The 66,405-nt window shown below is 36.7% G+C and overlaps 1 protein-coding gene across 2 annotated transcripts; it reads left to right on the plus strand.

Moving 5' to 3' along the window:
- The first annotated feature begins 16,968 nt into the window (after positions 1–16,968).
- LOC133877779 (RNA demethylase ALKBH10B) lies at positions 16,969–26,012 on the plus strand. 2 transcript variants are annotated; one of them, XM_062316187.1, is made up of 8 exons: positions 16,969–18,280; positions 19,013–19,141; positions 19,778–19,875; positions 19,970–20,087; positions 23,811–23,915; positions 24,030–24,142; positions 24,223–24,377; positions 24,998–26,012. In XM_062316187.1, the coding sequence occupies exons 1-8, from the start codon at positions 17,668–17,670 to the stop codon at positions 25,746–25,748; spliced, it is 2,082 nt and encodes a 693-aa protein (XP_062172171.1). In that variant the 5' UTR covers positions 16,969–17,667; the 3' UTR covers positions 25,749–26,012. The 2 variants fall into 2 exon arrangements, with proteins under 2 accessions (XP_062172171.1, XP_062172179.1); XM_062316195.1 differs by having other exon boundaries at positions 16,970–18,280; positions 19,016–19,141.
- Positions 26,013–66,405: the final 40,393 nt, after the last annotated feature.

Raw genomic sequence — 66,405 nt, forward strand, 5'->3', positions numbered from 1 at the left:
TCTATGGAATTCCAATTAGGAACTGGAGACATTCGGGACCACTTCAGGAGAAAAAAAAGAAGAAGAAGAAGAAGAAAAACCCAACATAAGATATGTGAGAAAATTCCAATGCAGACCGCAGCAATCGAACATTCGGGACCACTTCAAGAAAAAAAAAAAAAAAAAAAACCAACAAACAAAGGGGACCATTGACAAAGGGGAAAACCAACGACCATGCGGGACCACTTGAAGGAAAAAATCCAGCAAACAAACACAAAGAATATGTACTTTATCGCATAAAACTAGCCGATTGTGGAGTATTAAACAATAAACTATTGCTTTCACTCCGACAAGAAAAAGTTCATGCTTTATTTTAATGAAAACAATAAAATTGAACGATACTGACAATGCTAAAACAAGTGCACGAGGCCTTCTAAATCTCGAGTGTGAAGTAGCAGATCTAGGGTTTATTCCATTTTTTAGTGTGAAGCTAGCGTCAGGTTCGAAGATCCGTTCTAGGGTTTTTAGTGTGGAAGATTAGATGTGCAGCGCTGGAATGTGATATTCGGGGTAGTTCAGACTTTCAATAAGTGATTCAATGGGCATTTTGGGGATTTCGTTGGTAAACTAAGGGTATAAGCATCATTTCCACACCTAGATATTTTGAATTTCGGACAATCTTGACGAAGGGTATATTCGTCCTTTATACCCTAATGAGATATTAAATGATAAAGACCTAATAAAGAAATCACTTGCAGATAAAATATCTGCAGGTCAACTCAGCTTAAAAATAACGTAACTCAAGTTTACGAAACTTGAGATGCAAGTTCATAAAATATCTAGTTCTCTCCCTTGCCTATATATAAAACAAAGCTCCCACCCTTCGGTTTTCACACACCCATATGCCTCCCTCTTTTCTTATTCTTTTTCTTCTTGTTCATGCTGGTAACAGAGAGAGAGAGAGAGAGAGTGAGAACTAAGAGAGACCCGAATCCCCTCCTTTTTCCTTTCCTCTTCTTTTCTCTTTTTCTCTTCTCTTCCCCAATCCTCTTCTTCCTTCCTCCTTGTGTTTTCCTTCTTTTTCCCGTCCAAAACGGATAGAGACTGTGAGAGACACAAAGAGAGAGACCGATCGGGAGACTGAGAAGAAACATAAAGGGAGAGCCAGAGATTGAGAAACCGATGAGAGAAGAGGCGCCGATTGATAAGTGCTGAATGTTACACATTCAAGCCCTTAATTTACATATATTAATATCTTAGTTTTGTTATAGTTTGATGTTTTGTATTGTTTTTGTGTTTTCTTATATTTTACAAGTTTTGGAAGAAAATTCATCAAATTCCTAGATTATAACGAAGTTAGTAAACTCACTTTTGGAAAAATTCAACTCCAAATCAATTTTGAATTTAAGAAAATAGAAGTCGGCAAAATTCGTTATTTTTGGAAAGAAACCAGAATGAGCATATTTCTGTAATTTAATCATAAATTTCGACTCAAGTATTATATTGTGATGAAATTGATGTTGTTGGAAAGCTAATAGAAAATGGAACAAATATGTATGAAATAGGTTTTTCCTAATTCAAGCATTTACTATGCTAAAATCACTCCACAATAAAGGATCACAAATCTGTACGAATTTGGAATCATTTTCCTACTTTGATTGGAATTTCAAAAAAGGAAAAGAGTTGTATTTATTCTATTTGGACTAGGAGACCTATTTACAATTTTTCTAGGATTCCTAGGGCTTTTAGAGCTTCTCTAATCCCTATAAATATGACTCTAACCTTTGAAGAGAAAACACACAAGTTTTGAGGAAGAATCAAAGGTTACATTAAGAATGGGGTTCTTTCTAGTTTTTTTTTTTTTTTTTTTTTTCCCTTTATTATTTTCTTATGAGGATGATTTCCGTACAATTTATGTGTAACTAATACTTTAGTTGGGGCTTGATTGAAGCCCTAATTATGTCTCGTTAAGGTTTTCAATTGGCGCATTTGCTACAATTCATATATTGATGCTTAACTTGATTATTTCCTATTTTATTGAATTCCTGTCATGTTTATGCTTTGATTATCATACGCATGTGGTATGGATTTGTTATTTATGTCAATTTGGATGATCGAGTCCTGAGCATAATATAGTAACAAAAGAACCCCATCACAGGTTCTTGGATTAATCAACATGAAGACAACTAGAATAGATACCATGTTCCAGTCTGAGTGTGTTTACCGATTTCCATAGATTTATGCTTTCTTGAAGAACAACTTAGTAGATACCATGTTAAATCCTTCAAGGAAGAAAAGAGTTAGAGTAGATACCATGCCTAACTAGTAGCTTAGGGAAATCAATGGCTTTAGGAGTAGATACCATGTCCTTGTGGCCGGAAAACATTAAGTATCAAGTTATGGGCTGATTTTCTTTCCTAAATAAGGCAGCATCTGGGCGGTGTTGCCCTAGCATCCGGACGGTTGCATTTCCATAACAAGGATTGGCATCCGGATGGTTGTAATTCTTCTCCACGTCTTGCCTTATCAAAGATAGCATTCGGACGGTGTAGACTTGTCTTCTGAACGATTGCAACTGTCTTCCCATATCTGTGTCTGCAAAGGAATTCTTTTTACTTGTCGAATACTGAATGGCATCCGGACGGTATTGCTACGTCGTCCGGATAGATGCACTTGAATGCTGGATTCTTTTCGAACTTTGAAGAGTGTCTGGATGTGTTGCTGTGACGTCCAGACAGATGCAACCTTGCTGTTTGAACCTTCTAGATACTGATGGGAGTCCAGACGGTATTGCCACGTCATCCGAACGGATGTTGCTGATTGATATGCCAGACGCGTTGCTGAGATGTCCGAACGGAAACAAGGGATCTGACTTTTCTGAGTTAGAATCTGCACAGAATCTTCGTTGAACACTTAAAATAGCCTTCTTGAAACACTACAACTTGTCATAATGAGGCTCTTTCTATATTAAAGACAAACATTCTAAATATCTGAAGACTCTGAAATATATGGCATCCCTGTTAAAGAAAGCAGCAACATTACATGATAGTGATTTTGTTAAACAGAATGCAGCCAATATAAAAACTAACAAACTTTCTCTTGGGCTACTCTGGGACAAAAATCACTTGATCGGTTTAAAAAACATTCCCGATCCAAAACTAACATACTCCCCATTTTTGTCTCAAAAGGAAAGGGTAAACAGAGTATAGAAAAATCACAGTAATAAAATACTCCCTCTTGATGTCTCAACAGGACAAGGGTAAACAGAGTATATAAAATCCACAAACAAAAACATTCTAAAATCCAAAACAATAGGAACAAAAGAGAAGAGTCTGCAAGTAGCCCAACAGATCAAAAGTGTGTAAAACAACTGACCGAAAGAGGAACAAAAATCCTCTAGTACCAAATCCTGCTGATCCAGTGAAAGCAAGTGACGAAGAAAGATCCGTATAATAAGCTGGATTTGTGCTACTTCGGCTTCTAACTCTTGAAGCCGGGTACCCATAGACTAAAAACCTTTAGTCGCTTGAGTCTGTAAAGCCTGAAATTGATCATCCGTAGATTGAAATCGTCTAGGCAACTGGTCTGCAAGATAAATGAGAAGATTCACCATTAAACCTTTAACTGGTGCAGATCTGGAGGAAAAAGCTACGGAAGGCTCTGCATGAACTGGGGAAAAAGCTCATCTTAAATCTTGAAATCTTTGGAAATTTTGAACGTATAGCTTCAACAACAGTCTTGTTTTCCAAATGATCCATCAGTCAAATATTGTGTTGGGAGCTGCTGGATAACATATTCCTGAAAATATTTAACAAAAAGCTATCCAAAAATAACACCACAAAGAAATATTAGTTTCTGTTAGTTCCAAAAAGAATGTGGTATTATGACAGCTTTTAATTTGGATGTGCATGAATTTCAAAAGCAAATATAGTAATCCAAATAGCACGGATATATCAATATCCACCCAACACATAGACAGAAAAGGATTTTCATGCATAATATCTCAAGAAAATATCCCAATCAACAAATATTCTAATATTCTAAAAAGCACAAAAACTTAAAAGAACAAGGAAGACATAACAAATACCATGGAATGAGAAGAGATGTGCAGAAAATGCCAAAATCTTGGGAGAAATCTGCAAGACAAACATACAACATGACATGATAAATCAATAAAAATGCAGTGGTGTGAGAATGACAGAGAAAGCTAGGTGAAAATAAATGCACAAACACCTCCTAGCATGTGAGATAAAATCAAACCTGTTCACATTAAAGGTTCAGAATTTACCAAGACAGAAAAGCAGCAACTTGATGTGCTTTTTCTGTCATCCCCAAATAGTACTTGCAGAAATTTCTCAAGACCAAAAAAAAAAATATGGGGGATAAAATAACTAGTTCCTCAAACAGAATGCAAGGTATGAATACGATGTGACATGATAAATAATGCAATGCAAACATACCTAACATGCACTAGGATTTAGGAACCAAAATCCTAGGCATGGTGAGACTTCACATTTACTAGGTGAGTCCACTCCCCTTCAAGAGGTGAATGGTCTCATCATTCTTGACCCATACCTACTTGACCCATGGAGGTGGTTTATGGGTCTTATCCATGTTGGCCATTCTCTTTAGCATACCTTGCATCAGGCTCAACAACCCCTCATAGCTATGGTTGCTATTAGGCATCAGCAGCTTTCTCTTGTAGCTCATTGATTTGTTCTTCTTTGGTTTGCCACTTTGATTAGCAGGAACAAATTGATGTTGATGCCGTGGAGCCTGATGTGCCGTCGGAGGTAGAGTGCCTGATGTAGCTTTTGTTGGCAGCTTCCTCTGAACCTTCGTCTTGTGAGCCTGGAACTGTGGACACTTGGGTCGGATGTGACCGATGATGCCTCAGTGATGACAGGTGGGTAGGCTTCTTTGGTTGGAATGTTTTTTTATAGTCTCTGCAGATTTAAGGTTAGCATTCTCACAAATAATATTGCACTTACCTTTTATATGTCTCCTATGATGAGGAAGAATTTAGATAAGGAAGAATTTTCAACTTTACCTTCCCTCAGAGCATCCTGCTTAATCCAAGGCCTGTGGGATTTCAGCAAATAACAATTTGATCTAATATGACCAATCTTCCCACAATTATGACAAGTAGGAACAAACTTACCTTGTGTTTCTGATTCCTTGGACTTTGGCATCACGCAGTCATTTTAAGTAAGAATTTTCAGAATTATCTAAACAAGCTAGATCTATTATCACAGGCTTAATAAAAAGAGAATTTAATTCAGAATCAAAAGCATGTGAAGTAGAAGCACCTAATTCATCAACAATTATGCCAGACTTGTTAGAATTATCTGTATGAATACAAGACATGCTTTTAAATTATCATTAAATAATTTTTTCAAGAGACCTTCAGATTCCTTTAATTTATTCTCAAGTGTATTAATATTGTTAAACAACATGGTATTCTCAGATTTCAAAGAGTCAATCAAAGCATGTGATTCAGACTATTTAATGATTAAAGACTCTTTTTCTTACTTAACCTTTTTGAGCTCTTTATTGGAATTTTTAGAATTTTTATTCAATTTAAGAAAATCCTCAAATAGCTCATTATCAGAATTCTCTTCAGATAGCTGAGAAGAATTCATGATAAAATGAGTCAACAAAAATATAGATCACACTCAGGAAATTAATCCAAACACGAGTGTACCCGCCTTGATACAAATTGAAAAATAATAGACTCATAATTTACTATGTGTGTGTGATCAATTTGTAACAAAAATTTCTAAATGCGGAATTTAAAAAAGACATATATTTTGTTACCGAAGTGGAAACTCAATTAAGAGAAAAACCACTCTAGGCAGCCAAACCCAGAATATCCACTATTCAGAAGACAAAGCTAGTTACAAAGCAGTAGCACTCACATAGCCCTGATGTAGTGGTCTCCTATCTGAAGGGGTCTTAAATGGAATCCTTTAGCTTAGGGCTACTCCCTAAGCTAGACTTCATGGGTTGATCAAATCACACAGGAACAAACCTAAGAGAGCTAGCACATATCACAATTTCTGCCTAAACACTCTCTATTAGTACAAAGGAATTCAGTACCGAATTCTGTAAATAATATAAGCCTAGAGACCTCTGTTTATAGGCTTTTGAAAACCTAATTCAACACTGATTCGGAGTTCTCTAGGTGGAGTGCAGACATAAACTGAGAGCGTCCGGACGGCAAGTTGCAACCGACTTCCATAATGCGCTTCATGTGTTTCCTTATTAAGGATCAATCTTCTGCGTCCAGACAGTGTTGCCCTAGCGTCCGGACAATTGCTAGCTGTCTTCACTAAAAGTGTCTGCTACGTAGTTCAAAATCTTCTCAAATACTAAATAGCGTCCAGACGGTTCATGCTATCCATGCTGAGATGTTCAGAATCTTCTCAAACACTGATGGGTGTCCGGACGCTGCCACTGGGCCGTCCGAACGGTCAACTGGGGATCCAAATTTTGTTGAGTTGTAAACCACACAGAATCTTCCAAGTGTCTGGAAATTGCCTTTTTGATGCTTGTGACACTGATACTTCTCATATTAAGGCCTTTCCATAGTTGAGAAATAATCTCTGAACATTGTGAAGACTCTGAATAATTATGGCATCCCTATTTCAACAACATACTTACATGGCAGTGATTTTGTCAACAAAATGTAGCCAATAAAACTAACAAATTAATTTTAATTACTTATGCCTTTTAACAAAATGTAGGGTGTTACAGTGTAGTATCAAAGCATTTTGCTCTGAGGACCGTAAGACTTGACCTTCGAAGTCTAGAAATAACACAAGAGCTATAAGAATATAAACTACTTTTCTCTAAAAATGCTTTGTGTGAATTTCAAAATATATGTAAAGTTATTGTTGGATATTCCTATCCTTGGATAATATATGAATGTTTGCATTTCAATGTTTTATTATATGTTAGAAAACATATTGGTATGATTGCATGCAAAACAAAGATTATACTTCTAGATAAGGGATATGAAACCATTTTGATGATTTCAAAACAAGAAGAAAGTTTTAAGGACGAACTGTCAATATTTGTTACGTTATAAGGCCTAGATGATGAAAACAGCTTAAATATAAAGTTTTGTGAAAATGATAAATATATTTATGTTGTAGCATATTTGCATTTCAATTGTCTGATAGTAATGAAACAATCCATTGAATAAGAAGAAATTAAACTCTTATCCCAGAATGGGAATTGATACTCAATCATGTGTTGTTAAAATTTTTCCAAAAAGATTTTTAAAAAAAAAAAACAATTAGAATTCTTTATGAAAAACAAAGGCTTCGAAAAAGTGAAAGATTTTTGAAAAATTCATGCTAATGACATGCAGGTAGAAATATGTATGGTGATATTCACTTGATAGAATATTTTATAGCACATACCACCATTCTATATTGTGTTTATAAAAAAACACCTTGAGTAATATGTGTGATCCTTAAAATTGGTATAGTGATCTTATAAATATTCTTTTATGAGATTTAATAGATTTAGATGTCTAAGTGCAGAGACCTCCCACCCAAGTGATGATCTTAGTGTAAGGTGGACAAGAAACATGAGGTATGAAAATATAAATAATTTCATGAATTAGGATAATTCGATTTAATAATCATTTGAGGAAAGACCGATATGTAAGAATTTCTTATCAAAGTATAATCATATTATCATTGGAAATATAGAATTTGGTGCTTAATACCTTGGCAGATTTGTGGATATTAAGTTGATAAATTCATTAAGCACTTTATTGATATTTTGTATACTAAGAGGTGATACTTGTCAATGTCCATGGTAAAGAATAAACTTTGGAGAAGTTAGAATCTATTGATTGATAAAATATTGAAGTTTTCTAGAGTCTAAGTTGATTGATATAAAAGATTTGATGTACATAGAATGATTCTCTTAGAAAAATCCTTAATTTATGGATGAATATTTTAACCATTAAATTTGAGAAATGATTGACTACATAATTAAATTATAATGATATTAAGGATCCAATCTAATGGTTTTCGAAGATGATACTATTTATGCAGAAACAGGGAAAAGATCATGGTACCATAAGAAGTTGTATCTAAATAAAAGCTAAGGAAATAAAAGTCTGAGGAATAATGATAATGTTATAAGATCATATTGTTTCCTTTATGCACTCTTTGATAAGATTAGTTAAATATGATTGAGGAAATACAAGGACCACAAAGAGGACTACGATATTTGAGGTATGTATTAATAATCATTTAAGTGTTATGATTTATATTCTTATGACTCGATAAGGATAATAATTTATAAGGCTTATAATTTATAAGATTTTGATAAGGACAATGATTTATACCACTTAGAAAGAATAATTCTATCAATAGATTTGGAGGTTGTATAAGTAATAGATTTACTGATTAAAGTTTGGAGATAGGAATCATGTGACAACCAAGGGATTGCTTACTTAAATGAAATACTAATATTTAATTGATTGATTGGCAATAGTTAGCAAGTCATGATTGTGTATACTCAACACGAATTTATACGCTCTCACCTTAGGAGACCGAACTCAGACCAGGTATAATTTCTATTGGTTAAGCATACGAGGTAAGTACATAATTTCATTCGATACTAAAATTGAGTAAGTTTAGTATTCAACTATTAAGATTAAAATTTCTATAATTTACCCCCCTAAGAAGTACACGATAGGATTGGATTAGTTTTGGAAACTCCTAATTCCCTTTTGGTTTGATCTACTCCTACTTCAACTATGATACGTCTTGGCTAACAGAAAGAATTGCTAGTAATTGATACTTAACTTTAGTGATGGATTTAAATTGCCTTGGCTACTGAGATATGATTATGGTAATTATGAATCTTAGCCAAATGAATTGAGAATTTCATGGTGATTTTAGATTTGTTATGATAACAGAATTCTGTGAGGATTTACAAATTGATTTGTATTGGCTAAACTTGAGGTTTTAAAAAGATTAAATGTTGATCATATGATATTAGTCAAAGATTGAGACTTGATGATAGGTATATGTCTTTGATAAAATCTCTTGAGGAAATACAATCTGATATCTCTTGAGAGAATTTAGATGACTATTTTATTGATGCATTGTCAAAAAAATTAAATCCATCTTGGGGTCCATTTGGATTTGAAATTATTATAGATTAATGCGGTTAAGCTACTTTGCCTAGAATCATGATGTAAAAATTATGACAATGTAGATAATAGGTTATGATATATATATCTATATCGAGTCTAGTTGATTTTAGGAAAGTGAGAAATGTTATGTGATAGCTAAAGAAGATTGTTCCTAAATCAAGTATCAGGAACAAGGCAGCTGATTTTGATATTTGATGTTTAAGCCTTATTGATTTTGGAATGGCTGATTTCTGAAATTGAATACTAAGTAAATGTCTGAGTACTAGCTGAACTATATTTGAGGTTAAACCTTACAATAGAATGCAGTGATAGTATCTAAATTATAAATTGAGGTCTATGGACTAATTTGAAGATAAGATTAAGAGACATTATTTTCTTACACCCTTTTTGTGGATAAAGAGGAACATAAATTAATTGAATAAGGGTTATTTGTAGAACTTGATTTTAAAGGAGTAAATATAATTGTGCTTATGATATAGTTCATGTTGCAGTCAAAACAAATTTCTGAGCTATAATAGATCAAATTGATTGATTAGATGAGACGTCTAACTATTTGAATATTGTCATATTGGAGAGTTTCGTAGATTGAAATATAACTTGAGTTTGAACAAAAAGAGAAATATCACAGTTCCCTACTAAGTTGCATTTGAGGATAGTTGAGGTAAATAACATCTCGATTTGAAATTTCTTGCTTAGTGTGAATTATTATGATATGATTTACGTTTTGAGGTCTAAAAAATTAAGGACTATTTCTTACTCGAGGAATATAAATGATAAACCCTGTATTAATGATAAAAGGATCTCCTAGTGGAAAGAAAACTCCGACGCTTACCAAAACCTAAGGATAACTAAGGACGATCTTTTAATCGAAGCGTTAGATCTTGAATAAGATTCTTCCCTAGGATTGGGAGGTGAATTTCATTAACTAAAAATGAAATTTCAATAATAAGAAATAAGATGGAATTTCAATATTCCATTTGAGGTATTTAAAAATATAACGATCTAATCAAGTACTGCTAACACGGAAGAACAAAGTAGACAATGTCTGTGATAAGAGAAAGCCTTTACACTAAAGCAGATAAATGGAAATGATGTGAATGGTATTAAGTCAAATGACCTTATAAGTTAAGATTATATGACGAGATGACATCATTTCCTTCTTTAGAATGTTTCTAAGCAATAACAGTTAAAATAATTCATGTGTATCTGCTAAGTGCTACGTTTAAAATCAGAGTCGCTTGATTTAGATTTAGAAATCTAAATCTTCTTTTAGTGTAAACTTTATGCATAGCATAGTTTACGAATTTCGATGACGAAATTCTGTAAAGGGAGAAGGATGTAGTGCACTAGATTTTAAACTCTGGAATATAGCATCTTAAATTAGAATTTAAGACTATATAAAATGACTTCGATATTTATGGATATTTTTAAATATCCATTAGTTTTAAAACTTTGATTCAATAATATTGTTGAATAATAGATAGACTCAAATATTATGTGAATAAATCAGTGTAAATTATTAGTATAATAATATTAATTTAGGTTATAATAGTAATATTGAGCATAATATTATTTGATATATATATATATATATATATATATATATATATATATATATATATATATATATATATATTATGATTGTTATATTATAATATTATTAAGTTATTGGTGTAATAATATTTATCAGTGAAATAATATTATTAAAAAAATAATATTAATTATAGAACGAACTAGACTTAAAACGGGTTTAAAATTATACCATAAAGATATATTAAATAATAAAGACCTAATAAAGAAAACACCTGCAAATAAAATATTTGCATGTTAACTCAGATTAAAAATAACATAACTCAAGTTTCTGAAACTTGAGATGCAATTTTGTAAAATATTTGCTTCTCTCCCTTGCCTATAAAACATGGCTCCCACCCTTCGGTTTTCACACACCCAAATGCCTCCCTCTTTTCTTATTCTTTTTCTTCTCGTTCATGCTGGTAACACACACACACACAGAGACAGAGACAGAGAGAGTGAGAACTAAAAGAGGCCCGAATCCCCTCATTTTTTCTTTCCTCCTTTTCTCTTCTGTTCCCTGATCCTCTTCTTCCTTCCTCCTAGTGTTTTCCTTCTTTTTCCCATCCAAAACAGAGAGAGACTGTAAGAGACACAAAGAGAGAGACCAATCGGGAGACTAAGAGGAAACATAGAGGGAGAGCCAAAGATTGAGAGACCCATGAGAGAAGAGGCGCCGATCGTGGGGGAGACTGAATCCAGGAGAGAACCCGACGAACCTAGAGACCCGTGAGGCAAGGAGACCAAACAGAGGACCCGATCACTGATGGGTTGATGCCGGAGAAGTAAGAGACGTGATTTCCAGCGAGCTAAGCTGGTTTTTTTTCTTTCTTTCTTTCTTTCTTTTCCGGTGGTTCCTAATGAGATTTTCGGTGGATTTTCTACGAAAATCCTCAAGGTAATCTTAACAATTTTTTTTGATTCTTTTGGATTATTATTAATTTATTTTGGGTAATTAGATTGGTGATTTTTGGTTGATTCTTGATCGGTTACTGTGATGTTTTGATTGTGGGTGTTTTGGTTTCTTGATCGGCCAGTAGTTTGGGATTTAGGACGGTTGTGTATGTGTGAGTGGTTTGGAATTTTGATATCCCTGTTACGATCGAGCCATGCTTGGGTTGATGATTTTAGGTGTTTCGACCAGAAACGTGTGTGTACAAATTGGGGTTTTTGATAATCGGTTACTGGGTGTTTGGGATTGCTATTTTGATCGGCTGTTGTGGCGTGTGTTAACATAGGTTTTCCATGTTTTGATTGTGGTTTGGATTTGGTGAAATTCTAGTCTGATTGAGTGTTGAAGTTCCTATTGGCCGTATTCCTTGTTTGATGGGTTGAATCTATGTGGGTGAAGCTCAGCCCCTGTTCCCTGTTTGTGAGGTTTTGGCCGAATATTTTCCTCTATTTTGGTTTATGGATGTGTTAACTCATACTGTTTTGGGTGAGGTTTGATAGGATAATTTTGTTGGTATGTCGGCAGTAGTAATGGTGGAATCCCCTATTTTGCTGGCCAGCTGATCATGTATTGTTCTGTATTTGGGTGTGAGTTTAATTTGTGTTTGGCTGTTGATGGTGTTGTGTGTTTGGGTGTTCAATTGTTGTTGGTTTTTGGGAGGAAACCCGTATAGTTGAAGCTCGTAGGTGTTTTATGTTTTGTGAAGTGTTCAGCCAATTGGGTGTTGAACTGTGTTTTGGATTTGTGTTGTTTTAATTGTCTTCCTGATTTGTGGTGTTTTAGTCGTATGGTTGTGTGTGCGTTGACCGAACTGTGTTGTGAATTTGGCCGTGTGATGTGATTTCAAATATAGCCAAATTAATATTCGATTTCTTGTTGATTTATTATGGGAAATTTGCTGAATTTGGTCATGTAAAATATTATTTTGGTTAATGGGTAATATTATGGAATTTGGGGTCTTGTCTGGTTGTGATTTTCTTGTGTAGTTTCAATTGCAAATTGTCAGAAATTGATTATTTGCCTGGTTGGTTTTAACTGAATAAGTTGTTGAATAAATACTTAGCTTTGATGGTATAGTTAATGGTTTTTTTTTTTTTAATTAAAATTTAGGGATTATTATGATTTTAATGTTTAAGAAAAAGAAATTTTGGCATTAAAATGATATGTAAAATGATGTGAGTATGAGAGTTTTTAAATGATATATATATATATATATGTGTGTGTGTGTGTGTGTGTGTGTGTGTGTGTGTGTGTGTGTGTGTGTGTGTGTGTGTGTGTGTGTGAGTCTGAGAGTTTTTAAATGATATATATATATATATATATGTGTGTGTGTGTGTGTGTGTGTGTGTGTGTGTGTGTGTGTGTGTGTGTGTGTGTGTGTGTGTGAGAGAGAGTTTTTAAATGATAGATATATATATATGTGTGTGTGTGTGTGTGTGTGTGTCTAAAGTTCAAATATATTATATATACAAGTTTACTTTGATTAAGAATGATTCTGTGTAATAATGATGATATTTCATGTACATAAATGTATTTATTGCAAACATTGAACTGAGAGCTGTACCAAAAGGCTGTAAGTATTTTTAAAATACTTACTGAGAGTGATGCTGAATTTAATAATGTCATGTTTATAGATTTGGATAAATGTTTGCACATGTGAAATTAGCGTATTTTACTATTTTAACTAAACTGGTAAATAACAAAGCTGGTGAGTAGCAGGGAGGCAATGACTACTAGTGGGACCTTAGACTCTTGTAGCAGATTAATAATAAGCAACTAAAACCGTAGGCTTTCGGTCAGCTGGAACTATAGGCTTCCAGCAACAAATAATTAAGCTTTAAGTGAGGGACCGTAAGCTCCCAGAAGATATGTTAATTCGGACCGTAAGCTCCATTATGAGAGGAGTGAAAGAAGATGATAATTAAGACTTACATATAAAACTGTCATCATATAATTGCTTTATATATATATATATATATATATATATATATATATATATATATATATATATATATATATAATCTATGACTATGACTTGCAACCATAGGCTATGAATTGCGTATACATGTAGACAAAAAGTTATATTACATTATGCTTTTCTTTTCTAAATAAATTTGTATACATCACATTACTGAGTCAACTGACTCACACAAATACAATATGAGATTGTGGAAGAATCCGCAATCACATATTTGTTGGTGCAAGTTCGGAAGACGATGTAAGAGATTATTTGCTAGCAGTAAAGATTTAAAGCTAACATTTGTGTAGCTAGTTATAATTAATTGTGATAATTTGTGTTTATATTCCTTTGTATGTAACACGTTTAAGAGAATTGCTTGTATTTGGTAGATTTTACTGTATAAGCTTTTATGTCTTTGTGACACATATTTTGATGTAATTAATATAAAGAAATTAATTAACTTATTATAAATGTTTAGAGGTATCTCAGTCAGCTCAACGTGTTATGTTATAAATTATTAAATCTTTAAGTTTTTTTAAAAAATATTCTGTTGCGTGATGTCGTAATGTCATATAATTAATTAATTTTAATTACTTATGCCTTTTAATAAAAGTCGGAGCGTTACAGCTGTTATGGTAGACGTAAGGTAGAAAAGAAAATAGTTGGCTCATTGCAAAACTTAGTGAGTTTTACAATACTGAGTTGGTGAAATCATATTTTCACCTATGCAAATGTGGCTACCACCAATATCGTGTAGATGTTAATGCTTTGTCTTTGATGTATATAATATTTTGATTAAACCTGAAACAGATAGACAAATATATGGCTCTGATGATGTAATTATCACTTTTTAGTTTATGATAATAGTTTCCACTGCATAGTCAATTATCTCTGATGTGTCATATACATATTATGGGATGTGTACATTAAGTTGGCTTAATGACTAATCGTCATGCCAAAGTGGTGATTCTATTTTGTAATAATAATAAAAAAGGGTCGTCACACTAATTCAGGTTGACCTCTACCTTTTATCTTATAAATAGGTTCATATACTAGATATAAATGGAGAACGATTATTTTATGCATTAAGCATATTTTTCTCTCAAAAGCTAATTTAAGCATCGGAGTGGGACTTTCGGAAGGATCTCTTAATTTTAGTTGTTTTGCAATGTTTTTGAGAGCGTGAAGAACATTGCAGAACGGGCAATTCACACATTACAGGAAACTATTCTAACAAAAAGAGAGAATGAAATTAAATCTAGACAATTGAAAAAACTATAACACATATGATGTACATTTTTTACAATACGTAAGCCAAATAAATCCCTTATCATTATATCATTATCTTAAAAGGTAAAACAAAAAAGTTAGGTGCATAAAACTACTTGAAAAATCCAAATTATAAACATTAGGCAAATAGTTAATACCCATATAAGCAAGCATGGTCTTCTTAATTCACCTGTAGATTAAACTTCTGCCCCACCTCAATTACCAGGGATTGAAAATTGACCTTTTTCTTTAGATGAGGAGGTTAGAGCATTTGGGCCAAAGGGTGCTGGCGTGAACAATTAAATAGTTGAAGTAATAATGAATAAAATATATACAATTTGGAAGAAACAAGGGGTGTCTTGTTTTTTTTAACCAGAGAAAAATTCAAATCTCTATTAATTTATTTATTTTTTTTATTATTTTTTTTTATTATTATTATTTTTTTTACAATAATTCAAATCTTTATTAACTTCGCTTCCTATTTGCATAAATCAGAATCAAGATAACAATTAATCAAGCAATGCTAGCAAACTTTTTGAGCTAATTAAAGAACCCCCCATGCCTTCTTCCATCCTATTAAACTAAAATAACGAGGAATGTATTTTAGAGTTACTCTACTACCATCAAATCATATTATAGTGTGGACCAAATCTAATTCAATGAATTGTTCTATGTACTTAGTATATGGTATTACAGTTTTAGAGTTAAATAGCTACTATCAGTCTACTACTAAATTTTACTTGCAATTTAGTGTTCGTTAGGTAAAATTTTGAGAGGTATTTTGAGTTTGAATTTTTGAACAAGGTAAAAGTTGAGAACTAATTTGGTAAGGCCACGTTTGAGAAGAGATGAAAGTTAATTTAATAAAATTTTGATAGAGTGTTTTATAAACAATAAAAATTGAAAAATATTTTTCTAAAATAGAAATAGTGTTGTAGCTGTGCCACTGTTGTGGTGTGATTTGGCAACCCATGACGGGGCAGCCCATGAGACAAAGTGGTCACCACCATTGTGTGGTGGCAGCAACACCACAATTTTTTTTTTTTTTTTTTTAAATGTTGTATTTTATTTGGTTGAGAAGTGTTTTGAGTTTTGAATTGAGTTTTGTAATCTGTTTTAAAAAATGTGTTAATGGTGGGATAACATTTGACTGTTGATTTGGTTAACTAGTTTTGAAAAGACTTTTCCACATTTGAAAAAAAAATAAATGTTTTTTTTTTTTCATCTTTTACTTATATTTTATCTATCTTCATGCAAGAAATTGACAAATTCACCATTGAATATGTGAGATCAACATACAATCCTATAAATTTAATAATGAATTTACAAAAAAAAAAAAGAAGTTAAAAATAAATAAAAAAGATGCATGTATATCATCTCTCATCGAAAAGTAAAAAGTATTTTGTAGAAATTTATCCCACTATCCCTTAAATTTATTTGACAGGGTTGGAAGGAAAAAATAAGAATAATAATAATAATAAATCATGAGACAAAATATTAAGAATGTTTGAGTAAAGGAAAGTCAGTTAACTGGTCCTCGGAATTTGATGGAAGCAAACAAATTGTAAGACATGGAGAAGTAAGAGCATTCAGCAGTTTTTTTGAAGGCCTGTTTCTTAAATTTTGGAGAAAATTTTAAGAAAGTTATAAAAACTTTTTTACAGCAGTTATTTTTAAATTTTTGTTTCCTAAAAAGTGAATAGTACTTTTCATTTAATTGTTTATTCACAAAATATATTATCTCTTCTTTACTTTATTTTTCTTTCCTATTTTTAATTAGAGTAAATGTAAAAAATATATTATCTATCTCATATTATATCTTTTTTTTTTATACTTTTAATTAAAGTAAAAGTAAAAAAAATAATATTTTAAAGATATAAGAAAAAAATGAAGAGAAAGTAATGTGAGGTGTTTTTTATAGAGAAATAAAAAGTAATTTTGTTTTTTATATTTAAGAAAAATAGTTAGAGAGCCGCTGAGAATGCTTTAATGAAATGACCAAAATCCCCCTACTACATTCAGGAATATTCTCTACTGGTCCGATCCACACTCTCAGCTCCCAGCACTCGACCCAGTGACCAGCAATAGTTACAACAGCAACAGAGAGAGAGAGAGAGAGGGTCTTCTCACTTCTCACAGCCACCATTTAAGACCATTACACATGCGTGCTGAATAAGCCATTTCACATTCACTACTCACACACCGCCACCCTCACAAACCCTAGATCTTGTACCTTCACGCATACACAAGACTCCCCCCATCTTCACGTAACTCTAACAGCACGCACACATACACTCTCCCGAATCCCGCAAACCCCATTTTTCTCACACGCCCTTTTGGTTCTCCATTGCCCAATTCAACAAACCTCATTTTCAGATCTGGGCTTTTCTTCCCCACATCCACTCCCCCACAATCCTCCATTTATGCAATTTGGGATTTTTCGATTTTCTGGTCCCCTTTCTTCAAGTTCTGCAATATTATCCGATCCCTTCTATAAGAAATCGAAAACCCAGTTCGGGTCTTGCACTGTTTCGGAATTGTCTTAGACTGAATTTTGCTCCTATTTGTTTCGGAATTTTGTTAAATTTGATAAATTCAATAGTGTCTATGTCTTGTAAATTTTCTACAATTTAGGGGATTTGCTTAAATTGATTTGGATTTCAGATTTTCGCGTGCTTTATATGCTTAGATCCGACTACTACTGAGCATGCTATATATGTGGTAGTAGTGAATTTTAGGTAGTGGGTTCTCATGGCAATGCCATCGGGAAATGTGGTTTTATCGGACAAAATGCAGTATCCAAGCGGTGGTGGAGGGGGTGCCGGTGGTGCTGGTGGCGGTGGAGGCGGGGGTGAGATCCACCAGCACTATCAACGACAATGGTTCCCGGATGAGCGGGACGGGTTTATCTCGTGGCTTCGTGGTGAATTTGCCGCTGCCAATGCAATAATCGACTCTTTGTGTCACCATTTGCGCTCCGTGGGCGAACCGGGCGAGTATGATATGGTTATAGGGTGTATTCAGCAGAGGCGCTGTAATTGGAACCCGGTGCTACATATGCAGCAGTACTTTTCAGTGGCTGAAGTGGTATATGCGCTGCAGCAGGTGGCGTGGAGGAGGCAGCCGCGGTATTTTGAGCCGGTGAAGGCGGGAGGCAAGGAGTTTAAGAGATCTGGTATGGGGTTTAAGCAAGGGCATAGGGTTGAGGAGGTGAAGGAAGGACATAATTCTACTGTAGAGTCTAGTCATGATGGAAATTCATCGATTGGTGTTGTGGGTTCGGAGAAAGTCGAGAGAGGGAGGGAGAAAGGGGAGGAAGTTAAGTTGGATGATAAGTGTTCAGCGCTTGGAGAGGAGAGAAAAGGTAATCCTTTGGGTTTGCCTAGGGTTTGTTTAGATAAATGTGCTGTTATTCAAGTTATGGTGAATGCTATATTAATTGGTGAATTGATTCTCATAAGATGCTGGCTGGAGATGACTGGCAATCGTTATTTTGAATGATTTGATGTTAGTGGTATTGATTAGGAAATTAACTTCTCTTGAAGCATGTTTTGGGTGGACCTATTTTACTGAGTATTTTGAATAAGAAATTATTTTTTCTCTTGGGTCAATTTTTAGTTTAATTTGTGAGTCAATCAGGTAATTGTTCTATTCTACATGATAGTCGCATCTTTAGATTTTTGGCTACCTTCCCAATTCTGAAATCATGTTATTTTCGCTGCTTGTCTCCCTATCAAATCCTTGAATTTATAGTTATCACCAAAAATTTATTCTCAATGGCACTGTTTTTCCTGTACAGCAAATTTACAATGTTTAATTTGCCCATTTGTTTGTTTTGGTCCCCTTCCCTCCTTGGGTTATGGAAAAACGTTTGTTTTTTCTTTCCTTTATTATCGGAAAATTGTGACTCTTTTAACTGACAGTTCTTACTCTCCTAACGAAGGCTCAATACATCTTTTATTATGCCTTATCTCGACCACAACAATCAATTATTAGAGTTACAGAAATTATGAAAGATGTGATTATTTGGAAAGATGCCTTGTACTTGAGAGCGGCTACATGGCAACACTGACTTTTATTTCTCTGGTTGCTGAAGCAGATACTGGCACAAAGTCTCTTGCAAATAGCAGGTTCAAGAGTTCAGGGAATTCTGAAGCAATGGTTTATGGCAACTCACAATCTGAAACCAAGGTGGTAGAAGAAGGATGCACCTCAAATTCCAAAGGTATACCCTTTCTTGGATTTCTTTTCTGTATTTGCTGGGTGTTAAGGATAAGAAGGGGCGGGGGCAAGTATTAGAAGGTTCTTTAATTGTGCGGTAGTTCAAAACTTCTTGGGACTTAATGATACTGATTGAGGTGGCATCCTAGCTCATCGGTTATATAGGGTATGGGTTTCATCTATTTATTGGCCAAAACGGAAAAACTGGAGGCGCTATACTCAGTATTAGAAGGTTATTAAATTGTGTGGTAGTTCTCTTGGGACTTAATGATACTGATTGAGGTGGCATCCCCTAGCTCATCGGTTATATAGGGTATGGATATCATCTATTTATTGGCCAAAAAGGAAAAAAAAGGAGGCGCTATACTCTGTGAGTGCGACTTGAAAGCTAATTTGGTCCATCTTTAGCATATAGAGGATTGGGTGGTTATTAGTATCTATGGAAAATTTTGACTAATGTGGAATAAACAAGCTCTTTCTTGCTGCATTTGATTTATGGAAATAGAAAACAAAGACTCTCTCTCTTGCATGGATTTAGGACTAACACTACTTATCAAGATGGTTTCTGTATTAAGTTCTATTCTATTATAATTATTTTTGTTATTCTATTTTGAAATGGGTTCCTGTAATGTTCCTCCAGAGAATCATTTGAATTTAGAAAAAAACCAGAATGAGAAGCCGAATCTTGCTACTGTCCCAAAAACGTTTGCTGGCACTGAGATGTTTGAGGGGAAGGCGGTAGTATTCTACTAAATACTTTCATGGGTATCTTTCCTTTAATGAAAAGTTTTTAATTTTGTTTACTTCTAACATTCACCTAATTTTGGTTCAGGTTAATGTAGTTGACGGACTGAAAGAGTATGAAAAATTATTTGATGATTTGGAAGTTCAAAAACTCATTTCATTGGTAAATGATTTGAGGGCTGCAGGAAAAAGAGGACAATTTCAAGGCAAGTTTACTAATGCATTTTCTTTCTTTGGAATTTCAGAAGATAGCCCTTCTTTTTGCTTCTCCTTTCTCTAAGACAGTATCTAAGATATTCACATAATTTTCCTGTTGCAATTTCACTATGTAGAAATTTGAAATTTCAACCACAAATATCTCCATTCCATGTATCTTCTAAAAGTCGAGGGAGATTTGTTTCTGGACGCATTGCTTGTGACATGGATGCCATTATTTGTGTTAGGTGACGCCTGTTACAAAATGTTGGAAATGGACGCTACTTTCTGTGATATCAGTGCAAGTGATCCATGGAAAAGAGAAAATATTTTTATAATTCTCTGCAATTTTATTTTATTTTTTAATTTCTTTTAACGACGGGGAGCCTTCAAGGCAGGTTCATTTCGTATACCTACCCTTGAAAGGCAACCCCGGACCAATTCATGGTTCTCTCAATTAGTACTAGAAAAATTTAAAATTCATCTCTGTGTGTCGTGGATATTTTTTGGGGGGATAAGTATTGTGGTTTTTTGTTAATATGTTTTGAATAATTCTTCAATTCTGAACTAAATGTTGCGTTATGTGCATTTCTTTTTTCTTTTTTTAAAGAGACTACATTTTATAAGTTTGCCACTCAAATCAGTTTTCACTTCTCAAACATTGAAAACTCTTCTCAAATATTATCCAAACGGATTTTCAGATGTGAATTAGAATGGGTGCTTTACAATTCAGAATTTTAGATGTGGCCCCACCCGTGACACACTTTTCAAAGGAAACCACGACTCTTTTAGAAACACAAATCACTTATCAAAAAATAATACACAAAACACTTCTAAAAAAAAGTTAAATACTATACTCTTTTATTTTTTTTTTTATTTTTTTTATTTTTTTTTATTTTTTATTTTTACACCTTCAGGTGTGGAGATTGTTATTTACAATTTTTTCCAGGTGTGGAGGCTTCTTGTTACAAATAAAAATAAAAACGCTGGTGTGGTGGCCATTAGTGACTGCCTGACCCATGATGGTGGCTGCCAGGTGGCCGCTGATCTGTATGGCTCCCACCATTTGGCAGCCCTGCGGTAGGCTGTCAGGTCCGTCTGACGGCCCCTTAGTGGCCGCCATGGAGCAGCAGGTTTTTTTTTTTTTTTTTTTTTTTTTTTTTTTTTTTAATTATTATTTTACAGAAATATTTTTCAATTTTTTGTTTTTCCGAAAACTCTTCAAAACTTTATCAAACAAATTTTCTTTTGTGGACTCTACGGACAACACATTTTTTTCAAATATGGCCCTCACCAAAGTAATTCTCAATTTTTACCTTTTTCAAAATTCTTTTTAATACCCAAAACACTTCTCAAAACTTAATTTTTTTTTTTTTTAATAAGTATCGTGGTTTTGCTAAAATGTTCTAGACAATTCGTTAGTTTTGAACTAAATATTGCGTTATGTGCATCTTCTTCTCCTTTTTTTTTTTTTTTTTTTTTTTTTTTTTTTTTTTCATGCATTTCCTTAAAATTGCATTGTGTAAATGTACCATCTAGGGTTTATTTATAGCTTCACCAAACATGGTCCTAAATTCTTCTTCTCCTTTTCCTAACCCTAGTTGGTGTGAGTTGGGGGGGGGGGGTACACTACTTTAAATTTTGGCTCTTGGCCCATAGGCAGTGTATGACAATCTTGGAAAGTTAGTCTCACATTGAGAAGATGAATTGCCCACATTGAATGGGTGGATTATAAAGGTGTTTTTAAGTATTAAGTCCTATATTGGTTCCTTGCTAGGTGAATTGAGCTTTATAAGTGATTATAGGGAGTTCTAATTGTAACTTGACTAGTTATTTTAGAATGATAGCATAGATGCAGCTAGCGTTTTCCTTGAATTGTTACAAATGATATTAGAGTAATCTAGTAACACCATGTGGCTAATGAGGCCCTGCTTGGATTGAGCCTTGACAAAGACGTTAGGGATTTGAGGTGAGGCCCTGCATGGCTTGAGCCTTGACAAAGAAGTCGAGGAGAGAGAGAGAGAGAGATTGTGATAGCCCAAAAAGTTAGTTTCACATTTGGAAGATGAATTGCTCATATTAAGTGGGTGGATTATAAAGATGTTCATGAAGTAGGAAGTCCCACATTGGCTCCTTACTTGGTAATTCTAGTCAAGTTACAATTGGAACTCTTTTTAGAATCATTTATGAAGCTCAATCTTATCTAGTAAGGAATCAATGTGAGACTTAATACCTACGACTACCTTTATAACCCAATCTAATCTAGTAATGAATCATTTTGGGATTTAGCACCTACGATTACCTTTATAATCTACCTTGGACAGACTTTTTGGGGTGTCATAATCTCCATCATTTAAATCCATGGCGTTCTCATCAAGGTTCACTCCATGTTGTACCTCAACGCTACATGGTTTTATTAGGTTGCTCTGATACCATTTGTAACAATTGAGAAAAAGTGTACTAGCCATATCTGCGCTAACATTCTTAAAAAACTAGTCAAGTTACAATTGGCGCTCCTAAAATCATATATAAAGTCTAATCCTACATAGTAAGGAACTAATATGAGACTTAGCACCCATTAAACCTTTATAATTCAATGTGAGCAATTCATTTTCCCAACATGAGACCAACTTTCTGGGGTGTTACACAGTGCTTCTACCCCACTTCTTATGGATTTGGGGGTTAAATCGAAGCTGGAATTCCCCAATGCGGAGCCACCAAGTTAATTATATTCAAAGTACCTAAGATAGGTTGCCAAATTCCTGAGCCATAACAGATATGGGATCTTTTCATTCTCATCACTACATCTTACTAGCTTCTGGCTAGTTTTTTATTTAAACCAAAAATTAGCATAAACAGTAATGCTTTCATGAAATGCATACAGATGCAGAAAGAGATGAAACCATAGAAGCTGCTTAAAACATCGTAAAAAATATTCATGTCGAATTTACCAAAATTCAGTTTATGCCGATTATTTAAAGAAAGAAATGGAAAACTAGAGCATATGGTTTGATGCCACTAGTCTCGAGTCTCAACATATATCAGTTATATAGACCTGCATAATGAAACTAATTATGAGTCATACTGTATACTTTATATTGTTTTGGTTATGAAGAAGCACTTTATTGTTTTCTGGGACCTTTGGCCTAACTTCTTTTATCCTAGGTAAGTAGAGATAAGTTGTGTTCAAAGTTTTTATTTATTTATTTATTTATTTTTTAAATCTCCAAGCAAAGCTATGCCATTTAGCATTCAAAGAACCTGTTGACTATTGTCCTCCAACTTCTTTTAGTTTGGCTCTGGGAAGTGTTGGGAGGGGGTTATTATATGAGGTCCATGTAGTAGCCATATTATGCATTGCAAAAGAGTTGTTTTCTGCATATTGGACAGCTGGTCGGTTATTTGCCCTCTTGAGAAACCTTTTTGAGTAAAGCTCAATGATGCAACTATTATTCTAACTGCTGCATTACTGATATTGTTATTATTTAATTTTCATATGTAAACATATTCTGGTCTCCTTTCTGGCAAGAGAGAGGGAGGGAGGGCCTGTCCCAACTGTGTATGCATTGGAACAAAAATTGTTCCAATGACTGATCTATTTTATTGTTTCATTACCTCTTGTTGTCAAATTACTTTTAGCTTGAGCATTTTTATGTTCTGATTTATAAGGAAGAATTCTCTTTCAAGGTAAATAGAAAATAAAAATTGCTAACATTTTACTTGCCAAGAAACAGGTCAAACGTATGTGGTCTCAAAGAGGCCTATGAAGGGACATGGAAGAGAGACGATTCAGTTGGGTCTCCCTCCAGAAGATGACAATGGAGTAGGATCCTCTAAAGGCATGTTCCATTTTACGTAGTTTTTCTTTTGATAATAAATCTTGGGAGTTCTTTTAGTAGGGATATTACGACTGTCATCTTTTTCCTTAAATTCTCTGTTAATAAATGTTGCAGAGCGGAAAATAGAATCCATCCCTGCCCTGCTACAAGATGCTATTGAACGCTTAGTAGGCTTGCAAATTGTGACTGTGAAGCCAGACTCTTGCATCATTGATTTCTATAATGAGGTTGTTAATAATGGTATTTTCTTTTGTATTAAAGTGTGTGATTTGCCAAGCTATCCTAATTTTATGGTGATTGTCTGTAGGGTGATCACTCGCAGCCTCACAAGTTTCCAGATTGGTTTGGGAGGCCTGTTTGCATCCTTTTCTTGACAGACTGTGATATGACCTTTGGAAGAGCAATAGGGATCGACCATCCTGGGGATTTTAGAGGCTCTCTCAAGCTTTCTCTTACGCCTGGGTAATGATTTTGAGCCATGTCTCGCTTTGCTTCTTGTTGTTTTAGTTGCCTTTTGTCATCTTTCTAGAAGAAAATTCATACCTCCATAGCATAATGTGCTTGAAAAAACTTTCAGCATGTCAAAAAGAACTTTGTGGACGAGAAATTACTAAAATTTGCGATCAGTTACATCAACTAAGTATTATTTTAAGTCAAAACTGAAAGGATCACCTTAGGAAAGATAGGTCGGCCCCATCCATGGATAACTTTTATAGTAGTCAATAGATGGCGTTTCCATTGACATAACTTCCACATGCCGTAAGACCCTACAACTTTGAGTTCAACCAAGGCCACATCACGATATTTACATTTTCAACAACTGCTACATTGTTATTCTTGTCTGCAGAAACTCTTCATAGAACCATTAGAAGGAGCCTCTTTTGTTAATACATGATGCAAACTAGGGCTTAAAAAAAAAAAAACATGTTTGCTATGGTCAATTAGCGTTATATCTCACTATAGATGTATTATTTATTCTCCTGCAGCTTCTTCACTTACAATTTAAATTTTTTTTTGAGATTCAACTGAAGTATTTAGATTTCCTGTTTCCTGATAAATGTTTATCACCATGAAACACACAGATCTCTCTTAGTAATGCAAGGAAAATCCTCAAATTTTGCACAACATGCAATTCCCTCCCTCCGGAAACAAAGAATACTTGTTACTTTCACAAAGTCTCTGCCAAAGAAATCCACACCTAGTGATGGTCAGAGTCTTGCTTCACCTGCAGTAGCCCAATCATCCCACTGGCCTCCACCACCCAGTAGATCTCCCAATCATATTCGCCATCCTGTGGCTCAAAAGCATTATGCTGCTGTTCCTAGTACTGGTGTATTGCCAGCCCCACCTCTTCGTCCTCAAATTCCTCCTCCAAACGGCATCCAACCAGTTTTTGTAACCACTCCCATTGCACCAGCTATTCCTTTTCCTGCACCAGTTCCCCTTCCTGCACCAGTTGCCCTCCCACCTGGTTCGACCGGATGGCCAGCTGCTCCAGCAAGGCATCCTCCACCCCGCTTCCCTGTCCCTGGCACTGGAGTTTTCCTTCCTCCACCAGGTTCTGGTAATTCAACTCCTCAACAGTTACCAGGTACTGCTACTGAAGTGAACATTTCTGCTGAGATGGCTTCCCTACCTGAAAAAGAAAATGGTTCCGGGAAATCTAGTCATAATACAAGTGCTTTGCCAAAAGGAAAAGCAGAAGGGAAACCACAAAGGCAAGACTGTAATGGAAGCGTGGATGGAACTGGCAGTGGATGGGCAGTGGTGAAGGAAGAACAAGAGCAGAGTGCTGACAATGTTGTGGCAAGCCAGCCAGCCGGAGCAGTTTAGAGAGAGAGAGAGAATGAGATTTTTTTTTTTTTTCTAAGGGGTAGGCTGCGAACTTCAATGAGTTTGAAGCAAATGTAAAGAGCGGCAACAATCGAGACGTGACACTACATACTACGAAAGGGGAACCGAAGGGAGGGGGAAGAACTTTTCAGTTCTCTTTGAAGTCTCCTGTGTCCTCTTTTCCTTTTTTGCTGTCTTATTATATGAACTCTTACACTACGTGGAAAACTCAGATTCTTAATTTAACTGTGCCTCTTTCATGTCTTTCTCAAAAGTTTTGGTTTGGGGTTCGTTGTGAGTAATAGGTATGGTATGCAAACCTATGTTTGTCTGCTTTAAATCAATTCACGGATCAAAAGCTTAAAACCTGAAGGAGAAATTGACTCCAGAATATCTTCATTGAAAGAAACAAAAGTTCTGGGTCATGGGGGTATTAGCTTTAACTCGACAAATAAAAGAAAGAATAATTCTATGTAGTTTACTTTTATATAATTGGATGGCATGACAATAAAAAAATTTATATATATATTTTTTCAAGTGCTGATTTAATGTCAATATTTTATTGTCACGTCATTTAGGTGGGGTGGAATTTACTAAATAATATTATGCATAAAAATATTGTTTGGGTAGTAATTGATCAAAATTTAAGCCTTCATGGCTTAGGAAAAATTGGCTTCATTACGACTTTCTGGATCATAAAATTGCCTCTCAAGCTTGTTTTACACTGAGACTTTTAAGTTGTTTAGATTGGTTTAAAAGGCTGTATTGGGACTCGGGAGATCTCTCTCCATAAAATTCAATCACCAGAAAATTGTAAAAAAAATAAAATAAAATGTCTGGACAGTTTTGGACGGCCTATTGCAACCAATAGCTAGTTATCTTACGAAGTAGAAAAAGATTACTACTAGGGATTATATTTTTATTCTGTGGCTTTTAAAATCATTATTAAATCAAAATCTAATAGAAATAGATTCCAAATCCAATTGCGATAAGCCCGTCTTTCTCATGAGAAAGCAAAAGAAAGACCTTAGGCAAGTCATTTGGGTCCTTTGGCGCGTTTTTTGATGTTATTCACGCTCTTCAAAAATACTGCAAAACAACTAAAATTAAGAGATCCTTCCGGATATCTCATTCCGATGCCTAAGTAAATTTATGAAAGACAAGTATGCTCTATGCATAAAATATTAAGTTTCTGTTTATACTTGTGATATGAGCCTATTTATAGTTTTATTTGGACTTAGGTTCCTTACCAAATTTGGGTTGCGATTCTTTCCCAATTCTCTTTGTAATATGATTCTAAATTTCTAATCCCAGATTGTCAGGGATTAGACTTGAAACGCGAGTCCTATCCCAATTCAACGTGGAGTAGGACTGTCAACCGGATTCTTTGATGAATCTTAATTGGACCCGGATTGTGACTTATATTTCAGATTTCCTGGGTGTGGCTAATATATGAGTTCTCGGGACTTACTGTTCCAAGCCTTAGCTAAATGAGTTAACTCTTGGTCCTAGGACATCTGCATTCCCGGGATTGAATCTGGATGTACCTTTTGTCGCATATTCTCGGGAATAGCTTTTTTAAGGATGACTAGTTTTGGTGTCTATCTCTCAAGCCTTGCCTCCTTCTGAGGCATGAACAATCTTTAGCTTCTTACTTTTTTACTATCTCAGGTATGAAGCTACTGAAGGTTATGCTCCTTAGTAAACTTTGTAATTTCCTTCCAGAATTGTATGATGCCTTTGTGATTCCTGTAAACCTTAATCTGTAAGTCCGAGGGTTAAATCCGACCCTCAAGCCTTTTTCATTTTTCCTTAGGCTTTTCCCTTATCTCCAGGGTAACTCCATGCCTTCTTGTTTTTAATAGCGTTTCACCCTACCTTGTTTTTTTTTTTTATAGGGTTATCTCCCTGCTTTATTTTCTGTGCAGGATTGCCTCCATGGATTTACCTTAGGGTTTTCTCCCAATCTTGTTTTCTCTGCGAGGTTGTCTCCCTGGATTTGCCTTTGAGTTTTCTCCCATCCTTGTTTTCTTTGCAAGGTTGTCTCCTTAGCTTTGCCTTAGAGTTTTCTCCCATCCTTGTTTTCTCTGCAGGGTTGCCTCCCTGGTTTATTCCTTTGTTGTCCCAAAAACCAAACCAGGTTGTCATTCTTGATGAACTTCTCAATTAGCAACCTTAAGGTTATGCACCCCTCGGTGTAATGACCTGCTTGTTCATAGAAATCACAATATTTGTCTTCATTCTTGTAAAGAGGATTACTTGGTATCTTTGGTGGTTGGCAAAACTCTGGATATCATTAGATCTCCATGAAAACTTCTGATATCCCGGTATTGAGAGGCGCAAAGTCATAGTCCTTGAACATCTTTGCCGACCTCTGCTCTTTTCCATCAGCTTTCCTAAACTCTTTCCTTTGCTTTTCTGAGACTATCTCTTGGGGTAGCCTCGAACTAGCCATAGCCTTCAAAGTTTCTTCATGATTGATGAATTCTCCTTCCTTATCCATCAGACCCTGTAGAGTACTTGGTTGCTTCCGAGCCAACTTCTTCATCAAAGGCTCCTTGGGTGTAATGCCCTGATAGTGGGTAGACCATATCCTTGGTTGGATCTTCAACCGCCATCTTCTCCTGGTTGAACTGGGCCATAAACTCCTTAAGAGGTTCATTGTTGCGTTGATGCAATGTTAACAAGTATCCCGAGGGCTTGTTTTGTGTCCGCAAAGCCAGTAACTTCGTTAAGAATATCTTGCACAACTCTTTGAAATTATCAATAGAATTCCGGGGCAGCTTCTGATGTGGTCTTTTGTTTACTAAAATATATCAATAATAAAATTAACTACTCGCAATAGGACGAATCATTGTAGGATAGGGCTATGTTGAGGGTGTCGAACCTCAAGGACTGCAGGGGTATTATTATCAAGCTTATCGAGATTAAATATAACTTAATTAAAAATATGTTTGATTTGGTTTTTTGTTTTCTAAAAATAAACACATAAAAATAAAATACATAAATTTAAAGATAGTAGGGATGAGATAAAATATAGGGGATTGATTTCACCACTCACTGCATAACAATGGTCAATCATAAATTAATAAGAAAAATTCATACTATGCATGATAAAGGGCTCGTCTCACTCGAGTAGTTAAGAAATTACCTCCAAAGAATAAGTATAATCCATCTTCGATTGGCACGGACCGTCCACCTAACCACTAAGATGCGGCACGACCCGTCTTCCCTAGGCATGGACTAGCTACGTCTTTAATAGGATACAAACAATCAATGGAATAGTATAACCCATCTTCAGTTGGCACGGATAGTCTACCTAAATTACACTAAACTAGGGTGTAGTACAATCCGTCTTTCCTAGGCATGGCCTATCTAATCCTCTTGATCATATATCAATTAAAACCGTTGTATAACAATCATTCACATAATCACAGAAAATATGAAGGATTGAGTTCAATCAATATAAAAGACTTTCAAAGATAAGATAAGAAATTCATAATGATTGAATATAAACATTAAGATTAATTCTCACAGTTATATAACCATCATGCATATAGAAAATCCCAAATTAAAATACAATTAAACCATTGTTACTTGGAAAGGGCTACATCAACACCCTATTAGAAATTTAACCGCTCATCGTGGTGCTGGGATGGCCTCCTGCCATGTTCTTCTCCTCTTCAACTTGTCAGGTCTCCAAGAAGAATTTTGTCTAAAGCTAAGCACAAGTACAAGCACAAACACAAGCACAAGCACATTTTATTAATCAAAGACTTACTGACTCGAGTCAAAAAGGTTACGAAGCCAAACTTAGCCATTTTATTAATCAAAGAAAACTTCCACTTTTTGACGCGAACACTCAATGCTTAATGAGGCAAGAGATCTGGTTACTTAGTGAAAAGCTCAAAGTGATCAATATTATTATTATTTTTTTTTTTTCCTTTATGCCGAGGTTATTCGTCTAATAAGTTACCCAATTGCATCCAAGATATTGATAACAGGCATAACTGATTTCAAATTTCATACCCCACAGACTACGTGCTAGTGTGCTTGTAAGAATCAAATTGAAACAAGTAATATCTCATGCTGCCAAAGAAACTAACAAAACTTCTTAATTCCCTAGTCAAGTGATCATGTGTTCATCATGCTAAGTTCACCGATGAAATTCGAATCAGAATTCAAAATCAACAGCATGCTCAAGAATAAAATAGCAAAATATTGGACAGTGTTTCGTTCTTTCATACCCCCAAACTTGAATCACACATTGTCCCCAATGTGTGTATAGAACTGAACATAATAATAAGAGGGTAGGAATACCTGAATGAGCAAATGCAGGGCATATCATACCCCCAAAATTGATTGCAAAAACACATGTCCTAAAAAAGAAAGTGATACTCCAACCAAATACTAGTCAAGTGCAACACATTGTTGTAAAAATATAAACAAAGAATGAAGCAATAATGGATAAGATAAACCTGGAGGGAGATCATGTACCCTGGCCTAATAGAGGACTTGAGCGCATAGGGCTTGTACTCAAACCTATAAAGCTGACTCATTTAGTCAAAATATGTGGGATTCGTCAAGTCGACGGAATCTACATCCTTGATGCGCTCAATGCTCTCTGACCTTTAAATTTAAATTTGAAGCACCAATCTTTTCTTCTCTTGGACTAAAGAGAATAAATTTTACCTACAAAATGGTAATTTCGAATGCCCGCATATCGAGGTAGATCCTTCTGAGTATTCTCAAACAGTTTCTCATCTGGAAGGGAATCATGAACTGGAATAGGTTGAGGAGAATACACAAGGAAGTTTTCTACCTTGATGGTCTCTTTTTGCTCTTCTAATATCCCTAACAAACTACTCTCCTGACCTCTTGGTAAATCACAAGAAATAGGGGCTCAGGGTTCATATGGCGTCTCGAGAATAAAAGTGGATGATAAAGGAGCCTCAGTGCTCACTTCCTTGCCTTTTACCCGATGTAGAGCTTGTGGGGCCTCAATTTGCTCCTCCTTCCTCTCTTCCCCATGAGTTTCAACCACTTCTCCATTCTTCATTGCGGTGGAGGCTTGCTTATGATAAGAAGTACTCTTACCCACCACGTAGTGCCCATCAAGATTGGCCTCTGATTGTCTTTGAAGCTCTTCTTCTTCTATTTGCTTTGCCATCTGCTTCATCTGAAGCTCTAACTTGGCAATGGCTTGGGAGTGAGAGTTCAATGTCTGACCCCGAGATTTCAAATTCTGATTGATCTCACCCATAATTTTCAACATTTGAACTTGAAAGTCAGAACCTGACTGAATAGATGGTGTAGCCTGAGAAGAAGGTTGCCAGTTATCCTCAAAGTCAGCACAATGTAGAGATGATTGCCATTGCTGGTGGCGAGGATGGAAGTTAGATGGTGGATAGGCTGCTTGATCATTGAACTGCGGATATGCCTGATGGTACAGTTCATGAAATTGTGGAGCATAATTTTCAAGAGCTTGAGCTTGCTACGAGATATTAGACTGGCTATTCCATGCCGGGTCATAGGAATAAAAGTAAGGCTCATTCCTCGGTTTAGAGAACTGTGTGTTCATATGCTCATAAGAATAGTTAGAAAATTGTCCTGCAGTAGGACAATCTTTAACATGGTGATAAGGACTATAGCAATATGAACATGGTCCATGAGGTGTTGGAATGCCTCCCCACATGAACTAAATTAACAAAAATAAAAAATAAAAAATAAAATAAAAACAAAGATTGAAAACAAATAAAAAATAAAAATAAAGAAACCAAAATTAAAAAAATAAAAATAAAAACAGAAAAGAATAAAGTTAAATTCAATCTTTAAAACTTAATAACATAACCGTTTGCAGTCCCCGGCAACGGCGCCAAAAATTGATGTGGTCTTTTGTTTACCAAAATATATCAATAATAAAATTAACCACTCGCAATAGGACGAATCCTTGTAGGATAGGGTTATGTTGAGGGTGTCGAACCTGAAGGACTGCAGGGGTATTATTATCAAGCTTATCGAGATTAAATATAACTTAATTAAAAATATGTTTGATTTGGTTTTTGTTTTCTAAAAATAAACACATAAAAGTAAAAGACATAAATTTAAATATAGTAGGGATGAGATAAATAATAGGGGATTGATTTCACCCCTCACCGCATAACAATGGTCAATCATAAATTAATAAGGAAAATTCATACTATGCATGATAAATGGCTCGTCTCACTCGAGTAGTTAAGAAATTACCTCTAAAGAATAAGTATAATCCATCTTCGGTTGGCATGGACCGTCCACCAAACCACTAAGATGCGGCACGACCCGTCTTCCCTAGGCATGGACTAGCTACGTCTTTAATAGGATACACACAATCAATGGAATAGTATAACCCATCTTCGGTTGGCACGGACTGTCTACCTAAATTACATTAAACTAGGGTGTAGTACAATCCGTCTTTCCTAGGCATGGCCTATCTAATCCTCTTGATCATATATGAATTAAAATAGTTGTATAACAATCATTCACATAATCACAAAAAATATGAAGGATTGAGTTCAATCAATATAAAAGACTTTCTAAGACAAGATAAGAAATTCATAATGATCGAATATAAACATTAAGATCAATTCTCACAGTTATACAACCATCATGCATATAGAAAATCCCAAATTAAAATACAATTAAACCATTGTTACTTGGAAAGGGCTACATCAACACCCTAATAGAAATTTAACCGCTCATCGTGGTGCTGGGATGGCCTCCTGCCATGTTCTTCTCCTCTTCAACTTGTCAGGCCTCAAAGAAGAATTTTGTCTAAAGCTAAGGACAAGTACAAGCACAAGCACAAACATCCTTCTCTTGAAGCATAGGGGTCTATTTATAGGGAGCACACAAGTCCTAGAAGCCCTTGGAATTCCAGAAAAATCATCTCTTGAGCCTTCTTGTCCAAGTAGGAGATTGAAACTTCAATCCAAGTAGGAAAAGGATTCCAAATTCGGCAAGAATTGCGGTCTTTTATTGCGGGGCGATTTTGTCATAGTAAACGTCCGAATTTAGGAAAAGTTATTTCTGTCATATTTGTTCTATTTTTTATTAGGTTTCCAAAGCCACCTATTTTATTGCAATATGATATCTGAGCCAAAAGTTATGATTAAAACACTAAGACATGGGCAGAATCCAAATTTGAATCCAATCCGATTTTGACTCTTAATGGAGAAATTCCGATTTAATCATTCACTTGATTTGATTAAACTTAACCATATCATATAGGTCTTATATTATGATTGGTTAAGCTTAAACATATCTTCTAGGTCTTCTCAAAGTGTGCTTTAAGCCCAAAATCAATGAAATTAATTGAATCATTATTTAAAACCTGAAAACAATAAAACAACACAAAATCAAACAAATAACAATGCTAAAGAATTAACATATGCAAGTTAAGGGGCTTGAATGTGTAACATTGGACGCTTATCAGCTTCCTAAACCAATCCCGGTCATTCCCAAAGAAAGTAGGAGGGAACACTCGACACACCACTTTATCGGGTGTTTCATGAAGATCTAGATGAGCTCGAAAATTCTACAAGTGATCAGGAGGATCTCCGTCTCCAACGTAACTCAAGATCTGGGGGACCTTGAACTTCTCGGGTAGCTGGTAGTTTGCTACCAAACTAGTGAACGGTGAGCCAGTACCCAATAAAAGCTTGTCCACCACTATAGATTTGCTTTTATCCTTCCTCTCCACAATGGTTGGCTCTTCCGTTCCTTTGGTCCTTGTGATTATCCTCTTGGAAATTGTTTTCTTGGTGATCGTTCTCCCGACGATCCTCCTTTAGACGATCATGGCCATTGGCATGACTGTTGCGCTCTTCTTCTTCATGCTCATCTCTGTTCAGCTCCGAATGGGATTGTCCCGGAATTCTAAACAGCAACTCTGTGTTCTATTGTGTTAGGGCTTCAAAATCTCTTTCTGATAGATGAATTCTTCTACCTTATCCATCAGGCCCTGTAGGTTACACGGTTGCCTCCGAGTCAACTTCTTCATTAGAGGCTCCTCGGGTGTAATGCCTTGATAAAGGCAACAAAGACCATATCCTTGGTTGGATCTTCAACCGCCATTTTCTCCCGATTGAACCAGGCCATAAACTCCTTAGGAGTTTCATTGTTGCACTAATGCAATGTTAACAAGTATCTCGAGGGCTTCTTCCATGTCTGTAAAGCCAAAAACTCCGTCATAAATATCTTGCACAACTCCTTGAACTTATCAACAAAATTCGGGGGCAACTTCCTGAACCATTCCCGGGCATTCCTAGAGAGAGTAAGTGGTGTTAGTATTTTATATTGGCAATATTCTGATTAACAAAAATACTTTATGTAACGGTTGCTTTTCAACAGGACTATCGATTCTATTCAGAGTCTTCATGTAATATAGACAGTGTCTCTTTTCATGCCATGTGTTGGTCACAAGGTTCTAGAAAATGTCCACAAAGATTCCATGCAGTTTTCAAATTAGAACAGTCGTTTCCTGTGCAACAGTCCGGACGGGACTTTGAAGGCATCCGGACGCCCCTCAGTGTCTAGAAGCTTTAGTGTTGCAGCCGTCCGGACGACTGAACAACACCGTCGGGATGCTAGGTCAAGCTACTCCGAGTTCGAGACGGAGTTGGATTTTAGTCGACATTATTTGGGATGTTTCTGACGTCCAGACGCTACCCAACATTCTAGAATATTCTAGGTTTTCTTTACGGATGCGTAAATGAGTGACAGTGAAGACTGTCCGGACGATTGGTCAAGCCGTCTGGATGTGGTCCTGTTTTGGGAAGAATTGCGCTATTCTAGAATGACGGTCACAGAAGACTGTCCAAACGAGGGTAAGTTACCGTTCGGACGCTACTCACAAGAGTCCAATTTTGAGCATAATTAGGTTTTCTGTAAGCCTATAAATAGATGGCTCTAGGCTTGTAATTGAAGATTCACTAACTCTCTATAATTGAAGATTCACTAGCTCTCTAGCTGTTGCCGGTGTGTGCTCTTTGTTTCGTGTGAAGTTTATCTTAGAGGTCGGCCCTAAGGTAAAGGATTCCATTGAAGACCCCTTCAAGTAGGAGACTTGGTTGGAAGTGTTTCCGATGAGCTTCGTGTCAAAGTTAAAGGTATGACTACTGCATTAGAGGTATGTGAGTACGAGTGTCTTATAACTAGCTTTGTCTTTGGTATAGTGGATATCCTGGGTTTGGCTGCCCTGGAGTGGTTTTTCTCTTCACAAAGTTTCTACTTCATCAACAAATATCTTGTCTCTTTTATTTTTCACATTTAAAATATTTTATTGCACACAAACACACACTTTGAAGTCATTATTTATTTTCAAGTGGGAAGGCCTGGCACGGTACTTCATCGGGTGTCCCGTGAAGATCTACATGAGCTTGAAAATTCTCCAAGTGGTGAAGAGGATCTCTGTCTCCAACATAACTCAGGATCTGAGGGACCTTAAAAGTCAATGAAATGTGGCTCGTGTTTAACACGTCATGTTCCAACTATACGTTTGTAACACCAGAGAAATTAGACCACATAAAATAATGATAAAATTCTTTCAAAATGCAAAAAATAACTCATTAAATGCTTGAATATGAGGTACAAGAACACCCTAAAAAATGTAGGCAAATGAGACACAAAAACATATTGAAATCAAATCAAGCACAGAAGTTAGTGTTGTTGCAAATTGAAGCTTTGTCGATCGAGCTAGGATTTCTTGATCGACCGAGCTAGGGTTTCTTGGTCAATCGAGATAGCGAGTTTTACTACCATTTTGTTACAAAAAAAAAAATGGTGAGTACATTGGTGATTTTTCTCTAAATCCCAATGATTTATGTTGATATTAAAAGTTTGTAATGAATATAAGTGTTATTCATTGATTAAATTATTTGAGCATATGGCATATGAACTTTTACATGCTTATTGTGATTATGTGTATTGGGCATGTGAAAGGTCCTTAAATTAAATTGAATATGATCTATGGTATGAGTAATAGGATTATCACACAAGGTCTTAGTCCATAAACCTTGCAGTTTTAAATCTTTAGCTGTTCGCAGTTGGTAATCGTGATGCCCCAAATGAAAACTAACAATTTTACAAATTAAAATAAGTAGGTGAACTTTGACATAACCATCATCCTTTTCCCTTTAAGAACGTTCGAAGTTCCCTTCACGAACGAACAAAATTCCCATTAAGAACGTTTGAAGTTCCCATTGAGAACGTTTGAAGTTCCCACTGCAAACGTTCGATGACTACTATGTGTCAAGAGGCACATCTCACACCTTCTGTATGTGTGTTAGATCGTACAAAGAACGTTCGTCTAACCCTAAATAGTTCACGAACGTTCGAGCCTCGTGTACTGAACGTTCGACATATGACAATCAGCTCATCCTTATCTTCTGCATTTTCCCCCTATAAATACTCTCTTTCCCCTATGTCTTCCATGCACTTTATCCATCCCATTTCTTGATAGAGAGAAGTTTTAGAGAGAGGGAGAATTTTTTAGGATAATTCACCTCACTAAGGTAACCATCGATACCTAATCTTTCATATTGTTTTTATGAGCTTTTACAATTTAAGCATGTAGGTTTTGAGGAAATATAAAGTTCACTGTTGTGAGTTTAAAGTACTTGTAAGGGCACGAATCATATACAATATAGTATGTGTGCAAGTGCGAGATCGAATCCACAGAGAATTGTATCGCGAAAATTAAATTTTATTTAAACTAATTATATTTTAACCTAGTGTCGAATTTTTTGGGGTTTAAACATGCAAAATAATAAACAAAATAAAAACTGATTAAGAACAATTGATAAAAAAACACTAAGGTTTTAGAATCCATCTCACCAAATCAAACACCATATTCTTGTATTTTACTCATACATCCGACAAACAAATAAGCCTTATACATTGTTCAAAATTCCATAAAAATGCATATTAAATCATTCATTGAATCCAACCATTAAACAAATCACAACGAATACCCAATTGAAATCAAATCATCTAATGTATCCGTTTCATAAACAAATCACAATGGATATCCTCTTTCAATTGAATGATTCGATGTATCTATCGGTTGAAACACATCAAATATCCAACTTTTAACAAATGATCATTCAATCAAAAGACATAAATCAATTACTTAAATTGGACTTGAACAATATTTTGATAAACATCGGAATTGTATAAATAAAATAACAAGAATGTGAGTGTTATCAATGGCGAGGTTTCATATTCTACCTTAGTTGAAGATTTAGCCTCTCATGACTAAATTCAACATTCTAAATTGAATTGAAAACATAAAACTACGAATGACTTACAAAAACAAGAAGCCGTCTATCTCCAAGAGAAAACAAAGAGAAAAACGTCTACTAAAAATAATATGATAGTGCGCATCCCACCATGTTTTATTTCTCTTCAACTCTTCAAGCCTTCAAGAAATATTATAAAAGTTAGCTCTAGGTAGCAGTGTATCTTTTTTTAATGTTTAGATGCATATTTATAGGGATTAGGAGAACCCTGAAAGCTCTAGAAATACTAGAAAGATCGGAGGTTAGTCTCCTAGTCTGAGTAGAAAACTGAAAATCCAATTCAAGAAGGAAAAAGATTCTAAATTCGTTCAGATTTGCGGTCCTTTACTGAGGGACGATTTTGACATAGTAAACGTCCAAATTAAGAAAATTGTATTTCAAACATATTTGTTGCTTTTTTTATTATCTTTCCAACGCTGCTAATTTCATTGCAATATGATACATGAACAGAAAGTTATGATTAAAATACAAAGACATGCTCATTCTGGATTCTTTCCAAAAATAACAGATTTCGCCGACTTCTCTTTTCTTAAATTCAAAATTGATTTGGAGTTAAATATTTCCAAAAAAGAGTTTGGCACTTCGTTATAATCTTGGAATATGATAGATTTTCTTCCAAAACCTGTAAAATACAAGAAAACACAAAAACAATACAAAACATCAAACTATAAGAAAACTAAGAGATTAACATATGTTAATTAAGGGCTTTGAATATGCAATATTCAACATTTATCACTCCTTCAAACTTATATATTGCTAGTCCCTTAGCAATACAAAACAGAAAATAAACTGAAAAACAACAAGATAAATCCTTTTTTCGTGGGATGTACTATTGCATTTAGTATATGCAAAAGCCTTTCAAACCCCTATGACTCTCTAGTGGTTGAGTGAAGTCCCATGAGGGTTTACCAAAAATGATACCCACAAACATTTTAAAGCACTATCTTTTTTACAAACAAGGACTTCCACACAAACACATGGTTCATACATCATGAGCAAGCTTAACAACGTGAATATCACAATCACATTATTAGGACATAAAAACTCCTTAAACTCATAGCTAGAAAAATTGAGACAACACATGTTCCAATAAGTGCAAAGTGAGATTAACATAAACTCATGAGGTTTCAATTTTTCTCAAAACTTGTGTACCCAAAAATTTATAGGAATTCTATCAAATGAAAACAATTAAGGGTTAAATCAAAATGTACATTTTTTTTTTTTTGTTTTTAAGTGTAGGTTGTGCAATGCTTGACTCTCTTAAACTTTCTAATTGAACTATGTAACTATTGGTTTTTAATTATTGGCAAATTCGGTGTCAAAACTTAATTGGTTTATTCAATAAAGGAAAGAGCCAAGTAAGAAAGAATATTGCAGAGTATTCCTCAAGAAAAGAAAAGAGCCAAGAAAGAAAGAATATTATAGAATATTCTTCAAAAAAAATGAAAGAACTTAGTGGAGAAAATATTGTAGAATATTAATCTATTAAGGAAAGATATGTAATGTGAAAAATATTTTACATATTTTATTGTATCTAATTGGTTCTTATTCTGTTGATAAAAAGATTCCATATCAGGAATTTCCATAACAGGGACACCGTAATTGAGAAGACTTTCAGATATTATTGCAGAATTAATTCCAAGATGGAAATGGCTCAACAAGGAAGTAATCTGCATAGTTTGGCATTGAAAATGCAATTTCCTGAAGAAGGAAAGCATCTAGAAGAATTTACAACTCAGCAAAAGTTGATTCCCTAGTTGCCGTCCGGACGGCCTAGTCATACATCCGGACACCCATCAGTGTCGAGAAGCTTTTGAACAGCTCTAGCATGCATCCATCCGGACGTCAAGGCAACACCGTCCAGACGCCAATCAGAGTTCGAGAAGTAATTAGTTTTCCTTTGCAGGCACAGATTGGAAAGACAGCTTCAGTCCATCCGGATGACAGGGCAACACCGTTCGAACGAGATCCTTGATAAGGAAATTACATGCAGACAATTTGCATCTGTCTGGACTTCAGGGCAACACCGTTCGAACGCGGTCCTTGATAAGGGAATTACATGCAGACAATTTACAACCGTTCGGACTCTAGGGCAACACCGTCCGGACTCGACCTTAATATGGAAACGCGTAAAGCGCGTTATGGAAAGGCGGTTGCACAGTTCATTGTCCTGATGCTCTATGCTTCCGTCCAAACGCGGCCTGGTGAAATCAGAGACAGACTCGTTTTAGGTCTTCTAAGCCCTATAAATAGAGGCCTCTAGATATGTATTATTTACAGAATTCGGTAGTAAATTCTTTTGTACTAAGAGAGGGTGTTTAGGTAGAGATAATGATATGTGCTAGCTCTCTTAGGGTTGTTCCTGTGTGATTTGTTCAACTTTGAAGTCTAGCTTAGGGAGGAGCCCTAAGCTAAAGCAATTTATTGAAGACCCCTTCAAGTAGGAGACTTGGTTGGGAGGCCTTCACGTTGGGTTACGTGTCAGAGTGCAAGATACAATCGCTGCATAAGGTTATGTGAATGTTACTGTCTTGTTACTAGCCTTGTCTTCTGAATAGTGGAATTCCTGAGTTTGGTAGCCCCAGAGTGGTTTTTCTCTTAATTGAGTTTCCACTTTGTTAACAAAATATCTGTCTTCTTTAAATTTCACATTTTGATATTTTGTTACACATTGATCACACATACACGGTAAATTAGAAGTCTCTTTATTTTTCAATTGGTATCAAAGGGGGTACACTCGTGTTTGTATTAATTTCCTGAGTGTGATCCATATTTTTGTTGACTTCTTTTATCATTGTTGGAGAAATAATCAGCTCCAAAGACACGTGGGCCTAAGGTAGTATCGGGGGCTGAGCCCATCAGGTTGACCCGGCCAGATCAGACCTAAGTAAAAGACCATTCGTTATCTCCAAAAAGACACATATCCCAAATATATCAAGATAGACTTCTATCCCATCAAATATGGGATAAGGTACCTAATAGAATGACATTAGCTAAAGAGAGTGTCATGTCCAGTTTGGACTCTACTACCCAATTTGAATTCTATGAAGATAAGATTAAAGACTATGTGATCTAGGACTCAGACTCCTAATTAGATTATGCTCCAAGCACTCCAGTAGTTTCATAACTGTGAACTGTGAGTCTATAAATAAGACTACTGCGTCAGGTATTAAAAACAAGCAGATTCTCTGTGCTTTTGAGATTACATATATTTTCCAGAAAATTAGTTTGAACTGACTTAGTCATCGGAGTGGGGGTCCGGTCGGCACCCCCATAGTCCGACGAGCTGTTTATTATTTTGCAGACTACGAGGAAAGCGAAGATTAAGGAAGGCAACAAATCATAAGGCAACACGTCACCGTACCGGAAACTGTACCAACAGTTTGGCGCCGTCTATGGGAACGACGAATCGTTTCTTGCAAAAAAAAAAAAAAATCCACAACGGTGACTACACGATCAAATCACGAGGATTGAAGATTCTCGTCTTTAAAAATCACGGCTCAAATTGGCCGGATTTTTCTTTCTTGAAGATCCTCAATCTGTGTCCGCCGACACAAAGTCAAAATTCTTCCCTGTGGATACACAAGATAAGTCCATACCTTTCTTTTTATTCCGATTTGTTAAATTGTGGAAAGAAATTCATGGTGTGGATAACTATTTGTGCTATGATGAAATCCAATAATGAGAAATTTTGGAGTGTCAGATCTGAAACTCTATTTAGCAGGAGACAAAGATCAAATAATTATTGTGCCCTTGTGCGTTTACAAGCGCTTTGTTAAAAAACATGAAGCCTTTCAACTATACTATGAGTTTTGGTTGGAATGATGCTTCTCTTCTAATACTTGCTGATTTTTGATATTTTTTATTGGCACTAAAAGACTAATAATTGGGTTTATAAAAGAAGAGTGATGGTTTGAACTTTTCAAGCCTTGATTTCACGTAAAAGTTTAAAAGTTCTTAGCCCATGCCTTTCCTCTTATTAGAAAGAGATTTTTGAGTCAATAAAAGTATATCTCTAGATCTGGTTTTTAGCGTCAAAATTAATTGCTAACAACAAGGCATGTTGCTCGTCTATAGTATCGGCAATGTGTTTGTTAACCTTCTCTGCAGAGATGACAAGAAAAGACCAAGAGATGAAAGCAGATATTTCCTCCAAGTCAGATCTCCCACTTCTGGTAAATCCAAACAAGACAAAGGAAATCATGGGTCAAAAAGAAAGGGGATTTTGGGATCTAGCAGGCCTGGTTCAGAAGGCCCAAACGGGTCAGTCCAAAAAGAAAAAACAAAAGAAGAAAAGAAGAAGAGGCAACCACGTTGCTCTTCCCTTGAAACTACATCAACAAGCTTTGGGAAATCAACAACCCGATCTTGAGTACAGATTCGCCTTGCCAGGTGCCTGGGGTTCCCCGCCTCTAGGAGATATTCAACGACCAGTCAAGGCGAGAATCATCCGAAGCCCCTGCTTGCATTCAAAGATCCAGAACCCACCGAGAATCTGTAAACAAGAAAGCAAACCCGAGACTTCATATGAGATACTTCTCTGACCTGAGCCAAAAGTTCGAGACTCCGAGCATCAAGTCACGACTCGCTGAGCGTTGCTGGAGCATGGAGCCACCTCAATGATTGGACCGGAATGGCACAATCGAGGCAGTCCCAGGACCCTTCGGAAAGTACCGCGGCCTCGATGTCCTTCTTCATTCAATATATGGCCGTGGACTCATGGTCCGAAAAAAAAAAAAAAAAAAAAAAAAGAGAAGAAAGAAGGTGAAACCAACCCGGTCCGGTCCCTAGTTCCTTCTCTGAAGAAGCTGATGGGAACGAGATCAAAACCCTCATCAAAGGGAGATCCAACAGGAGTCGAAATTGGCGGAGAGCGAAACCAGAATCTGCTTGATTTCGAAGTCTTCAACGCGGCGCAGAACCCAGGGCTCCGAGGTCAACAAAACCCAGAATGTCTCCACCTCAGATCAGCCTTCGGATCAGGTGCTGATCGGGTCGTTGTCTCAAAGATCCGGTCTCCCCAGCCCCCCAGATGGTCATCGAAAGCATGTTGTTTGAGCTCCAAAGGAAGATCCACGCCGGCTCATCTCGGGTCAAGTTCAGATCCTCCATCCTCGGGGTTATGAATTAGAACCCATTCTAATCAATTCCAGTGGGGCGGATGAAGAATTGCGGCATTGTCACGGAGAGCCCAATCCCGATCGTGAAGAATTTGTGGGTCTTAGTAAGAGAAAATTGAGGAGCAAGATTAGCCTTCCCTGTCTACCTGAACCATCCAATTCGTGTTGTAGAGAAAATAAAACATGAGCCCGACGATTCCTATTTTTGTCACGAACCTCAAGAAGATTGCCACAGCATGGCTGCAAGGCCTAATCCGACGGCTCAAACTAGGGAGACGACCATGGGAATTCTGGCTTTTTCCAGCCGGTTGGCACTTATTTTGTTCCCAATTCTTGTTGAAACTCCAAGACTGAGAGCTGAGGGAAAAACGTAGACGAGAGAGGTCTGGATGAGAATTCCCATGCCCAGAGATACCCGTGAGTCGTGGGCCACGACGCTCCAGTTCATCGAGGAAACAATGAGAAACGTAGGAGCTGTAAAAAAAAAAAAAAAAAAAGAAAGAAAGAAAGAAAGAAAAAAAAAGGGTATACCCCGAGAAGTTAGATTCAAGGTGTTTTACCGAGGCGAAAGTTAGATCTGAGGTGTTCTACACAAGTGAAAAGTTAGATCCGAGGTAATTTACGGAGGGGAAAGTTAGATCCGAGGTGTTCTACCGAGGGGAAAGTTAGATCCGAGGTGTTCTTCCGAGGAGAAAAGTTAGATCCGATGTGATTTACCGAGGAGGAAAGTTAGATCCGAGGTGTTTTACCGAGGAGGAAAGTTAGACCCGAGGGTGTTCTACCAAGGAGAAAAGATAGATCCGAGGGTGTCCTAACCAAGTGAAAAGATAGATCCGAGAGTGTTCTACCAAGGTGAAAAGATAGACCCGAGAGTGTCATATCGAGAAGAAAGTATAATCCGAGAAGTTTGATCCGAGGGTGTTCTACCGAGGTGAAAAGTATGTACCGAGATGACACATACCGAGAGTATTATCCCGAGAAGACTATGCCCAAGCTCCTAGTTCCAAATGGCACACTTTGAGGACCCCTCTAGATTTGCCATCCTCCTAAGTGCACAAGTCACGTGCCGAGGGTCCAGTTTGAGGAACTCTCCCAAAGAGCACCATATCGAGTGGCGTGTAGGATAAGGAGCTCCAAGTAAGACAGTCCATCTTCATTGAATTCACCAGATAAGTTCATACTCTTCTTTTACAACTATGATTTATGTTAAAGTGAGGATAAATGTCGGTTTTTATTTTATCAACCAGGAAAAAAATATATATATATATGTTTGCATGCACTTGTACACTTTGCCGAAAAAAATAAAATAAAATATATATATATATATATATATATTTTGATAAAATAGACTCATATGTTGAGGCCTCACTCCTGCCGTGAGTGAAAGGATCACAAAATCATCCCGACGGATGAAAATGATATATAGTGCTACTGTGCATTCTGCTATTTTATTTTAGTATATGCTGTGCTTTGTTAACCCTTTTCGCAGAAAAGATATAGGGAGACAACCCTGTAGAGAAAACAAGGAAAGTCTCTCGGTCAATCCAACACCAAGAGCCAGGGAGACAACCCTGCAGAGAAAACAAGGAAAGTCTCTCGGTTAGTCCAACACCGAGAGCCAAGGAGACAACCTTGCAGTGAAAACAAGGAAAGTCTCTCAGTTAGTCCAACACCGAGAGCCAGGGAGACAACCCTGCAAAAAAAAAAAAAAAAAAAACAAGGAAAGTCTCTCGGTTAGTCCAACATCGAGAGCTAGGGAGACAACCCTGCAGAAAAAACAAGGAAAGTCTCTCAGTTAGTCCAACACCGAGAGCAAAGAAGAACAGACAGTCCCCATGTATTGATTGATCTCTGCAAAGAATAAAGCAGCAGTCCGAGACAGAATGGAAGCACTTCTTCATCAAACTTCTCCAAAGATGATCAAGCTACATCAGCGTCCATCTGACTCCTCCCCTCGAACGACTCGAAAGAGTTATGGTGGGGATGCTCAGGAAAGAAATCCGCCCGAATCCTTTCCTCAAACAACCTGAAAGGGTCATGGAAAGGATACAAAGGGTTGAAACCCCTCGGTTGGGGGTTTCCGAAGGATGAGGACTAGGATCCACCCGATTCCTTTCCTCGAACAACCCGCAAGGGTCATGGAAAGGATACAAAGGGTTGAAACCCCTCGGTTGGGGTTTTCCGAAGGATAAGGCTAAGGATATCCAGAAAAGAATCCGCCCGGATCCTTTCCTCGGACAACCCGAAAGGGTCATGGAAAGGGCACAGAGGGTTGAAACCTCCCGGTTGGAGGTTTCCGAAGGATAAGATTATGGATATCCTGATTAGAATCCGACCGAATCCTTTCCTCGAACAACCCGAAAGGGTCATGGAAAGGATTCAATAGGAAGAAACCCCTCGGTTGGGGGTTTCCGAAGGGATAAGATTAAGAATTGGCCCGGGTCCCTTCCTCGAACGACCCAAAAGGGTTATGGAAAGGATACCAAGGCGAGATTGGAGATCGTCAGGAAGGCGAAGATTCAGAAAGATAAAGCTGTTGCAAAGGAAGGTAAAACTTCAGTATGACAGAGCTTCAGGAAAGATTCAGAAAGGTAAAGCTTCAGAAAGATAAAGCTTTAGAAAGGTAAAGCTTCAGAATGATAAAGTTTCAGGAAAGATCCAAGAAGATAAAGATTCAGGAAGACAGATCTCTACGAAGATAAGGCTTCAGGATGATAAAGCTTCAGGAAGGTAAACAAGAAGGAAAATCTTCAAGAAGATAAAGATTCAGGAAGACAGATCTCTACGAAGATAAGGCTTTAGGATGATAAAGCTTCAGGAAGGTAAACAGGAAGGAAAAGCTTCAGAATGATAAAGCTTCAGGAAGGTAAACAGGAAGGAAAAGCTTCAGGATGATAAAGCTTCAGAAAGGTAAACAGGAAAGAAAAGCTTCAGGATGATAGAACATCAGGAAAGATTCAGAAAGATAAAGATTCAAAAAGATAAAGCATCAAAAAGATAAAGCTTCAGAAAGAGTTTCAGGAAAGATTCAGGAAGATAAAGCTTCAGGATGATAGAACTTCAAGAAAGATTCAGAAAGATAAAGATTCAGAAAGATAAAGCATCAAAAAGATAAAGCTTCAGAAAGAGTTTTAGGAAAGATTCAGGAAGATAAAGCTTCAAGGATCACAAAGCTTTAGGATGACAAAGGTTCAGGATGGTAAAGGTTTAAGGAGATAAGGCTTCAGGATGAAAAAGCTTCAGGAAAACAAACAGGAAGGTAAAGGTTTAGAAAGACAGATCTTCAGGAAGGAAAAGGTTCAGGGAGATAAAGTTTCAAAACGACAAAGCTTTAGGACGACAAAGCTTTAGGATGACAAAGCTTCAGAATGATAAAGTTTCAGGAAGGAAAAGCTTCAGGAAGGTATGAGGATAAAACCTTTTTAAAAAATCATCAAGTAAGACTCAACACTTTGATGCAAATAGTTTTTTTTATTCTCCTCTGTAAAATTTTTCAACAAACCGATTGTTTGTTCAAAATTTTTTGGGGTAGCTTAAATTTCAAAAAATTGGACCAGTTCTTCCTTCGGAAAAAACTGACACAAACCGATTGTTTGTTCGAGTTTTGGGAGTAACTCTAGTATAAAAAGTAAGATTTATAAGAAACCGAGATATGTCTCGGAAGAACTTTTTGAGTGAGAAACTTTAAACTTTTTTCCAAGTAAAGAAGTTCAATTCAGTTTGAAAAATTATGAGGTTCTACGGCTAATAAGATAAGGAAAGTGAAAGTCAAAATGTCCAAGACTTCCATTCATTAACATTGAAATTTTGTTCATTACAAAAAAATTTTACATGAAAAAGAAAAGATACATTTGAAAAGAAAAGTTCGAGTATTTACAGGTTGAAGCCCTGAGACTCACTCCGAACTCCGAGATCTCTTTTACACCATCGTCCAGGATACCAAGAGGACTTGACTATCCGCCTCGAACGACTTAGCCCGCGGTCACGGACTAAAGCTATGGGGGGTAGCTCAACAAAGTTAAAGCTTCTACAGAGGGAAAATCACCGAAGCTACACCAAACTCTCAAATTAAGATCTCTCAGGAGCAACTCGAACAAAGATACGGGGAGACAACCCCTATAACAAACCATACAGGGATATCACCTCTACAAAAAATAACCAAGTAAGTTCATCACTTCTAAAAGATTTTTTCCTATCCTCCTCGGTCATAACTTACACAAACCGATTGTTTGTTTAAGTTAAGGAGGATAACTCAAAGTAAGATATTTCTCTCCTAGTCACGAAGTTCAAAACAAAAGATTTTTCCCTCTTCAGCTCGGAGGTTAAAACAAAAGATTTTTTCTCTCTAGTCACAGAGTTCAAAACAAAAAGATTTTTGAAACAAAAGATTTTTCTTACCCTCCTCGGAGTTAACTTACGCAAACCGATTGTTTGTTCAAGTTATTAGAGGATAAGTGAGAATTGATTTGCTATGGAAAGTTTTTCCATAACAAAGAATTCAAACATTACAAAGTTCAAAAATAAAGATATTCATAGGTGAGAGCAAGCTAGATGGTGTTCAGATTGGAAGATTCGGTACGCCAAGCACAAAACCTCGGGCCAGCAGAATCCCCTAGTCATTATAAGTCTCAGACAACCAAAGCCTCAGGGCTAGTCTGGGCCTCCGAAGCCCCAAAGAGAAATTTTTGTGGAAGCGGTCTACGAAGCGCTACCGATGAAGAAGCTTCGGGTATGTTAAGCCTTTTCTTCAACGGTTTACCATTTTTTGTCAGACAGAACCTTTATCTCAGGAAAGTTGTACGCAAAGTGTTCTCTCAGAATGGCATTTCACCACAATCTTGGTGAAATCAACTACATCAGTCCGATCCATCTCCTACCGAGAGTAGGAAATCATTTTTACAACTTTGGCCCGACCGACAATATTATGTAAAGGCATTTATGAAGAAGATATCTATGAGAAGTTGCTATTAGTACTATGACAGATCACAAGTTGGATCCACTCAACCCGATCCAAGGAGGAGATAAACATTTAGCAACTACTTCAGGAAAATTAGGTATCAGTTATCCCTGGTAGAATTGGGATAGGACTTATGGTCCAATCAGATAAGAAGAATGATCAGATCAGAAGTCTAAGAAGATATTAGATTAGAAGTCTAATAAAGGATCAAAGTCCAATTAGAACTCTGACATCAATTCTAGATCTCGATTAGAACTCTGACAGCAGTTCTAGATCGACAAGGAGCAGGAATTCTAATCCTTCCAGAGATTCAAGGCATTATTCGTCATAATTACTTTGAAAGAGGCGGCAATTGTCAGATATAGATTATGGAAGATCTAGATTCAGAGATTGAGGTACTTAATTCTCTTATATTCTAAATTCAAATAAGAGAATTAGGGGGGTAACTGTTGGACAAATAATCAGCTCCAAAGACACGTGGGCCTAAGGTAGTGTCAGGGGCTGAGCCCATCAGGTTGACCCGGCCAGATCAGACCTAAGTAAAAGACTATTTGTTATCTCCGAAAAGACACATATCCCAAATATATCAAGATAGACTTCTATCCCATCAAATATGGGATAAGGTACTTAATAGAATGACATTAGCTAAAGAGAGTGTCATGTCCAGTTTGGACTCTACTACCCAATTTGAATTCTATGAAGATAAGATTAAAGACTATGTGTGTAATACCCGAGAAAGACACCCCACTTAAGTTATTAAAATATGTGCATAAATATAAGATTTAAGAATTGCTCTTAGTCTAATAGAATTATGTAGTTATGCATGTAGAAAGTTGGATCAGTAAAGCGAAGTCGATCGAGCGACTTTTTGGTCGATCGAGCGATTATAGGTCGATGTCGATCGATCGACTAAGTTTCGATCGAGCGATTTTATCCAGTGCGACGCAGCTTACGGGTAAACAGCAGAAAAGTGACTTTTACCTTTGATTTTGAACCCATTGCTTATGGACGGTTCCAGATGATTGAAACTTATTTAGTTAGCCTAAGTTAGCTTAGTTTGGTTGAAATTGAACTAGATATGGTGGAACAATTTAATCATGACTCAAGATATGGAAGAAAATCTAATCTTGGATATTAGATGATCTTGCATGGATATTTCTCTCTCTTGCTGCCAAAGATCCGACCCTTGGAAGGATTTGTGCTGGATTGATCTCAGCCCTTCGTGGTTATTATATATAGCTTGCATGGGATACCAAAAATCAGCCTAAACTCTCCCCATACCACTCACGTAAGCTCACCTCCCCTTCACTGTTTTGGTACTGAATCTCCCATGGAAAAATCTCTCTCATTCTTCTGTGGAAGCTAGCACCCATAGCCAGAAATAAAGCCTTAAATCTCCTCTTGTTTCTCAACAAAACACCAATAATCAACATCAGAAACCTCTCCCAAATTCTAGCTCGAAAGCCAGCAGCTTCCAACTCATTTCAAGCACTTTGCTTTGGAGTTAGACCTCCTTCTTCCATCCAATCTGTTGGGTGCGAATCTTGGTAAGTGAATCTTCCTTTCTACTCTCTAAAATTCAGTATGTGTTCCCAAGAATCATGGGTAATTTCTCCTCTTGAAAGAATTACACTCATGAAGCTTTAAACAAGCAAGATAGTAGCTTTGCTTTAATACTTTTGTGTGGAAGTGAGCTGTTGAAATATGGGTGTATTGATTTATGAAAAGGAAGGTGTGTGTGTGTGTGTGTGTGTGTGTGTGTGTGTGTGTGTGTGTGTGTGTGTGTGTGTGTGTGTTGTGTGCTGGAATTCCCTGCATGAATCAGAATATTAAAGTATGAACTAGTAAGTAAGTGTAAATGGTATATGGCTAATGCATGTGTGTGTGGAAAGTATTATTTTGGCTACATAAGGGTATGAAATGAGAGTTGTATATATATATATATATATATATATATATATATATATCAACATACTAGTGGAGTTAATGGCTAGTAAAAAGGGATGTCTTAGTTTCATTATTCAATAACCTATGATGGCATTCAATATCTTGATTAAGAGAACCAAAAATGGAAGTATTAGGACAACGGTTAAAATGATACTTTAAGGATAAATATAGTGAACATATTTGTAGCATCATTTCACTAATTTAGTATTACCATATGATTGGAATTATGCAGTTATAGAGAAAGACTTTTGGAGCAGAAACTAGTAAGTATATCTATACTTACTGAGAACGAAGCTGGTTGATTTTCCTATAATATTATGTTTACTATTTTATTTACTTGTTTGCGCATGTGATTTTGTATATTTTATTATTTCTAATAACCTGTCTAATAACAAGCTGTTGGATCAAGATCCACGGTAGGTATGCAAGGCTTCACATGAGTTCCAAGGTTCTCAGTGAATGAGGAGATACCTGAAAAGATTAATAAATACAAAAACTGGTGTACCAAGGTCACCAGGGAAACCAAGGTTTCCAGGAGTCAAGGCTTCCAAAGATTATAATTAAAAGTTAAGAGAGGAAACCAAGGTTTCAAATAACACACTAAACGTGCCAAGGCCAACAGAGTAGTGGAAAAAGGGAATTACTTAAAACTATACCCTTAAAACTATCATTGCTTTATGATTACATTTATGTTCATTTTATGTCTATGACTCGCGATCATGGATTATATTCTGTATATACATGTGATTATATGGCCATTGCATTATGTTGCATTAACTAAATAAATCAGCACTCATATTATTATTGGAAACAGCGGACTTACTTTAGTGTTTATGTTGTTTTCTTCTCTTTGTATGGTACTTGTAATGGTTCAGGCTATGAGGAAGAAGAGGATTATTAGGACTATCCCGACACATAGATGGTTCCTGGTTCAGTTTTGTAAGGCTGGATAGCCTATATTTTGGGACTACCCTGTTATAGTCCATTAGCTTAACTTAAGACAATATTTATAATTCTCCGGTTATATATAGATATTTGGCTTGTATAATTATTTAGCCCTGTGTGGCATGACTGGTATTACTGTCTGTATAATTATGCTGACTGACTCATTATATATTTATTTGAGGTAATTCAGTAGTAGCTCTGAAGTGTCAACCTATTCCCAGTTTATATTACATTCATTCCGTTACCAATAATTACCTCTGACAAGTTAGTAATGTCTTGTGAAAATTCGAAAATTTTCACCTACGCTTTTTGCAAAAGCGGGGCGTTACAATGTGATCTAGGACTCAGACTCCTAATTAGATTATGCTCCAAGCACTCCAGTAGTTTCATAACTGTGAACTGTGAGTCTATAAATAAGACTACTGCGTCAGGTATTAAAAACAAGCAGATTCTCTGAGCTTGTGAGATTACATATATTTTCCAGAAAATTAGTTTGAACTGACTTAGGCATCGGAGTGGGGGTCCGGTCGGCACCACCATAGTTCGACGAGCCATTTATTATTTTACAGATTACGAGGAGAGCGAAGATTAAGGAAGGCAACAAATCACAAGGCAACACGTCACCGTACCAGAAACTGTACCAACAATCATGAATTCTTCTATGTTTTCTGATGAGAATTCTGACCATGATCTCCTTGAGAATTTTCTTAAATTGAGTAAAATTTCTAAAAATTCCAATAAATAGCTCAAAAAAGGTTAAGTAAGAAAAAAAAGTCTTTAATCATTAAATTGTTTGAATCACTTGCTTTGATTGACTCTTTGAAATTTGAAAATACTAGGTTGTTTAACAATATTGATACACTTGAGAATAAATTAAAAGAATTTGAAGATATCTTAAAAAAAATCTCTACTGATAATTTAAAAAGGCATGTTTTGTATTCATACAGATATTTTTTACAAGCTTGACTTAATTATTGATAATTTGAGTGATTCTACTTCACATGCTTCTAATTCTGAATTAGATTCTGTAGTTATTAAGCTTGTGATAGTAGATACAGCTTGTTTAGATAATTCTGAAAATTCTTGCTTAATTAACGATGTGAAGCCTAAGCCCAAGGAGTCAAGAACACAATGTAAATTTGTTCCTACTTGTCATTATTGTGGGAAGATTGGTCATATTAGACCAAATTGTTATTTGTTGAAATCTCACAGACCTTAGAATAAGCAGGCTACTCCTAAAAAGGGAAATATTGCAAAACCTTCTTCTGATAAATATGTCCCGCCCCATAGGAGACATTTATCTCAAGAAAGTAAGAACTTTGTTTTGTGTAAGAATGCTAACCTTTAAATTGCAGAGCCTGTCAAGAAGCATTTCAGCAAACGAAGTCAGCCTACCTGCCATTACTGTGGTGTCACAGGACACATTAGGCCACACTGTCATCAGATCCAGCATCAGAAGCCTCGGATCAAGATGCAAGAGCCAAAGACAGGTAAGTCTAGCTCTAAACTTTCCACGCCTCATCATGCTTTTCTACAAAAGGCCGAATACTTCAAAGTGAAACCTCATAAGCCCAAGAAGAATCAAATCTATGAAGGGCTTGTCAACATGATGAAGAGTGTCATAGTTATACTGAACAATTTGGACATGGTTTACAACCCTGCCTCTCAGGTAAGGTATGGGTAAGGAAGGATGAGACCATTCACCCCTTAAGGGGGAGTGGACTCACCTAGTAGAAGTGCAATCTCACCATGTCTAAGACTTTGGTTCCTAAATCCTAGTACATGTCAATTATGTTTGCATTGTATTGTTTATCATGTCATATTTTATTTATGCCTTGCATTCTGTTTGAGAAACCATTTATTTTATCTCCATATTTTCTCTTGTTGTCTTGAGAAACTTCTACAGACACTTTTTGGGGATGACAGAAAAAGCACGTCGGGTGGCTGTTTTCTGTTTTGGTAATTCCAAACCTCTCTCCCTGAGGCCAGGTTTTGTTAGTATTTTGGCCTTATTCTGTGTTTGGACAAAATCACTTATGTGTAAAGATGCGGTAAACAGGGATTCCACTTTTAGAGTAATGTCAATTGATTCTGCCTACAAGTTAGAAGAATTCAAGTTCCCTGTTAGCCGTCCGGGCGATCGAGCCATCCCGTCCGGACGCCCATCTGTCCACTGTTCCATCCATTCGGACGATGTGTCATCTTGTCCGAACGCCAGACAGTCCAGCATCATCCATTCAGACAACGTACTCCTGCCGTTCGGACCCCTGCACTGTATCGAGAAGCTTCTGTTCCAGCTTGCTCCGTCCAGACGTTTCAACAGCACGTCCGGACGCCTATCATTTCTCGAACAGTTCTCTAATTCTTTCCAAGTTCCAAGAAAGGGAAGATCAATCAACCGTCCGGATGATGTGGTATCCCGTCCAGACGCGTGTCTCAGTAAGGCAAGAATCGCAGTTCAAAATTGACCGTCCGAATGTCTGACAGCTGTGGTCCGGACGCTGTTGCATCATATATGGTAACTGCCGATTCGACTTCAACCGTCCGGACGTCTGCCCCTCATGGTCCGAACGCACGCTCATCAGATATGGAAATTGCGTGTTGAAGTTCAGCCACCCGGACGTTCATCCCTCATGGTCCGGACGCTCTAAAGCCTGATATGGAAATTGCTTGCAGCGGACGTGTGACCGTTCAGACAATGTGCCATCCCACCCGGACGAGGTTCTTATACAGGAAAGATTTCTCCTCGAATTTTTCTGAAAATCTTGTCGCAAAGTTGTCCGTCCGGACGGCCCATGTCCACCGTCCGGACGGCACCCAGGTATATTTTGCCTAACCCCCATTCTGCACCCCAGCCTATAAATAAAGGCCCCTGGGCACTTAGAGCTGCAAGAATTCGACAGTGAATTCCATTAAAGCTCAGAAAAGTTTTCAATCCCTCTGAAGCATTATCAAGTGTGCTGTTGCCGTGCTACAACCAAAGTCTATCTTAGAGGTCGGCTCTATGATAAAGGATTCCATTGAAGACCCCTTCAGGTAGGTGAACCTGGTTGGGAAGCGTTCGTGTTGGGTTACACGTCAGAGATCAAGATACGACCACTGCATCGGGTTTATGTGAGTACTACTGTCTTGTATCTAGCTTTGTCGTCTGAATAGTGGAATTCCTGGGTTTGGCTGCCCCGGAGTGGTTTTTCTCTTAATTGAGTTTCCACTTCGTCAACAAAAACTGTGTGTCATTTATTTTCCGTTGTGCTTTAATTTTTGTTGACACTTGTGCGCACACACACTTTTATTTGAAGTCAATTTCTATTTTTAGGTTTGATTTTACCTCACATGCTAGAACTAGATATTGTTTCTTTTCCTCATAACATTTTCTTGTTGTTTTTTTGTCTTGTTTTTTTCAACATAAAAAAAAAATTAAAAAAAAAAAAGTTGAGGGAGAAGATGCACAATTTTTATTTTTTCTTTTGATAGCTTTTCAGATATTGCGTGTCTTTTTGCCTGATATCTCAATTCATTGTGCATTGATTAAATATGCTTATATATGATTGAGAATTTATGCCTAATATCTGCTAAGTTTTCATATGCATCTTAATGTTAGATAGTTACTTTTTCATGCGATGAAAAAATTGTGCACTATCCAAAGCTCCCCCAAGGTACATTTTTTTTTTTACTCTCTGATTTTGAGCTTCTAAAAATTCTAATGGGAGATATTTTTTTTTGCTAAGATGATCAAATTGATTAACTCGCTAGTTGAACCTAGAACCCATATAATCTGGCATTCTTTCTAGGTTGCAGCACCAAGTGATTAAAAAGTATTTAAATTTTAGTAAATATAGATAAATAAAAAGATCCACTGCTTATTGTGCTGTAGAATCTGTTCTTTCACTTGTCCCTATAGAAAGAGTCATGACCAAATCATTGCGAAATAGACTATCACTAACGGACTAAGTAAAATAAAAGTATTGCATCTTAGGGGGAGTGTATGGTTAGGCCCTAGTAAAATAAGGTTTGACTTTTGACTGATCTAACTTTGAATATTTCTCTCATTTCGAAAATTCAGTTGTTTTTAATCATATCAGCAAACATCATACCTTATTGAGAAATCTTTCACATTTACACGCATAGCATGAGTTAAGTCATCTATTTAAAATTTCTATCTGCAAGGAAATTCATGCTCATTGATTACTTAACTCTCAATTATATGTTTGCATATTTTTTATTTAGTATTTGACTGTGTTATCAGTTTTAAATACATGCGTGTTTTGAAGCTAATATTGGAAAAAAAAAAAAAAAAAAAAAAAAAAAATTCTTCTATTTTTTTACTTAAAAAAAAGAAAAAAAAAAATTGGTTTGCTATTTAGTGTGTAATTTTGCTTAAACTTCCCTTTGTTTTTATTTGATAAACAATTTTTTTTTTTGGACACTTTTTTTTTTAGGGGGGGACAATTGTAATTTGTTTTCTCTATTTGCTATTTGTTCTTGTGAGACAAAAAGGGGGAGACATTTTTTTTTGGGCCGTAATCTTTTTTGTCCCAGTATGTCTAAATGGGGAGTTTTTTAGATATTGGTTTTGCAATATTCAAGGTTGCATATCATGCATTCTACTGTTCATAGTATTGCATTTTATGCAAGGGTCTTTGTTTTTATTATAGTCACTGTGTTTGATCTTCCTTTGTCATTTCGTGACAAAAAGAGGGAGAATGTGTGAATTACTCTGAAAGGGGGAGTATTTATTTTGATGGGTTAAATACCTTATTGATACTTGAGTTTTCAGCTTTTTAAAATTTAATACCTGAGTTTTCATTTGTTTCATAGGTAGTACCTGAGTTTAGGGGTAAAAACTACTTTGGCACTTCTATTACATTTTTTGTTCGAATATTAACGGTCTGTCACGTGTCAACCACTAAGGTTAACACGTGGCACTATATAAAAATTGTTTGATGGGTTTTGGCTCTTGGGGGTGGCCGAACCATCCCCAAGGACCATGGGGTGGTTTGGCCAATTTTATTTTTTAAAATTGTATTATTTTATTATTTTTATGTAATTTTTAAATATTTTTATTTTTAAATTTTTAATATTTTTTATATAGTGCCACGTGTCAACCTCAGTAATTGACATATGGCAGACCATTAATATTTGGACGAAAAATGTAACAGTAGTACCAAAGTAGTTTTTACCCATAAAATCAAGTACCACCTATGAAACAAATGAAAACTTAGGTACCAACAAGGTATTTAATCTTATTTTGATTGATCCACAATATGCTAATGTGTTCAATGATCCATCTTTATGGCAATCTTAGATTTGCTAGTTCAAATCTCTATGTATTTAATTGTTTGTTCATGTTTTAGAGAACATGTTAGACTCAGAGATTGCCAATTTATGTTGGGTCTTAATTGTTCTTAACTTGAGCTTCTTGTTATAATTAGTTTTGTCACTGAACTGCCAAATGGGAAGTTTGTTGGTTTTTAATTATTGGCAAATTTGGTGTCAAAACTTAATTGGTTTATTCAAGAAATGAAAGAGCCAAGTAAAAAAGAATATTGCAGAGTATTCCTTAAGAAAAGGAAAGAGCCAAGAAAGAAAGAATATTGCAAAATATTCTTCAAGAAAAGGAAACAACTCAGTGGAGAAAATATTGTAAAATATTAATCTATTAAGGAAAGATATGTAATGTGAAAAATATTCTACATATTTTATTGTGTCTAATTGGTTCTTATTCTATTGACAAAAAGATTTCATATTAGGAATTTTCATAACAAGGACACCGTAATTGAGAAGACTTTCAGATATTATTGCAGAATTAATTCCAAGATGGAAATTGTTCAACGAGGAAGTAATTTGCATAGTTTGACACTGAAAAGGCAATTTCCTGAAGAATGAAAGCATCTGAAAGAATGCACAACTCGGTTCCCTAGTTGCAGTCTGGTTGGCCCAGTCATGCATCTGAATGCCCATCAGTGTCGAGAAGCTTTTGAACAGCTCCAGCGTGCATCCGTTCAGATTAAAGGGCAACACTGTCCCGACGCCAGTCAAAGTTCGAGAAGTAATTAGTTTTCATTTGCAGACATGGATTGGGAAGACAGCTTACATTCGTCTGGACGACAGGGCAACACCGTTCGGACGAGATCCTTGATAAGGAAATTACATGCATACAATCTGCAACTGTCCGAACTCCAGGGCAACATAGTCCAGATGTGGTCCTTGATAAGGGAATTACGTGCAGACAATTTGCAACCGTCCGGACTTTAGGATAACACTGTCTAGACGTGGCCTTAATATGGAAACTCATGAAGCGCATTATGGAAAGGTGGTTGCACAATTCACTGTTTGGACGCTCTATGCTTCCATCCGGACACGGTCTAGAGAAATCAGAGATAGACTCATTTTAAGTCTTCTAAGCCTATAAATAAAGGCATCTAGGCATGTATTATTTACAGAATTCTGTAGTGAATTCTTTTGTACTAAGAGAGGGAGTTTAGACAAAGATAGTGATATGTGCTATCTCTCTTAAGGTTGTTCCCGTGTGATTTGATCAACGTTGAAGTATTCCTTAAGAGGAGCCCTAAGCTAAAGTTATCCATTGAATACCCTTTCAAGTAGGAGACTTGGTTGGGAGGCGTTCATGTTGGGTTACGAGTCAGAGTGCAAGATACAATCGCTGCATAAGGGTATGTGAGTGTTATCTTGTTACTAGCTTTGTCTTCTAAATAGTGGAATTCCTGGGTTTGGTTACCCCAGAATGGTTTTTCTCTTAATTGAGTTTCCACTTCATTAACAAAATATTCGTCTTCTTTAAATTTTGCATTTTGATATTTTGTTACACATTAATCACACATATATGGTAAATTAGAAGTCTCTTTATTTTTCAGTAATGAAAGTTGGGCCGGTGACTCCCAAACCAGATGGTTTTAGGGCACTAAATGTAGAAACATCCCTAAGGGCTTAATTACTCAAGTCAAAAAGGCTACGAAGCCAAACTAACCATATAATCAACTAAGTTGAATTTCTGATCTTTTTACGCGAACACTCAATGATTAGTGAGGCAAGAGGTCTGGTTATTTAATGAGAACTCAAACTGATGATTTTTTTTTTTAATTTAAGCCAAGGTTCATCAACAAATCATCCTACAAATCTAAAGGCACATACACCTCTATTCAAATCTCATACCTCACAAACCCTATGCTAATGTGCTTGTGATAAACATCTCAAACAAGTGAAGTCTCTCTAATCCAATAGATGAGTTAAAAGATTCAGATTTCTATGACATACAGCGTTTAAGATGTTAAACAAACCAATAACATCCACAGTTGCAATGTAATTATGCTCAATCAACAACATAGCACGATTTTTTTTTAATGTTTTTTAATTTAATTTAATTTTTTTAATAACAAAAATAAAAAGGAAACAAACAGAGATGTCTACCCCACCCCTAAACTAAAATGACACATTGCCCCTAATGTGACCAGAAACACAATACCGAATGGGTGACGCTAGTCGAGTGTAACATAGAAGATTGCTCCCCCAAAAGGTAAGTAGTCAGACGCTCGTACCATACCCTTGGAGCTTGCTTGAGGCCGTACAGGGCCTTCTTTAACTTGTAAACATGTTGAGGATGATGAGGATCTTGGAACCCCTTTGGTTGTTCTACATACACATCTTCCTAAAGTATGCCATTCAGAACGACACTTTTAGCATCCATTTGATAAAGCTTGAATCCAAGATGATAAGCAATGGAAAGCAGGATTTGGATGGACTCTAAGTGAGCAACCGGAGCAAAAGTTTCATCAAAATCCACTCCTTCAATTTGAGTATACCCTTGAGCAACGAGACGAGCCTTGTTTTTTATCACTGTACCATGCTCATTTGATTTGTTCTTGAAGATCCATTTGGTGCCAATGACATTGTGATTTGAAGGTCTGGAAACAAGAGTCCACACATCGTTTCTAGTAAACTGATGCAGTTCTTCATTCATTACAGTATCCAGCTTTCATCTTATAGAGCTTCATCAATCTTTTTTGGTTCAACCTGTGCAAGGTAAGAGCTATATGTGATTTGATTTGCTACTTCATCTGACAGTTGGATCACTTTGTTTCTCAGACGACGTCTTTCATCGAGATTCCCAATTAGCTGCCTGGAATGATGATTAAGCTTGACCCATGACCTTTTAAGAGGATTAGTAGGTGCATCCTCATCTTCAAATGCACTGGCAGTATCCCCAGAAGACACAGTTTCTGGAGGATCTGGTGGAGGCTGGAAGAGCTGCAGAAGGAATGACAGGTGTTTCTTGGGTTGAAGAAGATGGTTTGACCATATCAGTTGAAGGAGTAGGCAACTCTTCTTGGAAAGACAGAGTTTTCTCCCCCTTGCTAGGTGACCCAACTTCTTCATCATCAACTACCACATTAATTGATTCCATCACGGTTCATGTTCTTTTTTTGAATACCTTGTAAGCACGACTGTTGGTAGCGTATCCTAAGAATACTCCTTCATCAATTTGGGATCAAATTTTCCTAGATTTTCTTGGTCTTGAAGGATGTAGCACTTTCTTCCGAAAATCCGGAAATACTTGACTATGGGCTTCTTTCCTCGCCATATCTTATAAGGAGTCTTGTTGGTTTCTGGCCGCAGGTAGACTCTATTGATGATGAGACAGGAAGTGTTGACAGCTTCTCCCCAAAAGTGTTGAGCCAAATCCTTTGATTGGATCATTACCTGAGCCATCTCTTGTATAACTCTGTTCTTTCGCTCAACAACCCCATTCTGTTGAGGAGTAATGGGGGATGAAAACTCCTGTTAAATGCCATCTGAGTGGCAAAATTCTTCAAATCTGGCATTCTCAAATTCTCTTCCATGACTACTGCGGATTCTCATGATATGGCAATTTTGCTCAATCTGAATTTTCTTAAACAATTGTTGAGATGCATCAAAAGCATTAGACTTTTCCCAGAGAAGAAGAGCTCATGTAAATTGGGAATAGTCATCCACAATCACCAATATATACTTTCTTCCACCTAGACTAGCAGTTCTAGTGGGACCCATGAGATCCATATGTAGTAATTCTAACTTTCTGGAAGTGAGAATACTTGAAGTTTTCTTATGAGCTGCTCGAGTCTGCTCCCCTAGTTGGCATGGACCACAAACTCCTTTTCCAATTTTCTCCATCTTGGGCAGATCTTTGACAATTTTCTTGCTGGCAATCTTGAGCATATATGTGAAGTTTAAGTGTCCTAACCTTTGATGTCACAGTTCACTATCATCAATGGTTGCCTTGTTGCAGATTATATGAGGCTCTGAAGTGAGACCAGGGAGGCCATAGTAGTTGTCAATAGTCCTTTCTCTTCCTATTAGCCATTTGCCACTGCTGTCAAAGATATTGCATTCCTTTTTGGAGAATTGAACTACCAAGTTATTGTCACAGAATTGGCTGATGATGAGGAGATTCGCCTTGAGTCCTTCCACATATAAAGCCTCTTGATATGCTCCCAATCTCAGAATATCAGTAAGCTCTTTCCCAATGACCTTAGATTGACTTCCATCTCCATAGGTGATTTTTCCTCCTCTGTCCATTTGAATTTCCTTTAGAAGTGTCTTGTCACCTGTCATATGTTTAGAGCATCTACTATCCAAATATCATAAGCAAGTATCAAGTATTTTCAAAGCAGTATGAGCAACCAAACATAAGTTATCTTCCTGTTTAATCCAAACTTGTTTATTGGTGGTATTCTTACTTTTATTAAATATGGCAAATTTCTTCTCATTAGGGGTAAGGCTTTCAAGCCTTTCACTAATGAGTTTGACTTGATCACTTAAGGTCTTGACTTGGTTCTCAATACCAGGTTCATATTTCCTAGGCACATGTTGTTTATCTCAAGGTTTCTGAGAATGTATCTGAAGACAATTAGGGCGGATATGACCACTAACGCCACAGTGATGATATGTAGGGATAAAATTGAAATTTTTATGACTACTCCCTTTAGCACTTTTACCCTTACCTCCACAAGTAGAATGAGTATGATGATTAGACATGCTAGGTTTAACAAACATAGTTCTATAAGCAGGCATAACATGTGAAGCAGAAGCAATACTATCAATACTAAAAGTAAAATCAAAAGGTTTTGCCAGAGGCATTTTTTATTTCATTGAAGCATCTTCCAAAGATTTAATTTTTGCAATAAGAATATCTTTTTCTATTTCAAAATTGTTAAGTCTTTATTGATGGTCAATGCTAGAAGTTTGAAAATCTTCAAATTTTTTGAACAATTCAATGCACATCCTCTTGAGTTATCCTTTTTCCATCAAACCAAAATTGATAGACATGATAAAATATAGGAGTTAGAAAAAAAATAAGAGGATCACACTCACAATCTCTGCCTAAACATCATCTCTAAGTACAATGGAATTCAATACCAAATTATGTGAATAATACAAGCCTAAAGACTTCTATATCTAGGCTTTAGAAGACCTAATATAATATTGATTCAGAGTTCTCTAGACGGCGTCCGGACTTAGACATAGGGTGTCTGGACGACAAGCAGCAATCGACTTCCAAAACGTGCTTCACGCGTTTCTTCATTAAACTTCAGTCTCCGCGTTTGGGTTTGTAGAAAAAAATTTCCACGTGTCTCCACACACGTAAAAGAGCCCGCAGGTTGGGGAATCCCAGCTAATGCGGTGAGCCAGTAGTGGGAGATCCCGCCTCTGGTGCTACCATGGTCCCACTGTACCTCCTGGGTGAGCTCAAGGAGGTACTCTTTTAATTGGGGTTACCGGTCACTCTGTGGCAGATAGATCCACGTCGGGTTTACCCGCTCTGGAACCGGACCCGGCGATCCCAGAAACTTCAGCAACGGCCGACCTGAAGGCCGACTGAGGCGGCGGTGTTTCGGGCGACATTTCCGGAGAAGCCAAAGGCGATCCAATAGGCCTCTTTGCAACTTTGATGCAAACACCTTGGTCTCGTAAATCTGAGCAGAGGCTTAAAAAAAATCGAGCTAGCAATGCGTAAACCGATTCGCAGATCAGGTCCAGGTACGTGGGAACTAGACTTCCCTCAACTACCGAATCGTGCCTCCAGACTGCCATAGCAATGGCAAAACGGACATCTCCTCTTCATCCTCCGACCATTCATGTTTCAGAGTGTCTGTAGAGTGTGAAAAATCGTTAACACAGTTGGTGGAGACCAAGGCACCTGTGGCACCATGCACTCTTCTCGGTGCGCACATGAAGATGTGTCATGTGCAGCCTTTCTAGAAAGCCCTAGCTTTAGGCCCTAGCCACTCAATTTTGTCCACTGAGTCCAATACATGCCACAACATGCTTTCACAAAGCTGACATTACAAACAAGAGGCCCACCAGTACATGTGCTCACATGATCTCCATAATTTATGGCAAAAGCAACTCTTGCTGTCGCCAATACAGCCTCAAAGCATAGGCCTCTTGCAAAAGGCTTAGCAAGAGTCGATATATCTGGGAATACACAGATGTAGTTGCTGGTGAAATATAAAAAAGACCATCTTCATCAAATTCACAGATAAGTTCACGGTCCTCTCTTTTTATTAATTCCATTTAGATAAAATTGTGGAAATTAGAAATTTATGACGTGAATAAATATCTGTCCCATGGAAAGTGGACAAAGATCAAATTTTGCTGGCTTGAATATGACTATGTGAAAACATGATCCTGTGCGCATAAACTCTTAAAAGTTCGTACTCCATGTTATGATAAAATAATAATAATAATAATAATAATAATAATAATAATAATAATAATAATATCTATAAGATATGAGGCCAATTAACCCACCAACTCTATTGAAGATATAATTTCTCACATAGAATACGTACAAAACCCACCAACTCTATTGCTCTAAAGCCCAGGTTTTCAGAAGCATATATATGAAAAAGAAAGGTGTGGTATTTGTGCTTTTCTTTTATGTCCAATGCTTCTAACTCAGGAAATAACTTGGAAGAGTGTTAATGGTCTTTCCATGCCAATACAAAACTGGATCCTCGACAGCACAAAGAAACAAGCTGTGGAAGAAATTCCAAAGAGAGGCCAAAGGGAGAAACTCCACACGTTGCACAATGCGGGGAAAAAGGAAGAGCATGACGCTTCGATTTCAAGCCACCATATGGTGCTGATCTCTGGGTAAACATCGCGAGTATCGTGTATAGTATCCGAGCAGTGGAAAGTAGCCCTGACCTCTCTTGGTTGCCAAGCCGAAGCTCCGAGCCTCCAAATGACAAACGAGCTCAACAACACCGAGAGTCGAATCAATTCACGGATCTAACCAGCGAAGAGTACCGAGCTGCTCACCTAGTAGCTTGACTACCAGGAACGGTCTCGTTTGGCACACCCATGTTAGTTCATAACCTGAATTGGGTCCTGCCTTCCACGTCCAACTAATAGATTCGAGCTCAGCTAGCATTAAATCAGTGCTCACTCTTTACCAAATAGGAGGCCCGAGCTTCCTATAAAAAAAATAATAATAATAAATAAAAAAAATTGAAGGAATGGAGTTCGAGCACATGCATGAAGACGGAGCCTTTCAGTTGCCAGCTCTACGACGCATTCAAAGTCCTCGACTAGGACTCCATTGGATGCGCTATAGCCTCGAAGTTCCGGAACACCTATACGACATAAGTTGATTCGGTGGAATAGCTACAGCTCTAGTTGTCTTAAATCTACTGAGTCTTTGAGAGAAGGAGAGTCGACGCTGCACCCTCACAAGAATCACCAAGGGCAGACCCGTCCAACAACACCACGCTTATCAACATCGGCAATAAGATTGCGACCACCTATCCAAGTTTGACATCTAACATTGTTGACAAAGACACAGAAAACTCAATCATTGAGTTAACAACTCTCAGTGAGGTTGCCGCACTCCGAGGATGCTAACAAGGTGAGCAGACTTGCTCGGTGCTTAGTTGAGGTTAAAATATTCTAAAAAGGCCATCAACCTAACCAACGAGGACTACCGAGCTTCGAACCTGGCATTTCAACTACCAGGGACGGTCTCGTCCGGCACTCACACATCGGCTCATAACCGAAGTGGAATCCATGCTGCTAGTGGATCTCCCGATTCTCAGATCGACGTTAGGGTGCCAAGTGCAAGATAAGTCTATCATTTTCATTTGTTAATTAGCGTAACATTTAGAATATACTTATCCTGGCATTATTAAAAAAAAAAAAAAAAAAAAAAAGGGAGAGAATGGCTTATTCTTTATGAGTACTTTTACCGAAGCCAAAGTACGCAATCCTGTACACATCTGAATCGCATTTCAAAGTTCATAAGAGAAGTAGATTGAATCACATGTGTAACAGCCTACTACATCATTGAAACAATATTTTAAAGTTTCTTATAATGCTTGAAATTGCACCACTATCATTACTAGTCACTCCTGTTAAGGCATGTGCTCACCCAAAATACCAGAAAGGTGTTTTGTTAATATCTTCGGTAGAAATGGCAAAAAGGGAAAATTCGAGCCCAAGATAAAATCTGAAGCAGTGAAAGTCCGAGCCAAGGATAAATTCAACCGAGGCTTCAATCCTACCAAGGGTCCAATATTCCCGATGGTGAAATCCGAGTCGAGGATCCAATCCGAGTCAAGGATCATTCCAAGCCAAAGATAAACTCCGAGGCGAGGATAAAATCCGAGTCGAAGATAAATTCAGAGCTGTGGAAACATTCCTAGCCAAGGGAGCAATCCGATCAAGGCTCAATGCACAACTTCATCAGAATATTGAGATAAGTTCACTCTTTGCATTTTCATTTATGCTAGCCTACTCATAACTTTTTAGACAGTCAGATATATCTCATGCATGGATCGGTGAGGTTTAAAATGAACTTCTCACCGCAACATATAAAAATGATTACACATCAACTCTAAAAATTGGGGGGTACCAACAAAGTTTTCCTCCGTTAGTACAAAACAAATATCCTAAACTTTCATACTTAGCTAAAAATCAAATACGTATAAAAGTTGGGGGGGTACCAAATCGGTGAAATAGAAAACTGAAACATACTAACCCAGTGAAATAGAAAACTAAAACAGTTGACTATATCAAGTCGCATGATTGAATCTTAGTGCAATTTTGCATACTTTGCAATAATAAATTGTTAATTGCTAGATTCTACTGCATATATGTATACCTATGCGCCTTTTAGACACAAGCGAGGCTAATATTTCCGACCAGAGGTCTCTATCTAGCGAGATCGGAAAATTCTGAAAAAATACCTATACTTTGTCAAAGCTTCTCCTACGCAGGTCTTCCTTGGCTACAGAAGTCAAGAGCTCGTCAAGAGGGCTCGTCGAGAGAATTTTGATGGCAACCAAGTAAAGAATATTCTTTGGAAGATAGGTGGCTTCCAGAAGACCCTGTGTTGCATACTAAAATGCAAAACGCCATCGCAACAAACTTACATGACTCGAATCACGCTGAGGAGATTCAAACCGAGACTTGAATCACGTTGAGGGGATTCGAGCCGAGACTTGAATCACGTTGAGGGGATTCAGGTCGGAAAAATTTATATGACTCGAATCATGTTGAGGGGATTCGAGCACTACAGCCTCATCCTGCCTCGAGATTACTTGGCACGATTTGAGCACAAAAAGGCCTCGGCACAAGCTGAGCTGCCATAAGCCTCGGGCCACCATAAGCCCCGAGCCACTGTAAGCCTCAGACAACTAAAGCCTCGACACCAGTCTGAGCATCCAAAGCCTCAGCCAAGGCTCCAAACATCATCAAACGCCAACAACCACAGTTGCTTGGAAATCAGCCTATCGACTTAGGTATGCAAATTGATCATTATTCGGTATATATATACATCTGTTCTAACATATTTCAGGGATCCTGCTTCGGCAAAAGTCATGGCAGAAAACCATACGAGGAGACAACTCCTACAACAAACCAAACAGGGAGACAACCCCTACAAAAAAAATCATACAAGGAGAAATTTTGCTCCAGAAATAAACCAAGCCATACATGAGGAAGTAGAGAAGCTATTGCAAGCTAGTTTCATTTGAGAGGTTGACTATTCTGAGTGGCTAGCCAATGTTGTGTTGGTAAAGAAGTCGAGTGGAGACAACCCCTACAAAAGAAACACATAGCAATACCTTACATGATCTACATGCCAGAAATCTGAGGTCTGATCCCAAGATTTGAGGCCATGAAAATCCGAGTCGAGGGCGAAAAATTCGAGCCGAGAGTGAAAAATCTGAGGCCATGAAATTCTGAGGCTGAGGCTGAAAAATTTTTCGAGTTTGAAAAAGTCTCCAAAACAAAAAAATTTCCAAGTTTGAAAAAAGTCTTCAAGACAAGAAAGTTTCCGAGATGAAAATTTTTCGAGTTTGAAAAAGTTTCTGAGATGAAAAGTTTTCCAAGTCTGAAAAAGTCTCCGAGACAAAAAATTTCCGAGACTAAAAAAGGCTCCGAGACAAAAAAAATTTCTAGACTAAAAAAGTTTCCTAGACGAAAAGTTTTACAAGTCTGAAAAAGTCTCCGAGACGAGAAAGTTTCCGAAATGAAAAACTTTTTGAGTTTGAAAAAGTCTCTGAGACCAAAAAAAAAATTTTCAAGTTTGGAAAAAGTCTCTGAGACAAGAAAGTTTCCGAGATGAAAATTTTTTCGAGTTTGAAAAAGTCTCTGAAACAAAAAATTTTCCAAGTCTGAAAAAAGTCTTCGAGACAAGAAAGTTTCCGAGATGAAAATTTTTTCGAGTTTGAAAAAGTTTCCGAGACGAAAAGTTTTCCAAGTCTGAAAAAGCCTCCGAGACAAAAAATTTCCAAGACTAAAAAAGTCTCCTCGACAAAAAATTTTCCGAGACTAAAAAAGTTTCATAGACGAAAAGATTTACAAGTCTGAAAAAGTCACCGAGACAAAATTTTCCGAGACTAAAAAAGTCTCTGAGAAAAGAAAGTTTCCGAGATGAAAATTTTTTTGAGTTTGAAAAAGTCTTCGAGACAAGAAAGTTTCCGAGATGAAAAATTTTTCGAGTTTGAAAAAGTTTCTGAGACAAAAAATTTTCCAAGTCTAAAAAAAAAAAAAAGAAGAAAAGAAAAAAGTCTCAACATTGAATCCTCATCATCAACGGACAAAAATAGTCTCATCCGCAAGTACAAAAGAAGATTCCCAATGCCCGACTAGCTGAACAAATCAGCCAATGGGAATCGGGGGGTATCTGTTGGGGAAATTATCATCCCCTAGGCAAATGGGTCTATAACCGAACCAGGGCTTAGTTGATCTTGCTGGCCCACCTTGACCCGCTCAGTCACTAGGGCTTAACAGAGTTCTATAACACCTTGAATGCTATATTTGGAACACATAGGATAAATACATTATCCCAT

The sequence above is a fragment of the Alnus glutinosa genome, chromosome 1 (assembly GCF_958979055.1).
Source record: "Alnus glutinosa chromosome 1, dhAlnGlut1.1, whole genome shotgun sequence".
NCBI classification, from domain to species: domain Eukaryota; kingdom Viridiplantae; phylum Streptophyta; class Magnoliopsida; order Fagales; family Betulaceae; genus Alnus; species Alnus glutinosa.

Coding starts and splice junctions, on each gene's coding strand:
- LOC133877779 (XM_062316187.1), top strand. CDS start 17,668: ATGGCAATGCCATCGGGAAATGTGGTTTTATCGGACAAAATGCAGTAT. Junction 19,142..19,777: donor ATGCACCTCAAATTCCAAAG/GTATACCCTTTC, acceptor ATGTTCCTCCAG/AGAATCATTTGAATTTAGAA. Junction 24,143..24,222: donor TCATTGATTTCTATAATGAG/GTTGTTAATAAT, acceptor GATTGTCTGTAG/GGTGATCACTCGCAGCCTCA.